Source organism: Carettochelys insculpta, chromosome 21 (genome assembly GCF_033958435.1).
Source record: "Carettochelys insculpta isolate YL-2023 chromosome 21, ASM3395843v1, whole genome shotgun sequence".
NCBI classification, from domain to species: Eukaryota; Metazoa; Chordata; order Testudines; family Carettochelyidae; genus Carettochelys; species Carettochelys insculpta.
In genome coordinates, this window is record NC_134157.1 from 22,629,688 (window position 1) to 22,701,776 (window position 72,089).

Here is a 72,089-nt window from a genome sequence, read left to right on the forward strand (position 1 = left end):
AAATGGGTTTCAAGCTTTTCTCTCAATGTCTTTATGTAAGAAATACACACTACCAAATATTCCTGAGATAAACCTCTTTAATGACTAAGAAATATAATTTCCTATGACTTATACGCCAGGCTGCTCTAGCTGGTTAAGGATAGTGATTGTGTAGAAAAGAAATAGCTACATAAAATGTGCTTCGCTCTCGCAGGTTAAACCATTTTTACAAATACATCCATTTACAGGTTAGAGTGATGTTAGTATCTGTCCTATTTTTAAATCATCTGATGTCTTTTGCAGGATTATACCACTACATTCTTTTTCTTTTACATGATCCACAGTCTCTCACTTGTTACACAAAAGGTATAAAAGTTGCTAGATGAATGAAGTTATCATTTCACTGAATCATTTCAAGTTGGTCTGGAAAGCAACTGAATCTGAAGGATGTTAGTATCCCTCCAGTGACTGAGGGAGATGCAGAGATGGGATCCACTTGCTGTAAAGAAGAAAACTGTCTCACATTTTAGGAGAAAAACATCACTGTCTATAAAAATGAAGAAGAGACAAAATAATACCAGTTAATGTTGTAGTTAACTTGCAAATCAAGTAAATCTGTTGGTAACAGTATTTTAAAAATAAATGATAACAGCATCACACCAAACATACATTTCTGAACATATAAGCCTTTTCATTTTGATTTAATGGTATATCAGCGTCAACTATTACTTCCTTTGCTGGTACACACTTCCTGATGCCTACTGTGAAGGGTGCCCATATTTACTACTGAGTAAGATGATTAATTACACCTTGTCAATCACGGTGCATGAAGACATAACACCACAGCAAACAATGAAGAAGATGCCTGAAGCTACAATTATATTTTAATTCATAGTTTATTGTATGTCCCTTATATTGCAATCTAATAGCCATATGAGACATCAAAAACATGAGATATCAATCACTGTGCCCCCCCTGCGCCTTCATGTTTATATTATTTCACAGTATTTAATTTACCATAGTCACTTGTTTTCTGAGCTTCTTTCTATTTTTTCTTACCTTTAGTTTCCATTTATCTTTTATTTGTATACTCTTTGTCCAACAGCTATAAAGTAGGGATGCAAGTTTGCAGCTCACTTAAAATCTGTAACAGACAACCTGAAACCCAGCAATTAGCAAAGACAGCTTAGATTGTGTCCCTTTGTTGAAGGAGGCGTTGAATTCTTTTGTTCTGATTTAGTCACGGTAGCTGGGTGGAAGCTGGTACCTCATTATGTGGTTGGTCTGCTTAGCTAGTAGGTAGCAGATGGTACTGGAGATGACGTTACCAGATAGAGGCAGGGTAGAGAAACTCAAGACCTGTGATTTGTTCACCTGTCACCTATTACAAAATACAGGTTAAGGGACTTTATTATTAGCTTCATTTTAAAGAAAATCATTTCCCATTTCAAAAGGGACTCATTTGATTTTAAAACATGATTTGCATTACAGTGGTTTCTCCTCTGTTCATTATTTGAGAATATCCTGCTTTTTTTTATTCTGAGCAATGTAAATGTCATTCATGTGTCAGTATGTACACTAGCAGCTCTGTGTTTACAATCTTTTACTTTCCTTGTGTCCTCATAGCAAGGGTGATGCCTTTTTGTGTTTGTATATCACTTAAGAAAATCAGAGACGGTAGCCTATGTACTGGTTGTCATTGCTATCCCTTTTTAATCACATCACTTCTGTTATTGTTTGCAGCTACTAATTCAATACAATTATATAAAATATAATCTAATCTTTGTAGCTACAATTAGCAATATCTTAGACCTGACAATAAGTAGAAGAGGCTAAAACCTGTTTCAGCTACAAATATATTTATATTATGTGCTATATATTATAAAATTAAACTTGTACCAAAATAGCTAAGGAAAGTACAGTATGTAGATAAAGAACACACACAGCAAACTACGTATGTAAAAGTATTCAAATTGTGTTCTGTGACAAGACATAGTATTATCAAAACAGTACCATGTGTAACTTTTTACCTGCATTGTTTTCCACCTGTACACTATTAAATGGAGGCCAATCACACATTATAGAGAATATGGGGAGGTCTTCCATGTTGATTAGTTGACAAGTTGTAAACAAAGGGTGGAAAGGAACAGAAGTCACCTAGTCTATTATTATCAACATGTATGATGATTCATCTGTCCACGCACATCATCATAAATAATTAAATAAATAATTGTAAAAGAATGAAAGAAACAACAGGAATATGAAAACACAAAATAAACTAAAAATTGTCAAGGGAAATATTGCACGCATCTGATCATACTGTTGCATTTTCTAATCAGAATTAAAATACCAGTTTCCTTTGTTTCCAAGCACTGATAACTTTGGCACATTCTCTGGCTATATCCCACAGATTCCAGATTAGCCTGCATTCTGCACGACTCCTCAAGGGCTCTTGAGGGTTTCATAGATAGATAGATAGATAGATCTGTGAGGCATAATATGCTGACAACACCTTGTTGTTCACTCTGAGGTGAAAATGTATTTAACCAGTTGAAACTATTCAAGGGAAAAGATAGCATTCAGTCTAGTTTATTATAAAGATGTCAAGAAATACATAAAACCAAGAAACGCATATAAGGAATAATTCCAACTGTAGCTAAATGTAGCCTTCTTCACTTTATTATGCCTGTAAGAAGTGGACTACTAATGGTTGTAACAATAACAAATAAATATTAATAATTTTACTGCAACTGTAAGATGCCAACCACTACTGTTAACATTTAAGACATGTACTATTTTTTACTCAGACCTCCTAAGTGAGTTCTGGGATCTCATAAATAAATTAAGATTTACTTTCCAACACCATCCCTTTACTAACATAATTAAAACACTGATATTCGACTTCACAGCACTAAACTTCCTGTGTCATCCATCTTTTTGTAGAATATTAAGAAATTTTGAAAGATGTGCTGTTGTTACATTTCCTTCATTTTTCAGTGGGGATGATTCCATGATGTCTTTGCCTTAAATTAGGAAGAGCCTTCTCTGGCCTAGTTTTTTTAGACTTGGAAATAAGAGAAGTGAGAACTAAGGATCAGTTTGTGAGAGACTCCCTGAAGTTTCATGGCACCTATGGCAACGTTCTAGCTAGGCCTATGTTTTAGAAGCAGGGTGAATGACTGTTGGCTGCATTCAATGAAGTTTAAATGTTTCTGATCAGGTGATCTCCCAGTCAGTGTAAACCATTCCTTGGCTCCTGAGTTCCGACTTCCAGCTGCCAGTGTAACAAACAAATCATGTAGTAGTATTACCAGTTAGTTAATGTGAATCTTCTGACCGATGCTGACCTGAGTTTGAGTTGTTGCTGATTCCCTGCTCGGGGACACGAGGCAAGAGGACACAGTCTGTCTCTGCAGCAGAGACTAAGATCCCTGCTGGGCTTCTGGGCCCCCACGTGCACAGATGTGAGTTAGTAGAGGGACGGGTCGGGGAACAGTGGGAAGCAGCGTTCGTTGTCTTTATTTTGCAAAAGTGGGAAATATCAGCACAACCTCAGGAGCGCGAAAACTCCAGTTCCCCTCCCCGCCAGGCTTCTCCCGTTTGCACTCAGGGCTCCATCCCAAGCACATGCTGCCAGGGCCGGGCGCTGGAGCAGCCAATGGGGGCTGGCCAGGACATGATGTCAGCGAGGCTGTAGAAAAGGCGCGGAGGCTTGCGCTAGGCTGGGACTGCAGAAGCCTCTCTCGCACTTCCAGGGATTGCGCCGATCTGCAGCCCCCCCCCCTCCGCTCGCCCCCGTTATTCGCGCGGCGCCGCCACAAACTTACGGTCCTGGGAGCGGCCGGGCGCGGGCGCAGCTCCTGGGGTGCCCGGTGTACGGGCTCGGGGAGCGCGGGGCTGCAGAGTGCCCGTCCCGGCTGGTGGCCCCAACTCTTCCTGCCCCCTTCCCCAATGAGATCCCCGAGGCTGGGGGAGGAGCTGGGAGAGGCGCAAACTTCGCCCCCGAGCTGCTCCCGCCGCTGGCCTTCTGGGCTGTGAGAGCACCGTGTGGGCATCTGCCCCCGCCCCGTGCGGCACAGCCGGGCCTCCCGGCCCGGCCCGGCCCGGCCCGGCGCAGTGTAGGCGGGCGGTTAGTTTCGAACTGATTTGGCACCGAGGATGGTTTGATTTTTTGTATTAAGCCCCCACCCGCCCGGCCTGCCAGCGGCTGGGCCCGAGCCGAGCGCCTGGGCTGCTCCGCGCGATGAGCCCTGCTCCGGAGAAGCCGCTGAGAGAGACGTGGCTGGGCCACGCAACTGACTAGCTCCCAGCCCTGCAGCCGGCAGCACCAGCAGCCCCCTGCCCCCTCCCACTGCCTCCCCTTCTCCCCCCACCCTCGGATCCCAGCCTGCGCCGCGCCGCGCCGCGCCGCGCTCCGGAGAGCGGCTGGCTGGGAAGTCCGCAGCCCGAGGAGAGACGGGTCGGCCCCGCTAGATGCATGGGGGAGGGCTCCGGCTAACGCAAGTGCTGGGCTCCTGTAGGGACCCCGACCGCTGTCAGCCGCACCTCGGGGCCGCCTCCTCCTCCGCGATGCTTTTCCACAGCCTGGCCGGCTCGGAGATGCACGGGGTCATCGACGAGATGGACCGGCGAGCCAAGCGAGAAGCGCCAGCCATCAGCTCGGCTATAGACAGGGGCGAGACCGAAACGGTAGGCTCCCCGAAAAGCCCCAGAGCGGTAACGGCGCTCCCTGAACAGTAGCCGGGCAGCGCTCAGAACTCGGAGGAGCTCGGCGATCGGCGTAGGCGCCCTAAGCGCGGGTGGTGAGAGCTAGGGGCTGTGCAGGGACCGGCTGGCGGTGATCAGTAATAGCAACCGAGGGAGGAACTGAAAGGCGAGGCCAGGAAGCAGCAGCGTCAGCCGCCGTTGGAAGAGCCTCCTTCCCTTCCCACGGCCGGTCGGGCCTTCTCCTGAAGTTGTTCGGAAGAGGGAGACCGGCTCTCGTGTGTAGTTTTGGTGTAGCCAGATTTAGGGAGGAGAGGAGGCGTCCTGTGGAACCCACCGACACCACTTTCTCGCCCTCTGGCTTCATTTTCACATGGGAAGGGTGCGCTGAGGCGCACGGCGCGTCTGCCTGGGAAGTTACAATCTACTACTGCTGAAAATAATTCATAATAACAAACATAGTCTGCTCTGGCTTCATTGCCACAAAAATAGAGGGCGAATTTCCATGGTTACAAACGAAGACAGTTTTTTATATCTAAAATATTTTTCTGAGGCTCAGTTGGTGTAGTATTATTTATATGTTCTTACATTTAAGTAAGAGAAGAGATATTCCTGAACAAAAGTGTGTGTTCCTTCTAAATTCCTTAGACTCTCTGCAAATCAAGCGAAGAGATTTTTTTCAATGTGTGTTTATTTCTTAACCATTTGTATGTCTCCTTCTTTTATATTCAATAGGACTGCTAACTCTTGCTAGGCAAAAATATTCGCATTCAGGTCGTATATGACATGGTACTCAGCTGGTACGGTCATGTGCGCACACACACAAAAAACTTCCGAATTTATTTTTAAGTTTCTCCATGTTGTATTGTTTTGTCAGCGTTGTGTTGGAAATACGTGCCAAGTGCTGTGTTTATGCCTGAAATAACGGGTGGAGAGAGAGCCTTCGTACCGGGCAGGGTTTGACTTGGTTTATGCGCCAATATTTTTTAGTTTTCTTTTGAGAAGTTTGATTTCTTCTTCCCCCGCTGGTGAACAGTGTTTAAATTAGACAAATGATCTCTCTTGGCATAATTGTTATGACATTGATATATATGTAAGCCACCGAGTGTGCGTTCTGTGTGTGATACATAAAATGCATATATAGTAACGGGGGCTTGGATTATTAACTGCCTGAGCACTATTCTTGAGTCCCCAGGTACTCATGTCACTGGACGGACAAAGCCGAAAAATAATTTTATTGAAATTGGCTTTGTAGAAAGCTGCTTTTGCTTATCAGACGGTCCCTAATCAGTGTTCAGTTAACTCTTTAAAGACAAACTCTCAGTGGAGCTGTGTGGACAGCATGCGAATACCTCGTTGTTTACACTTTCATGTACATGTAAATTCTGAGAGTGGATTCATTGAAATCTGCGCATTTGGGCAACTCGCAAATGATTTCTGTGGCTTGCACCGGTGTGGTAGGGCTACTGCAGACCCCTCGTGTATTTGGAGACGTTCTCTTCATTCTCTCTCTATTCTCTCGTTCCTTTTAGCTCTCGCCTTTCTTTCTGCATTGCGCACCAGGGCCGGGTGCTGGAGGGGGTAAAAATTGTATCCGCCAGATCTGTTTGCCCCCCCCCGTATGTGTAAATATGTAGGGTTTTAGGTGCCATGTTAATAGGAAAGGAAGAGGCAAATGTACAAAAGCCAGTTGCAAGGTCTGCCGTAACTAGAGCTTCGCGTTTGAATTTCCCCACTTGGATATTGTTTTACCATCCAGGATAAAACCAGTGCGGATGTTTTCCTTTTGGTGTCAATGGTTCGCACCGTTGCTTTCGCGTTCGTTAGGGGAAGTCGAGTAGATTTATTTGAAAGGAAGTTTCGATTGGGTTGTGAGCTGACACTCAACTGTTAAATTATATAGGGGTTACCTTTGGTTTATTGCTTGCAACTTTATCCGGTATAACCTAGCGTGCTCTGAGCGGGTTTTCGCCTCTTTTCTTGCGTGCGCGGTATTCTCGGCCGGGCATTCTGCGCCCGGAATTGAGCAGCGCGCATCCCTTCTGCTTAGTTCCTCGGGCCGGGACCCAGCGTCGCTTTGCGGAGAGCTCGTTCTCGAACTCTGTACCTCACCCGGATTTTAATACCCGCACCCAGGCGCGCACACACGCCCGGGCTTGGCTAGCCAGCCGCTCTCCGCGCCTACCCTGTGCAGATCTAGGGATCCCGAGCTCCCCAAGGCACTGTCTGCGCTCTGCGCTCGCACGGGCTGTCTGCACAGCAGCATCTTTTCTGCTGGCTCCGGGACGGGCCGAGCCAGCGCAGATAGAGCAGTGCTTGGATTTAACCCGGATGGCCTTCCCCCTCGCCCTGCAGTGTGTCCTCCTGGCATCCCATCCCCGCTGCCAACAGCCACCTCTCGGCGCTCGGGACAGGGGCAGATACGTGAGCCCGGGGAATCCTCAGGAAACGCCACTTTCCAGGGCCCGGAGGAGCAAGTCAGGCGGACAGGGCCGGGGCTCCTCGGAGCTCCCTCGTCTGTGCTCTCCCTAGTAAGCCCCCTGGAGCGGGGCGACGCCCAGCCCGGACGCTAACTGGGCTGGGGGAGGGGAGGCTGGCGGCACAGGAGGGTTTCTCCCTGGGTCTCTAACTCCCTGCCATTGTTGCCCCGCAGACCATGCCTTCCATCAGCAGCGAGCGGGCTGCGCTGTGCGCCGGCTGCGGGGGCAAGATCTCGGACCGGTATTACCTCCTGGCCGTGGATAAACAGTGGCACATGCGCTGCCTGACGTGCTGTGAATGTAAACTCAACCTGGAGTCCGAGCTCACCTGCTTCAGTAAGGACGGCAGCATCTACTGCAAGGAGGATTACTACAGGTAAGGGCTGAGCCCAGCACGCCCAACCCCGCAGCGCCGAGCAGGGTGCGGGCTCCCTGCGCCTCCGGCCGCAGTGCTAACGAGGCAGGCTGGACGGGCTGCGGTCTCTGGGGGGAGCGGGCCGGTCTCTGGGCCCGAACCCCGCTCACAGGCCGGTCCCGTGGCTGCGCCCTCCACTCCGAGCAGCTCCCGACAGCTGCAGCCTCGGGGTTACAGTGCTGGGTAAAGACGAGCTCCCGGGGAGTCAGCGCCGCCCGCGCGGCGTCACTGGAGCTGCTGCCCGCCTGGGGAAAGGGAGCACACGGGGTTTGGCCGGCCGGCCGGGCTGGATGGAGTGGTAGGGGCTTCCCCTCAGTCTCTGAGGCACTGGCGGGCAGGGGAGAGGCCGGGATGCTGCCGGGCGGCTTGATCTGGAACACGCCGACTTGCTGCCCTGGCAGCCCAGCTGGAAGGCAGCGCCAGCCCCCTCCCCTCCTGCTACCTCCGGGCTCCCGGGCCTGTAGGCAGGAGCTCCCGTAGCCCGGCCCCAAGAGAGAACGCCCGGGCTGGGCCGGGCCGGGCCGAGCCAGGCGCGGGGCAGGCGGCGGCTGACACAGCGGTGCTGGGTGGGGTGCAGACACGGATGCCCTGCAACCCAGAGGGCCCAGGCGGACGTGCCTGCTCTGGCAGGGCCGGGCCTGGGTTTGCGGCTCCCCGAGGCTCGCGTCTCTTCGGGTGCAGGGCCTGGAGGACAAGGCCACTTTGCCGGCTGTAGCGCCTTGCTCGGCCGGGCTGCGTACGGGCTTGTGGCCGGAGCAAAGAAACGCCTTTCGGCTTCTGCCGGCCACTGCAGCCGGGGTGCTGGGTGAGGGGAGCCGAGCTGCCCTGGGGGCCCGGCTCTCACTCCTGTCTGGTGGCGGTTGTGTGTTGCAGGAGGTTTTCGGTGCAGAGATGCGCCAGGTGTCATCTGGGGATCTCCGCGTCCGAGATGGTCATGCGGGCCAGGGATTTGGTGTATCACTTAAACTGCTTCACTTGCACCACGTGCAGCAAGATGCTGACCACCGGCGACCACTTTGGCATGAAGGACAATCTGGTGTACTGCCGCCTGCACTTCGAGACGCTCATCCAGGGGGAGTACCAGGTGCATTTCAATCACTCGGATGTAGCCGCTGGGAAGGGCCCGGCGCTGGGCGCGGGCTCTGCCGGTACTTTGGGACTGCCTTATTACAACGGCGTGGGGACTGTCCAGAAGGGGAGACCCAGGAAAAGGAAGAGCCCAGGGCCTGGGGCAGATCTGGCAGCTTACAATGCAGGTAAGCGACCCCCCTCCCCGCCCGGAGTCAGGCGGGTGGGTTGTTTCTGTTCCCCTTCAAGGGGAGTTTCTCTTTCTTTTCGCTTAAACTGTTAATAATAGTTTAGCTGCAGCATAATTATGGGGATCAAGTGCTGTCAAACTGCAATTACAGAAGCTGATCTGTTAGCGTTTTCCACTTCGGTTGGAAATAAAATGTTTTGAAGCGAGGTCATCTGGTTAAGGAGGGGGACAGGGGGACGAGTGTAGCTTGAAATAAAACCTGGAAACCAGAGACTGTAAATTAGCACTTCAGAGAGCTGTGAATTTCCTTTCCTAGTTAGTTCTTAAGGCTGCTGTTGGGTGAATTATTCCGCCACTCCTGAGCTCTTGCACCGAAGACTGGCAAAGAGGAGATAAAAACCACAACACAACACAACACAACACGGTGGTGATTTCAGTGGGAAGGGAACTGAAAGAAATATGGGGCTGTGGTGGAACGCGGAGGGGGAGGGGGAGGGCAGAGCTTTGTGGCTGGGCACATTCAGAGTGCAGTCTGGTGGGTGCGGAATTGTCTGTAGAAACAGGTATTTGCAGGCAAGCCTCGCACTCTTTGCCCGGTGATTCCAGACCAGCTTGACTGGCGTTGTGTTCATCTACTGTGAATTATAGAAGGCCCAGAGAACTTTTCAAAAATCACTATTCCCTGCACTAGCCTCAAGTTACAACCCCCATACTCCATATTGGAGAGGAGCAGCAAAGAAGGGGGTCGGAGGGCCAGCTCTGGGTTCCCGGACACGCTTGTGTCTTTGCAGAAACTCTCGGCTTTCCGGTGCTTTAGCTCCCAGACGCAGATATTACACTCTTTCCCTTCATCTCAGCGTTGCAGCTTTGCAGGCACAGGGATTCCGAAGCACTGCCTCGCCTACTAAAGACAATGCTTTCTTTTCTTTACTCTTCCTATACTGTACGATTCATTAACTGTCTGGTACACAGATGTCTGAATTATTGTATCTTCCTGCGTTTGTGGCCCAGGATGAGATGCAAAAGGGTTTGTGCAGAGGAAAAGATTTTGATCTCAGTCCTATTAGAAGTATTTCCGGCGGCTATGTTGGGAACAAGGTTCTTCTCTGGACACAGATCTCTGTAAACTCTGCAACCAAGTGTCCAGCAAACGTTTGTGAAACAGGGGGAGACGCTACAGAAGAGTCAGGAGTTGCCTTCAAAAAAAAAAAGTTGTAGTGCTGTCCCCTTTTTACAGCTCCGTGAAGTCCTTCAGCCGTGGCAGGCTGTAATTCTGGCCGGCATTGTGTTCCTATATGACCTGTGCGTGTGCTTGTGCCTTGAACTTTTTTGGAAGGCATGGGGGCCTCGGGCAAACATACAGTTTCTCGCTCTTTGATGCAAACTCTGGGTCTCTCGCGCGTCTCTGAAATATGCTGCTCTGGACAGCGCTTGATTTTCTGTTAGTAAAAATTAGAAAAATACATCAAGGAAAACTGCAGCGCAGGGTATGTCTGAAAACCTCCTCATCTCCCGTGGATTGTGCGCTCTTGGTACATCGTGGGGAGGGGGAGCGGAAGATGCGGCTAAGGCTGCGCCTATTTTGCGCGCAACTTGGATAGTTTTTGCACATCCACCCTCACTATATCCATCCATTTGGCCTAAAAATAAGGTGTAGAACTGGCGCACCTTGAATTGGAAAAAGGTTTCAGGAACCGTTTGCCACCAAGAATTTGTTTAATCGATTGCTGTAGGGTTTGAGAAATGTGCCAAGTCACTGGTGGTGCCACTGGAGAGAGTTGTGGGGGTTGTGTCTTTTTATGCTTTGAAAAGTGTGTGTGGCGTTTTCCTTAGAGCAGAACCCAGCTTTGCAATCTAGAGCGAACACCAGTGTCAAGTTTAAAATTGTTTCCTTTTAATAGGTATTAGTCTAAATTGCTCTTCCGCTGTCTCTCTGTGAAGGGCAGATGTTCCGATTCAAAGGACCAATAAACCGAAGCATCAGCATCCGTCCTGCATAGGTGCGCAGCCTGAGAAATGGTGATAGCTCCCTGGCTTCTTAAACTCACCAAGTTTATTTGCAATTTTTTTTATTCTTTTTCAAAATAATTACTCTCCGGGTTTTACTTTTTTTATTTCTGCGTTGATTGTGAAACTGCAGAATAGTAACAGAGAGGTGGCCCTGTTAGTCTGTGCTCCAACAAAACAAAGCAGCAGAAATGTAGCACTTTAAAGGCTAACAAAATGATTTATTCAGTGATGAGCTTTGGTGGGACAGACAGAGCTGAAGAAGTGGATCTGTCCCACGAAAGCTCATCACCCAATCAATCATTTTGTTAGTCTTTAAAGTTCTCCATGTGTGCAACTGCAGGTTAAACAACCTTCCTTGGGATAGCTTTATCTGCTTTGGCTGAACCCTTTTAAAATTAAAACAAAATCTCTTAACTAAAGTGACTATAGAGGAAGTTGATTCAGGAATTCTACCCGTTTTGCCCTTTGATATAAAATAAAACAGTAACGGATAGCGGTGTGTACAAGTTGGTAAGTTTGGAAAGAAAGCCGGTTTGAGAGACAGAGAGAGAGAGAGTGTAAAACTGCCTTCCGCTCTGAGAGCTGCACTACAAATGAACGTTTGCCACCCCCTCTTCCTTGGGGTTGCCCGTTGGGGTCTGTGTGTAATACATGGTGTTCTTTTAAAAATTCCACCGCCTCCCATGAATTCCGCGGGGAGAGAGGAGAGACACCTCAAACCTGACCGCAGTTTAGAAATAAATGATTTAGTAAACTGCAGTTACTTCATCACTGGAGTGACTCCTTTCCCCACTCACACAAGACCCCCTTTGCAGCGGATCTGAGATTTGGATGGAGCCTGACAAGTGGAAAATAGCTTAGAAGGAAGCCGGCACTTCAGAAAAGATTCTTTCTTTTTTCTCTCTTCGTTTTTTCTCTTTTGGGTCGGGGTTGCGCCTGTGATGATAAATTCTTCTTTCGCGTGTTGCAATGGAGTGGTTGATGGGTTTGTAGGTCAGTAAATCGATGGCTGAAACTGGCTGCACACAGGAGCACCTGTAAAGAATTCGGAATAAAACAGGCTCGCGAGCCTCCCACAGCCTGGAGTATTTTATTCATTCCCCTGTGGTCGGGAATGACAGACGTCCCGTGCGGGCCAGGAGCCCCCCAGCGATAAAATGCACATCCCCTTGGCGCGGAGCGAGGACTCCCGTCCTTTCCCAGCTGGGGGACCTGCCAGCCGCCTGGGGCAGCGGGGCGAGCGGACGGGTAGTGCTGAGACAGGCGCGCACGGGGGCAGTTTTGGGCTCTCTGCTCTGGTGGTTGGGTTAGTGAGGAGCACGGGAAGGCGGGGAGCTCGGGCTGCTTCACTCCCTCTCGGCGCCGAATCCAGCTGGAGACGCGGGGCAGGGAGGCAGGGATGTGTCCTGGCCAGGCAGCTCCCCCCGCCCCCGACGGCGCGCACGGCCGGGCGGGGAGTCACTCAGCTCTGCGCTCTCCTTCAAGCGACGGGCAGGGGACTCCCTTGGCCCTGGCGACGAGGCGCCGGGGAGCCGCTCCCGCCCGCAGCAGGCGTGGGAGGGACGGGGCCAGCCGCCCTCTCCTCTCCTCTCCTCTCCGGTCCGGCCCGAGCGCCGGCTCTCAGCGTTTCCGAAAAGAGCCTGGCCCCGCCCCGCGTCCCGCAGCCGCCCCCGGCGCCAGAGGCCAGAGGAGCTGGGAGCCCGGCGGGCGCGCTGCGCCTGTTCCCCGAGGGGCCCGGCCGGAGAGGACGCGGTCAGCCCGGCCCCAGCCCCGGCGGGAGCGAAGCAGGCCCTACCCTCGGCCGGGGGTGGGGCAGACGCTGCAGGGGCCGCTGCTGACCCGGGCTTGGCAGCCCGAGCCTGGCCCTTCGCGGGGGGGGGGGCGTTCCTGGGCTGACACCAGCACTTCAGCTTCACTCAGCTACCTTATTGCAGAGGAGGAACCCCTCCCCCACCTGCCCCACCAGGGGGCCTGGGCACCCCACCCATCCCCCTCCTCTCTGTGGGGCGCCCCTGGCTGCATGGCCCCTGCGCCACCCTCAGCCTGGGCTCCTGCCTCTGTGCCCTGCTACTTCCCAGAAGCCTCCCCCTCGCCCCTTCTGGCTCCCCTCAGGGCTCTTCTGTTCTCCCCTGTCCCCAGTTTAGGCCTCTTCCCTCGGGTCCTCCCTCTCTGTTCCCCAGTGGGCAGCTGGTGCTGCAGCTACTCCCATCTTGAGCCTCTTTCTCCCCCTAGAGGAGTCACACAGGTTGCAGTTCACTGGGGTTTGCATGAGGCTGTTCCAGGTCCCATTTGTTTTCTGCCGGGAGGGTAAGAGCCCTTCTTGGGGCCCTGCCTCTGGGGTCAAGGGAGGATCCTAGGACTGTTCCAATTAAGTGGGACTGTGAAAGAATGTGGCCCAGACCGAGCCCTTCACTTGCTTTCTAGCTGGAAGGTTACAACAGGGATAAAAAGGGAGGGGTAATAGCTGATCCCCTGTCCCCCAGCCTGACAGTTCCCCTCTACTCTATGTGATCGCCCCTGCTCCCAAGACAGGCCCTGTCTCCTGATTCCCAAAAGCTCTGATGCAAATATCAAGGCTGAGGAGGAAGCTTTTGGGTCCCCTGTTCTGCAGCCTCACAGTCTTGGTCTCCACCTCTGCTCAGTGCATGCAAAAAAGGAGGGGAATCATAAATTATAGGGCTGGGAGGGACCTCAGGGGTCATCTAGTCCAGCCCCCTGCTTCAAGCAGGAGGGAAGGGGCACATTCTCTGTTCCAGGTGCCACAGGTTCCCCCTCCCAAGCACAGTAGTGGGATCCAAATCCCCCTTTTTGTTCCAGTTGCTGTTAAGGACCAAAGAGACTCCCCCTGGTCCAGGGCCCTGTGCCCCGCAGATCCAACCCCCTTCAAGTCCCCTGTGGTATGAGTCAGTTCAGGATGGTCATCTATTTACCCCTCCCCACTCCCAATACAAGGGTACAAAAACCATCCAGAGACCTACCCCTACCTGGACAGGAAGCAGTGCTGCTCTCCTTCTTTCAGGTGGTAAAGAGGCAGGTCCCTGAGAATGGAGAGCTGACGTCTCCCCCATGTGTCTGTTAGCTCATCGTTCCTTTAGTGCCAAGATTCTGTTTGCTCTTTCCTTTTGGTGATTTCACATCAGACCCTGTCTATTAATGTAAAAGAGGCAGGTTCCCCCAAGTACGTTTTTCTGCCCCGTGAACCCAGCAGCACTTGGAACCTTAGTGCAAGATTTGCTTTGAACCCCAACCTGACAGGGCCGCAAGGCCCAGGGTAGCATAAGAAGGATCCTTCTGTTTTCTTCTTGAAATATAGTTTACAATAATAACAATGTCGTCTTTGTTCCCTGTCATCCTTTTACCAGGCAGTTTGCTGCATTATGTGGAGTACATTCTGTTCCTTAGCACCAAATTCCAGTGTTTTTGGCCTAGATCATCAGGCTCAAATAGCTGGCGATACTGCCTGAGCTGTTGTTTTGCAAAGAGCTTTTAAAAGGGGGAATGTAAGACGAGTTATTGCTCAGAAGCTATGTCTGCAGAGTAACATTATTTCAGAATAAGCTGTTCTGGAAGAGATTTTCCAGAATAGCATATTCCGGAATAGCGCAGCTACACACCAAATGCATTTCAAAATAGCACTCAGCTATTTTGAAATAGAGCATCCAGAGACAATAGAGACAATTTTGAAATAGAGCCATTGGACACACTCTGGCTTACTTCGAAATAGCCCCTATTCCCTGTCTACGCAGCCCCTATTTCAAAATAGCAGTTTGGAAATCAGTGCTATTCCTCGTACAGTGAGGTTTACCAAATTTGAAGTAATCCAGCCGCTATTTCAAATTATTTACAAATTGCAGTTGCATTGTGTAGACACAAAGTTATTTCAGAATAGCGTCTGTTATTCCAAAATAACTTTGCTGTGTAGACACACCCAGAGTATCCAGCTGGAAATTCATGGGGGGGGACATGATGGTCAGCGTGCATGGCTTGGTGGCTGGTGGAGGTTCTGGGCGGGAGGGCATGGTAGATAGGTTGAGCTCAGTGTGCATTTCAGGGGGCTAAATAAGGGAGCGTAAAGCCAGTCTCAAGGGGGCACAGGTTTTCTTTGATCCCCAAAGCAAGAACCAGTCCGTACTTGTATTCATTGAAAGCTCTCCCATTTGACTGACAGTTCACTGAATTCCATTTCTGAACTTGTCTAATGGCAGGAAGTCCTCAGCCTGCAGTTAAGAGGAAACCTTGAGTTTGGTTTGTCTAACAGTTCGTCTGTGAGCTACATAGGTATGGCACAAAAAGAACAGCAGCAAAAGTTCCTGAAAAGGAGAAGGGGTGCATAGGATGCATCTAGAGGGTTACTTTCTTTCTGAAGTATTCTATAGGAGATTGCGTACTCTACCCATCCCCATAAAAGATCCCCTCTGCCCACTGAGTATCTTTTTACCTGCACGCTAGGAGGGAAGCCAGATTCTAGGAGAAGTACATATCCTTTTTTTGCGTAATATAATAGCCTGATTTAAAGATATATGCCTAAGTACCACACCCCAGTATGAATGGGATGTTGGCATTAACCAGGGATGTTTATGTCAGGCAGGACAACACAAGGGGTATACGTCCAATTGATATAACAAGAGTGAGCAGCAGCTAGCCTTATGGACTTCTGAATTTCGTTTTGTCAAAAGAGCGCATCCACACACCTAAAAGCGGATTGAAAAAAATTGATCTGCTCTTTCGATAGAGAGCGTCCACACAGCCCCAGCTCTTTGAGAAGAATGGGTCAGGGATAAAAAATCTGGTGGCATGAGGACTGTTCTTTCGAAAAAAGGAGCCCCGTGGCATCTACACACATTTTTTTCTGAAAGAATCTTTCAGAAGAAAGGTGCTTTTCCTCATCTGGGAGAAGAGGGCCGCTGGAAAAAGTGCTGCATTCTTCCAATTTAATATCAAAAGAACATGTTTTGTGTGTGTACGCTCCATGGGATTTTTCAAAAGAGCCTCCCCTTTTGTGAAAAAACCATGCCAGTGTAGATGTAGCCTTATAGTGCAGTACCAATATCATGCAATGAAAAGAAAACATGTTTTGATTCTTCAAAACATAATTTGATATTTTGCATGCTTAATCATTGACCTCTGGGAGGATCAGAAAAGATTTAGGATGGTGTTCATGGTATTTGCTATATTTAATTTCTGTGAGTGAATGGCTGTATTTTTAGGAGTGAATTTCTTTATTACAGTAGTAAATAATTTGTGATCTTACCTCTTTTTCATAGCACCAATGTCCCTGAGTAAAATAGTTTTAGTTAATATTCTTCCCAGCATTATTTGAGGAAGAGAACGTAGCCCTGAGGGAGATTGAAGTACCTAGGGTGACTCCTTGTTTGGCAACCAGACTTCAGTACCCAAGCCAGAAGAAGATCCTGATGTGTTCCATTCAGCTTAATAAACATAGTATTCTGCTGTCCCCTTTTGTGTATCCTTTTCCCCTCAAATTCATGTGCTGTCAGTTTTCCACTAGAAAACCAAGTTTAAAACTCAGCAGAAAAAAATACCCCTAACTGCTGAAACTTGGCATGCAGTTAGTCTGGAAAGGATTTTTATTTTCATATATATACACATTTGGTTTACATTTTTGGCTATTTTTTAAAATTATAGAAATCTAAAAAGCATAGAGAGAAGTTTTGAGGTTTCTGATGCTTTTTACAAGTGTCTGAGACAAACACGCCTTTGTTTTTCAAACTCAAATTTTTCAGGCCTTAGCCCATAATTTGTCCTGGCCTTTGAAAGTCTCCTTGATGCTGAACTTTGTAAAGCAATCACTGTACATACTGACTAATAGCTTTCTATAATGTTTGCAAACATTTATTAATTTATTGGTATAAAAGACATACATGAATATTATGAACATGTTGTTAAATTCAACACCTGATCTTTAAAGTTCATATTTATTCCATGGAGCTGAATAGCTCCAATTGGATTAATAATCCATATTTGAAATAAGGCCATACCCTATCAGCTACATTACATTGTATTGGATCAGTAACAATGGACAATTTTAAAAACCCGTGTGTGTATGTTTGGACAGCTGGATCAATAATTCACATTTTATAGCTCCCAAGATACATATTTATCCATGTTTTGAGCCATTTTGGTAGAGTGGATGAATAATTATCAAGGGAAAGTATAAAATGAAGATTACAGGGATTTTTGTCTTTTTTAACATAAAACTTATTAAAAAAACTGAAAAGAGGAGCTTTGGATAGCATAGGGGTGAATTAATGATAAAATGTCAAAACAGATTTCCAGATGTATCACTGAATTTTCTTGTGGGTTTAGTCTTGATCCTTAATGCTATTTTAAGAAGAATTTTTTTGCGTTTTACTGTATGCATGTATAAAATCAAAATAATACCTTTGGCTTATGAGAATATTTTGCTTGGCATGCAACTTTTAGTACTCTTTGGTAATTATTATAATGCTCCTTTGCTCCTAAACATTCTTTGCAAGACTTGTTACCGATTTTTTTTTTCCAGATCTATCAGGCAGCCTTGTTAAATTATCTCAAATGGACACATGGAAAATTGATTCTCTGAACCACTATTTTTAAGGAGATTTCATTTTTAATGAACTGTACCGAGAATAGTTTTTAAATGTGTATTTTTATTTCACTCATGATCGGCATATTTTAAAGGTTTATGTCTTTCACTAGTTAAATTATAGTTGTAATTTTCTGTCTGATACACACAAACTTTATTCCTTGAATAGTGTTTTATTTAATGGTCTCTCTTGTATTCTACAGGGTTTAGTTTGATGGAGGAAATAATTATAATTTTAACTAGTCTGTTCCATCAAGATTTAAGTGGACTTTATTTAGCAGCTTTCTTTGTGCAGTACAATGCAATTTATGGTGATACAAAGTGCATTAAAACACTTTACAGAGTTGAGGACAGCTACTGTCCTACAGACAGAAAGTCATGGAATGGATATGTGGAGAAGGAGAAGAGAAAAAAGGAAAAAAGACCTGACATTTTAAAAGCAGTAAAGATGCAGGTGAGGATTCTTGCAGATTAGTTTTTGTAAGGGAAGAATAGAAGGATCCAGGAATGGAGGGGAAGGCAAGTAGGGTTTCTATCATTTCAGTACATGCCATGGTATGTTCTTTTAATTGCAGCAGTTAAATGATTTGCAAATAATGTTGGTCACCGAGTGATGGATTTACACAACCATTTCCATCTTATCTTTAGCTTTAAGTTGCAATGAAAATGATGGTGACCACCTGGATAGAGACCAGCAATACCCCAGTAATCAAAAAACAAAGCGCATGAGGACATCATTCAAACACCACCAGTTGCGGACAATGAAGTCTTATTTTGCTATTAACCACAATCCTGATGCCAAGGACTTGAAACAGCTAGCTCAGAAAACTGGCCTGACCAAAAGAGTTCTTCAGGTAAGAAAAGCAAAGATTTCTGTCTTGAGCAGTAAATAAAATATCAGTTTCGGGTTTGACAAGCCTCACTTCTGTATATTGTGAATGTCCATTTTTTTCCTTTTTTGTTGGTACGCTCTGTGGTGCATGAAGTGATCCCACACTGTATGAGATATGTCATTTCTTTACAGCTTAGCCAAGGAATGTATGTGGGTTCTAATTTTTAGAGCACAGTTGTGTAAATTAGGTGTCTTGCTTATTTCATCAAACTCTTAGTTACATCTGCCATGCATTTTTCCTTCAGTATTCTTTTAAGGAGAAGTGAATGATTCTAGTTGCCATATTCCTCTTCTAGATAAATAACAGTACAGGAGTTTAGAAGTCACTATGAATGAAATAATTGCATAAGAAAATTGAAAGAGATATTGATCTGTTTTGTCAGCCAGGACAGATCGGCCATCTCAGCTGCGTAGCTGAAATGAATAATAGTTTGATTTTTCAAAGTTTAAAATCTATTAATTTCTCCATCATAGTTTGGTAAGAAATGAAGTCATTTTTGAAGAGATTTTTCCATGTCATGCTGTATTTTGTTTTCTTGGCCCAAAGACACTTGCTTCCTCCGAATTTTCATGAGAAGTAAAAGGTGGATCCTTCAGTTCCGTCAAAATCTATGCTCTGTGCTCCAACAGGTTAGATTTAGTGAGCTCTTATCCAAAATTACTTCTGAGCCAGAGGTAAATTTGTGGATGCAGGAGCTCTAGATCATCCTACGGAAACAGTGTAAACAAGAGCCTTAGTGCCGTTTGTGGGGAAGATGAGTTGAAGGCTTTCTAGGGGCCAAATGTGGTACAGTGACAAAACCTGGCAGGGAGCTATGGGGAAACATGAGCATATTGGCACATTCATAGTGAAATGGAGACTGGGTGGAGAAAAGAAGGAGAAGAGGAAAGACAAGTTTGCTGGGGTAAACTTAAATCTTATGGTCATAGATGGATAGAAGGAAGTGGAGATTTGCCAGAGGAACCCCAGACAAAACTGTAATGACAAAACTACCCTGACTTGTTCTCTTGCATGTCTTCCCTGCTGTTGTTTTTGTGGCCCCACTTTAGGACAGTGGGACAGATACCTACTTATTAGTGTCTGAATCAGTGCCTCTTACAGCAGCTGCTCCCATATATGCCTGACAAGAGCTGTTGCTTGTGGAAGAGAGGATTTTCTGCAAGTTTCTACAATTCTTCTGCCACTTCCTCTCTTCTTTTTATTCTAGTTTCTCTGGCTTCCCTTTTCCTATTCTCTCTTCTTTTCCCCTAAACTTTGATTAACTTTAATCATCTCTGCTCTGTTTCTTGTACTTCATTTATCACAGAGCTATGAGTGTCTTCTCTTAGTGCATCAAGGAGTGTGAGTCACAGATGCCTTTAGTGTCTCTTTCACCAGCTTTCTGGTCTCTAATACCATCCCTACTGCATCAGTCTTAGCATTTATCCTTCTCCCTGCTTGTCTCTACTCAGGCTTAGCCTTTCAATATTTTGTCATTTTGTTCTTCCCATTCCTTCCTTCCCCCTTATACCCCAGTTCTCCCACTTCAGCCCAACTCTGTATCCTTCAGCTACATAGCTACTGAAATTTCTGGGTCCTAAATGCTTTTCCTGCCTTTCATCCTGTTGAGTCCCCTGCAGTTCCACTCAGCTTCTTTATGCCAGTGCTGATATTATTGGGGATTCAGTCATCTTGCTCCCACAATGGCATATCTGATTAGCGTTGCCCGTAGTATTGTGGGAAGTGGACAACAAAGCAGAGAGGACTGGACCCATAGGATCAAGGGAAGTGATGGAGTAGTGTTTCCAGAAATTGTCAGAATGACACGCATTGCCTGATCCAGCCAGACTGACAGTCCAGCCAGACGAGTTGCCCTAATTCTCCCTGCTAAGCTATATGTTGGAAATTGATGTGGCCCGTGAAAACACTTCCTTTTTGGCTTGCATAGATCAGGATTGTAGCACCTCTGTTTCCAATTTTCACTTTAACTGACCAGTGAGAGAGGAAGCAAGCTAAATTTCTGTGGCCATGGAGATGATTCTCAGACTTGAAAGTTCAACAGTAATTGCATGGTGGCTCCTTGCTGGGGATGTGTCTTCATGCTCGTTGGCTCCTGGCACAATGCCGGTCATTAATTCTTTTAAACTGAAAAGTTTGATGGCCAGTCGGTGTGATTTATTGAAAGCCGTTCACTAATACTACTGAGCTAAGCCATGTAACATTAGATTTAATCTTCTGTACTGAAGATACACAGACTCTCTGACATACACAGACATGTTCCAGTAATATTAAGTTCCAAACATTTCCCCTATTGCCAGGCATGTCTGTTAACTTACCTTTTTTCTGCAAGATTAGGTCTATGCTAATTTGGCCAAGGAAGATGTTATTTCTCTTTCTTTATACATAGGTTTTAATAGAAACTCTATGTAAGCCTGCATGCAGTTCATAAACAGAGAAGTAGCTATCTCCAAAGCTTGTGGCACTTGTAATGAAACTGTTGAACTTCCTAAGCATTTTCTAAGTGTAGGTTCCAGTGTACCAGTAGTTGGCAGCAGTCCTTTTACTGTATGAACATCAGTCCCCTGAATACAGATTAAAGATGGGTATGCTGATCAACAAGTGGAATACGTTGTCAATTTCTTTGGAGGCCTATCATGTCACATTTGGAAGGCCTGACTTTGAGCTTGGCTCAGTATGTAGTGAGTCATCAGTCATTCATGGCCTGCAGTAGTGGACAAGGGAACACATACATACTAATTTCTAAATGATTGTTCCTGATGCAGTTTGGGAATGCAAAGACTATTCTCCAGAAGTATCTAAGTCAGAATTATGGTAAGCTTTTCCCCATATGTTTCTGCTATTTCTGTTTGCTTTACTTTACTTTTACCCTTTCAGTCTACAAGTTCATTCACACACACCTGATGCATGTTAGTATGACATGAGAACATGCACAATATTACAAGCTAAATTTCTATGGGAAATTAAAATGACCAATTAATTGTAGGCAAGTTGATAGTAATTCAACAACTTTCCTTTAGATCCGTTCCCTAGCCAAAAAGAAGGGGAGCTGAGGGAGAACACAGCTCTTTGCATGTAACACCTTCTGCAAGTGGTATGAGGGCAGGGGGCACTTGAACGGAAATTTTGAGAAATGGTACAAAAGGTTTCTTTTTAGGGCCTATATTTTGCCTTTGTTGCATAGTGCAGAAAGGGAAGGGGCAAATATAGTAGCAAGGGTAAGAGCCACCTTAGAGACCAGAGAAGGAGGGCTGGCAAATAAGTTGGCCCATTCCGTCAACAGCCTCAGGGAGATGTGTTCTGCTTTTTAGAGGCCTGTGCAGCTGTCTCCTCCTTTCCCAACAGGTTAGACTGCATGCTGTTCAGAGGCACAGCAAGCAGCTTGTTGCAGTAGCCCACCCTGTTCTGCGCTGCTCCCCAAGTAAGAATAGGATTTTGCCCTTAATAGTCAGGATCTCTTTAACACACAGTTAAGATTTTGTGGCAAAGAAAGTGATATAGAAATGTCTATATATTTGGACTTTGCTAATTCCCTCTTCAGTGATCTAGCAAACATGATAATTTTCACAAACAAACCCAGATAATCTTATCTTACTTCTCAGAAAAGATTTCCCTGTAGGGTGCTGTAATGAGGTCTCCTGTTACCAAGACTGTATTATGTTTGCAAAATGTACTGCGGTCCATTTGCTACTGTATAAAGGATCAATAACCAAAATGGAACTTGTTCAAGGAGCAAGCAAGGTTTAGGTTGTGATGCACAACCTTGAGATTTATTGTTTCTGACCCCTTACTCACTAATTAGCAAAATTGAGCAATCCTCAGTGGGTTTCCCACTTAATAGTATGAAGTAATGAGATTGTCCTAAACCATTTGTTTAAGAACAGGCCATTTATATTTACAGTGATTACAAAAATGTAGATGTTATAGGCAGGAAAAGTCTAACTAGGATACTTAAATGGTCCTCATCAACTTTGTATCTGAGCTCCTTACACTCTCTAGTATATCTAAGATCACAGTATCTCTGTGAGATAAGAGTGCTATTATACCTTTTGTACCAAAGGGGAACTGAGGCACATGTCTTGAGCATAGGTAGGAGTGAGCCTTGTAGTACCAAGGTTCATGCAATCATGCTAAAAATAGTCTTGTGGACATTGCTGCACTGATAGACGCTGGGGCTAGCATGGAAACTCAAGTGAACCCTCCTCTGCTTGATCTGAGCTTATGTGGTTAGTCTGACCCTCTGACAGAACTGTAACATCTGTATAGCTATTTTCAGCTTGCTAAGGCAATAGATGATACTACATGTTTGTTTACCTCAGCTGTGAGGCTTGCTTGCATCTGCACTGTAGACATATGTAGACGGGGCTAGGTGACTTGTCCAAGGAAGTCTGCAGAAAGAAGGGACTTAAATAATGAGAAGTCCTGTGACACCTAATAGACTAACAGATTTTTTGGAGCATAAGCTTTCAAGGGCAATGCCTGAGTTGTCAGATGCATCTGGTGCCACAGGACTTCTCATTGCTTTTGCAGATACAGACTAACACAGCTAGCCCTCTGATACAAGGACTTAAACGTATGTCTCTCTCGCCTTAATCTGCTTCCTCAATCATTGCACAGTCCTGTCTAATTGTCCATCCATAGCTCTTCAATGCTGTTAACTCTCAATAGTGTAATTGGTGTTTGAGCATATGGCTGGTTCTATTTTTTCTATTTTTTGGTTCATGTCATTCAGGCCTTAGATGGTGAGTTTGAACAAAAAGACATTAAACATTTTTCATGCTTTTATTTTACTTTCATTTTATTTATTCCTAAACACCAAAGACCAGATTCCTGGTTATCCAACGGATGTGAGATGAGCCCTTCTTGAATGATATACAGTTGCATTATTGTTTCCTTTTGTTAATGAAGCACTGTTACTGGTACAGGGTCTGAACCTGCAAAATGGGCTTAAAACAGTACCACAACTGTGCATGGTGGCAAATTCTGATATAGTAGCCTTTTACATCCTGTATGCAAGGGAATAAATGATGACACATAGCATAAGGAGAGACTCAGGCCCACATGAACGTCTACTCACACAAACAATAATTTTGCTTCTCTCAGTTCCCTTGAGAAAAAGCATTGGCTGAAAATAATTCAGATCCTAAGTCTGCAGGCAGAATCGTATACAGCACATTGATAGTAGCTGTTTTAGGTTATTTTTTTCTGACACAAGGCTAACTAGTTTTCAGAATCTGAGTTCAGTCACTACCTAGAAAGTTTTCTAAGTAGCAATATTAATATTCATCATTGTGCTTCCCTAAATCACATTACAGACACTAGTTTGTTAATCCAGCAACCCCCTGGATAAAGAGAGGGAGTTAGGAATTCTCCTTTTTTCAGACAGCACCTGTAAGATGTTGGGGTGTATTTTATCATAATGTAAAAAGGAACGAGTCATATTAAAGAGAAATGAACCCTATCAAAATCTTTTTGTGTGTGCAGCTCCTGTTGGTAGCGCTCACGGGCAGTCAAAGGTAGGATTTGATTCCAAGTGTTGAATGACCTTGAAGACAGAGGAAAAAGCGTACACGCTAAGAGGCTTGACCCTCCCTCTTTTCCAGCTCACCAATTTATATACAAATTTGGACATTTTAGAGACACTATAGTGGGTCTTTTCAACAGTACTTCAATTAAAGTTCCATTGGGCTTTAGGAGTAGTGGGGTGGGAGATGAAAGGATTTCTAACATCTTGGGAAATTTTATAATTTGTTTTAACTAGTAAATTGTTCCATGTTTAGAAACTGAAATTTTGCTAGCATGTGGGGCTTGGCCTTCTTCCCCATGTGCACATATTAGAAGGAAGTCTAGGGGCAACGTGTGCACATGATCAGAATTAGTTATGTGGTGATTTTGGCTGGTTTATTTTATTTTCATTACAAAAGGATTGAAGTTGTTCAGCTTGACCAACAATGGGAAATTTTTAAATTTTTTATTACCCTTTTTTCTTGCTGTTAAAAGGACATTGTCAGATATATATCCAAAAATAAAAATTCCCATGCTTGTACTACAAATAAATTGAAAAAAATATACTGATTAAAAATTCTAGACATACATCATTTTCTGTGGCTGTTTTTTTAAGATACTTTCTGCTTAAATAATTGAAATAGACTAATCTGTTTCACCTTTGTTCTTTGCGCACATGGTGCCTGATCTTTCAGCTGGAGCCACAGAGACAGACTCCTACACTCTTTAGGGAGCCCGACAGCTCTGCCTGCAAGGATCTGATTGCAGAATCAGAGTCTGGCAGTGGCAGACATCACATGTGAGGGTTTAAACCAACATCCACTTTCCCTTGGTTTTACCCAGTACTGAACACATCACTGGCACTTAATAACTAAATAATAATAATACTTCTTATATATTTAAAGAATCCTAAAGAATTTAGCACTGATATTGATTTTTGGGAAATTTTTTTTTCTGATTGTGATATATACACACCTATGTATGGAGCTAAACTACTTGATGCTGTCACTTTACAGAAGGCGAATGCCAACATAAACTATTAAATTGCTAATCTGAAAAAGCAAGATCACAAATGCACTTACGCTACCCTTGGTCTATGTGTCCCACTCCAAATGACATTAGTAGGAATTACACATGAGGATAAAGGGATCTTTTTCATGTTCAAGCTGTCCGCCTGTCTTTAAAGGGAATTTTTTCATATTTAGGCTTTCCACCTGTCCTTAACTCCACCCCTTAATCCCAAACATACTAAACCCCACTTTAAATGGATCTCCCTCTCTTTCCCTGAAGAAAGGAGGTGAGCGACAGCATCCCTTTTTTCCTGGGCACAGAGGATATTTGGTTCTGGGGATCTATAAGTAGGAAGTAGACCAATCAGGCAGTGGGAATGCAGACACACATGCATTATCTAGGGCTATGTTATGTTCACCCCTCACTCCCTTCCTCTGAATGGTGGAGATCACACTTATATGTAATTTCTGGGACTGCCCAAGTTGTGGCAAAACCATACCGTTAGGGAGTGGGGGAGGGGCAGGGTGCTACAAGACTTCCTATGACTGGCTGTGTCTGCCCCCTTTTCCACCACAGACTATCTGGCAGAAAACTGTGAGAGGAGACCCTCAGCAATATCTCCTCTCTCTTAGCCCGCATCTGTGTGACTTCCTGAAGAAAGAACAGTAAGGCCCTCTGTATCCTGACTGATGCTGCTCACATTGAAATAAGTCGGTGTGAGCTCAGTGAGAGCAGGACTGAGTCAGTTAAAGGTGACACAGCACAACTTGAGACCCATTGATACCTAAATAGTGGGGCTTCACTTTGTAAGATCAGAGCCAGGTGATATTATACCCCAGTAATGTCTGAGTGTCTGGCATTAAAAGGTCAGTGTTTGTGTGCATCAGGGTAAGCACAGGACTTTTAATGCTGTTTTTGAAATGTAATAGAGATATATCTCTGTACCTGCATTTGTTGGAAATATTCTTGGAGTTTAATATATTTTACTGATATTTAGTTTGAAATAAATTAGTAGAGTATTTTGTTTCAAACCAGACCCACTAGGCATTGGGTAGGCACCATTACCCTGGGAGAGAAGCCTTGGCAATTTAGCCTTAGTAGATGAACTTTGCAGCTCTTGTCTCTCAGTCATAGCCAGAGCGATAATAGCTAGACAATACATGAGATAAGTATAGCTTTAGCTACATACAGATAAATATACTCTTCATACATTGGTATTGTTGGTTCTAAAATTATGTTTTTTATATCTTCATAACTATACAAGAAAACATTCTACAGAGAAGCTGAGGCAGGGAGTAGAGTTAAAACACTTCTGGGTGGGGAAGGCTTTATGGAGAAGAGTGGCAAATATTTTAGAGGGAGGGCAAGGTTCTCTAATTCTCAAGCAGTAGAGAAGTTGTGCAGGAAGCGGGAATGAGCAGGATGCTACGCATAGGGTCTGTATCCTTTGCAGCGCATGGTGGGAGGATGGATGGACTAAAAATGACTGGAGACGGCGGATCTGAGTTTCTGCATACTGTCTTGTCAATTCCATTCCCATCCTGACAATTCCCACAATGGAGGCAGCTGGGAGAGTAGGTGCACGAACACAGCAACTTACTAAAGCTCTAAGATTGTTTTCTCCATTGTTTGGAGGGTATAATTCCTCTCCTTCATCCCCTGTTCTCTTCATATCTCAGTACACTGACTGCCTACTTAGAGAAATGTGGAAAGGACAGGCAGAAATGCTTTACATGCTAAACAGAGAGCAGTGCACACAACTGGGCACAATCTGTGGCAGTACTGTGGCAAAGTGAGATGTTCCACCTATGTGCAGTCAGCACAAGAATATACCTAACTGAGGCCTTTTTGAATTTGTGTCTTTTGCTTTTTAAAAAAATGCTGTTTTTCAATACTACCCTATTATATTAAATTATTTCAGGTGTGGTTTCAAAACGCCCGAGCCAAATTCAGACGGAATCTCTTACGTCAAGAAAACACAGGGGTGGATAAGACTTCAGATTCCACACTCCAAGCAGGAACCCCGTCAGGACCCGCCTCAGAAATATCCAATGCCTCCATGAGTCCATCCAGCACTCCCACTACTTTAACAGACTTGACTAATCCTACCATGCCTACTGTGACATCTGTCTTGACGTCAGTGCCCGGAAGTCTTGAGGTTCATGAATCTCGAAGTCCTCCACAAACAACTCTCACAAATCTTTTCTGATGACTCTCAATAATTTCTTTAAAAAAGAAATTATTCTTAGTTGAATTCCAAGAGTATTTTAATAGAGGCTTTGAGCAACTGACTAACCACACTTAGGATCTCCCCTGCAAACGGAAGAAAATGTATTGTTCTGATATTACAGAGTATGGATTGAAGAATAACTTGGAAGATCTATCTGCAACACAACATTTGTGTAACTGTACAGTTTTGTGGACTGAGTAAGGGAAACAGCAATTAATTTAAGTTGGCTAAAGCTTCTGTCATTTTCAAAGACTGCCATGTGCCTTATATACTGTTTTATCTACGTACTTTGGATTACATGTCCATTTTTCTCTTTTTCTCTCTGTATATTTATAACAAGGGCAAAAATGTTGCAAGAGTTTGTTACTTTGAACAGTCCTATGCCCTTCATTGGTTGTTTTGTTGTTTTAGAATTTTAAGGTGAAAGTCTGTTTGAATATCGGAATTTGTAAAATCTAACCAGTAATAAAACCACTTGTGGAAACTACTTGGTAACAGCCGCAATTACATTAAGCATTAATTTCACAGTGCAGATAGGCTGACTGTATTTAAATTGATTAGAAAATGGCACGGCAAATACAGTATCTGCTTAGAGTAAACTCTAAATCTGATACACATCTGCCTCCTGATTCCTAAATATATGGGTGAAAAATCCAATTTGTATAACAGAGTCTAGATATTTTCATTATAGAAAAATAAATAATTGTTAGTTGATGCTGAAAAATTTTACTGAACATTATAATTTACACAAACTGCTTGATTTTATTGCTGGAAGTCAATTTAACTTCAGTTAACATTGAAAAGGAAACAAATATTGTTTTTATGCAACCAAAGGTGTCTGTCCTATTTTGTGGTGAGGACAAACCAGGCTTTGAAAGCAGTGTGGCCATGGTCCATCTATTTCTAAGATAGACATTGGATAATGCCATCCCCTGGAAACAAAGAAAAATATTTGTTAGATTAATTTGAAACACTGGCAGATAACATTGAGTCAAATCTATATTTCACAAACATATATGGCCTTTTTAATGATTTGAAGGTATAACAAAGCAGGTAAGAATATGTTGTTATGGATACTAATAAAAGTGGCTATTCCTTAAACCATAATGGACCTGTTCAATTTAATTTAATTCCTTCTCCAGTTGTGAGATCTGTGCTTTTCTAAATAACATTTGTGCTGTGAGCTCTTTCCCCCTTTTTTTTTAAATATACTCTTTCATTCTTTAAGAAAAAAGAAGTATACCTCAGCAAGGTTTACATTTGAGTTAGAATGCTGTATTCTGTTTGCCCAATTGTTTGTTAAATACAGATTCTGAACTGTATGTACCATTGAGAAGGTTGTTTCTTTTCAATCTTGTTGCAAGGTTTTTCAGTCTGATGTGTTAGGCTTTATGTGGCTGACTTAGTAAAAACTGCTCTGTTGTCCCCATAGGATTGAAATTGGCAAAAGATTATTCTGAACCAGCAGCAAGTTAGATGCTAAGAGTCATGTTCTTTTGCTCTTTCAGTGTACTGAAGATGATTCATTAGGCCAGATTCCATGCAAACAGTGTTTTGGCTTTAAAGTGCTATATTTATAAAGGTTTCTCAGCTGAAAGCTTGCCGACCTTGCTCATGCCAAATTCCTGTTGAGGTCAGTGAGAGATCTGGGTGCACAAGGCTTGTGAGACTGGGACCCTGATGTATTTAAGATATTTATTAACCTTTCTTGCTCTTCAATTCTGATAATTAAAGATGAATAATCTGAGAAACAAGTAACTCCCCATAGTAAATCATGACGGGATAAAATTTATGATGGAGGTTGTTTTCCCATACCTAAAAAACAAACAGTTTAACATAGTTAATTAAATTTGTACCCAGTTACAAACACATGTTTAGAAATGCCTCCCTCCCCCCAGGTCCCATAGGTTGTCTTAGCAAACTTTACTAGATACCCCATAGCAAAGATGTCCAAAATAGAAATAGTATTGGTTCGCAGACTATTAAAATAGATGCATCTACCTTTTGAAAAAGGTGTTCAGACACAGATATTCTGCTGTATGTGGTGTTTTGTTTAATGTCAATTACCTTGGAAATTTTATTTTTTTAAATGCTTTAGTTGGATTTTTTTCTTGATTTAAAAGGCAATGTTGGCCTGGGATGAAATGAATACAGGCCATAAGTAAAATCCTGTGTATTCCAATGTAAACAATATGGTTTCCAAAGTTATAATTAAATTCAGTAGTACTGCAGCAAAATGTAGCTGTTAACAATTTGAAGAGAGTTGTTGGCTGTTGCTAGTATTTTATTTTTCTATCTTTTAATTTAACTACCTGAATCCGTATCTTTGAAATCAGTTCTCAATATTGCCTTTTCAATAGCTGAGATTTATGGAGGGGAATAATCTCATGTTTCTATTATCTAAAACCTAAACCAGACAATTAAATCAATTGTCTGGTTTAATCAAATCAGGGATTTTGCATATAAGTAAGATACAATATTCTATATAGGGCCTTTATGTAGGGACATTCGGATTCACTCACTGTCTCCAATGACCTATGTTGTCCCCACAATTGTTTCAATCCTGTGGTATTGTTCAGTTGTTTAGAGCTTGTTGGTTTTGAATGCTGTATGTTTTTTTTTACTACTGCAATCCTAATGTTTCTTCACATACTTGTACAGTTCCACATTTGATGTACTAGTCTGAAATTCTGTTAAAACATGAACAAAATGGAAATGATATTTCTTTGGAAGTGTATTTTTACTGTATATCTAATTTGAACTAGTTGAACATACTTCTTTACATCTTGCATGATAGGTGTGTAGTTCATTTTTAAATTTGAAAAAGACTTGAGAATAACTTAGATCAAAATATAATGAAAACTATACAAATATTGAAAATACATACATTGATTTGCTACTTTTGACTCAAGATACTTTTTGAAATACATTTCTCTAGATTATTTAAGATAATGCAGGTATTTTGTCTTTTAATTCAGAGCTAATACAAACTAGTAAAATGGATTACACAGCAGAGAGATATTCAAGCCGGCATGCAATTCATTGAATCCCTTGATTGCTCTCTCACAGTCAAATAGAGAGGATGACAAAATCTCTCTGTATGGAAGGTAAATTTCCTTAGCAATTGTTCTTATTAAATATTATCACAATTTAAAATAAGTTGATACAGCTAACATTTACATTTCAGAAACTTCATTCTCAGCTCAAAGAAAATAAGAATTGCATGTTTAGGGAGGACACATTGTATCCTGCACCCATAACAAAGAAAAAGCAGTCAAGTAGCACTTTAAAGACTAGCAAAATAGTTTACTAGGTGAGCTTTCGTGGGACAGACCCACTTCTTCAGACCATAGCCAGACCAGAACAGACTCAATATTTAAGACACAGAGAACCAAAAACAGCAAGCAAGGAGGACAAATCAGAAAAAGATTAAATATTAAATATTTATATTTAAATATTGAGTCTGTTCTGGTCTGGCTATGGTCTGAAGAAGTGGGTCTGTCCCACGAAAGCTCACCTAATAAACTATTTTGCTAGTCTTTAAAGTGTTACTTGACTGCTTTTTGTTTTGATAGTGTATAGACTAGCACGGCTTACTCTGTTAGTATTCGCCATAACAAAGAGTTTGGATTTCTGCCTTAAGAGCAGAAGTCAACTCAACCTTAAATTATATTGGTGCAACAAGGGGCCTCCATAATAAAATACATTGTTTTGGAAGCCAGGGCTATTGGTATTTGAAAAGTGCATATTTAAGTATACTTTCCTACACATAGGTTTTGGTATTTTTGGTACCTTGCAAGATAAATATGTCATATGTTTAAAGAAGAAAAGAGAATCAGACATTTGTAACAGCCTCCTTCCTTAAAAAATAAAGAGTGAGAGAAATAAGAAAGAAAAATCAAAGTGAATCTTCGAGTAGAGGGAGTGCTGCTGATACCAAACTTAGATGCTGACAGAGAACTTAGAACCAGTTCCACCTATAGATGCTTCAGTGTAACATCCAGTGTCTAGACACTACAGTGACAGGGCTTTTGTAATGTTTAGAGAGGGAGATTTTTAATGAATGCTGGTGAATTGAATTAGTAAATTCATTACTTTATGATGCTGTATAAAAGGAGCATTAGCTCCATGTGACCATGGGGTAAGCCTCACAGTAAGCCCCATTCAGCATTGCAAGTAGTCAACCTAATTTATCATTACATAAGGACAGGAAGACACTCAAGTTGGCATCAGTGACTGATACACCATTTCTCTGCTAACCTCCTGCTCATTGGCATCCTGCACATTCAGATCTGTAAACACCTTTCCCTTTGCATTGAATATTTTGGCTGTATTCACAGCACTTGGAGTTATTCACTAAGAGCTTGAGCCCACTAACTAGCTTTGGAAAGTTTCAAGCTGAGTTGGGAAATATCCATAGTTAAGAGCAACGTTCAACCTACTGTATAGGTTTAAATAAGAGAACTAAGAGATCGGGTTCCATTTGGTCGCAGCATCTCATACAGAGTCTTTAGCAAAAAAACCAAATTGGTTGAAAGTTTTCCTCCAGTTGATGTGAGGAGATGTGTATTGCAGTAGCAGATGGGACAAGAAATGTCCTGACTATTTATCCAGACAAGACACCACATGGATGATTTTACCAGTGTTATATTTTCAAGATAGTTCAGTCCAACAGTTTAAGGAACAGCTTCTTTGGGGAATGGAAGGGGTTTGGCCCATACTCAAATATAATCAATTTCAGATAACATTATTCACTTGTAATGTGCAAAAGATCACCTCTGAGGGGCATATTCTAATTTCTGCTATGTTAGGGTGCAAGCAGAATTTAGCCTTTTTTTTTCTAGTATATACTTGTCTAGGAGAGTTTAGGTGTACTCAACTCCTGATTCAAATTTCTAAACTGAAGAAAGGATATTGATGCATGTGTGAGAGAAAGCAGGATTAGGTGGCCAGTGTTTCCCTAACTGGAGAGGAATTTATACCTCTGTAGACACAGCCAAACCATTTCTGCCGAGACAATTTTCATCATTAGCTAATAAAGTTACTTGTAAACAAAGAAACCTTTCTTTCCTCTAATAAAATGCACTAAGTGGCCTCTGTATTTTCAAAGCATTGAGGCTCAGATGTTTAAATGGCTAAGTGTAGAACTATGTGACCAACATACCAATGCTTATCAGAGGTGAGCACCAAAGTGCGTGTATGTATATATTTGTTTTCTGGCATAGCTTCCATCTCAGACCCTTCAAGGCCTTTTCCCCCTCTGCTGCAGATGAACTCTGCCTTGATTGAACCCTACTTTGTCCATAGTCTACAATATCTTGGTTTAACAGTGAATGCCTAAGAGCACAACATAGGCACAGAGGAGTTTCATACACTACATTTAAGCATAGTCAAAAACCTAGGAAACCTACATTAATATTGGGATAGACAATGTTGGTCCTGAAAGTGGTGTCTGCTTTTTTTTTCCCATGTGGAAAAATGAAATAAGAATTTTTAGACTCTTCATCTAAACATAATGAACAAGTGCTTAAGAAAGTATCACAGGGATAGTTAGTCTACTTCAGAAAGGGGATACAAAGGAGAGATTTTGATGCACAGTCAATTAGAGGGATTACCGTGAAGAACAGAAATAATGAGGCAGATGGACTCTGAGCAGTCACGCTTTCACCTCCATGAATGGAGAGATGGCATTTAACTTGTGTGGAGTTTTGCTGTTTAAAAAATGCATAATAATTTTGATTTAAAGGCAAAGAATCAAGTTTGTCACTATCATAACAATCAATGAATTATCAACAATCTGTCTGAGATGTTAATATGTTGAGATAGCCCTACTAAAGCACAATGAGAGTATACTTTTTACAAGTGAACATGGCTTGTTAAGGGTGCCCATAAAACATTCCTCTGAACTGTTTCTTGCCGTGTGACAACCCTGATCTCTAAGTATATTCATAGTCCCATATACCTGATATCATCTCCTTGTCTGCTAGTACTTGAGCGTGGTCTGAATCACTGAGATATGCTAAATAACAAGATTTAGATTAAACTAACCATTTAGATTTTTATTAATTTCAATGTTGCATTTTGCTAGTTTGTCTCCTACTCCTGATGTTATCGTATCATTTCCAGGTTTTGCCATTGCAACAGACTTTGGCTTCATGCCATAGAGGCAACCAAGTGTAAAGAATACTGGGGCATGTAATTGATCAGAGTCCACTTAAAGCCAAGTGTACATTATTCATTACACATTAGTCTCCATTTTTATCTGAAAATCAATGTCAGAAATGTCAATTATAGAAACTCTAAAACTTCAAATGGTTTGGGCTATATTTCTGCTACATTTAGTTGCCCTTTAGTGAGTTTTCACTCTATATCTTGAGGGAAATGTAGTCAGCTTAGTGTGTAGGCAGGCCAAAATAATTATTCCCAATTGCACCAAATTAAGTTTGTTGACTGAGAACTCACCTTTCAAAACACATCCACCAAAGCAACAAGTACATATTGTTTCAATCAAAGAGGATTTGTATTATTCCAGTCTTTATTACAAAATACTCCCTTTTACTCTCATTTTTACCACTTGTATTAATTAAACAAAAGTTTGTTCTTGTGTTAACTGCCCGGTCATACTGATTCCCATCAAAAACTCTTTTTCTGTATTTATCCAATAGTCTTAGCATTCAGTGAAAACACCAAAGGGTACATTGATCCTTTAATGAAGTTCTGATCAGATTAATTGAGGTTGGCAGCTGTTTCTGGGCCCACAACCTAGATTTTTCACCAGTTTAGAGATGTCAGACTCAGTAAGTTTAGCTTGTGATTTGGTCCATCCATTTTAAGTGAAGCGTAGTATTCTATTAGAATGCACTGGAAATTGCTTCTAGTAAAAGTCTGGTATAGAGAAGTTATTTAGTGAATGTCATTGCACTGCAGCATGCAAACTAATTTGTTTCCTAAAGGATTCCACTTAGATGGAAGCTGTTCTTTTCATAAGACTTCATTGTAAGAGGCTTGTTTCTGGAGTTTGCTTGCATTGTTTTGTAGATGTACTGGTTTATCAATTCGTTAAAGCCAACCTTTAAAGAAAATTTAACTTCTCGCCTCAGTGCAGCATGAGCAAATTCAGCTTTCAGCTACATTGGTGTAAGTCCAGAGTGTCCTGCAGAATTCAGCCCAGTATTTATAAAAGTTATGAGGACAAAATAAAAGGTAAAATCTACAGCTAAAGGGACACAAATAGCAGGACACTGTTGTTACATCCTATGGAATCTCTGTCTAACTGATAAATACCAGCAGTGACTGTTTACAGGCACATACTGTGTACTGTGTAATTACAGTTAGCGAAGTCACAATAGATTCTCATACTAATCAGCATGTTGAACACAGAAATAACCATGTACCTTTCCCATAATGACACAGAACTGCCCATGCTGTTACCCAGCCTCTGCATGGTAATTACCATGTAATTCAATGTTCCTCCGTTATTATTAGAGAATGGTGAGAAGATATTTATGCCCCTGTAATTTAAAGTGTCACGAAGAAAAGCTGCTTGAATTGCCATGAGCATATGTCTCTAAGGGATAATGGATAACATGGATAATAAGCTCCAATCCAAATAATACTAGTGCAGGGTGAAATCTTTATTAGACAATTCAAGACCACTTTCTCCATCCCATTGTATATTATGTGATAACAATGCAGAAGTCACATGCTTTGTGTGGGCAAATTTTGCAAGGGCTATATGAAGCTGATCAATGAAATGAGAAGACATTAAAACCTCCTGCTGTTTGCATTCACGTTTAATACACAGGTGGAAGAAAAGTTCATGGAAAGTGATTGTGTGTTGCATGTTGGTTTGCTGTCACGAGCTGCTAAGTGATATAAGTTAATAGAAGCTTTCCTTGCGGAAAACAAGTGCATATCGCTTTACGCCACAGAGTGAGAACAGCGTGTCTTATTTCTGGCCTTTGGAAATTTTTAGGTCAGTTTAAAGAATGGATGTTGTCCATAAGCCTGGGGAAGACATAGCTATCAGCAGTTCTGTACAGCAAAGTCCAGAACTGGCTTCATAGTTCCAGGATTTATGTTTTCTCTCTTCCATCCACTTTTATTTTTATCCTATTAAAATATATATTTAATTTAATTATTGTATTGCATGGCAAGTTTTGCCAACATCCATAAAATAGACAAAGAACCCTCATCAGCCATTACCTAAGAACTAACTTCTGCCACTAAATTCTGAACTCACAGATTCAAAAACAGATTCTGTCCTCAGCTACTTATGTGTAGTCCCTGGTGAATTTAATAGTCATCCTTACTCAGAGTAGAGAGATGGACCAAAGGGACATATTTACTTTACTTACATATTGACTTCAACAGCAAAACCTGCCAGATGTGTTTGGCAGATGCTGAATGTCCTGCTTGTATGACTCTGAATGTCCTGAATGCACCTGGCCTGCTCAGTAGCAGTATGCCTCTGGTAGTGGCAAGCACCTCAGGTTTTAATAATACTCAGCTCTTAGACAGCATGTCACATCTTCAAAGTGCTGTACAAAGTAGATAGCTGCATCACCACCTAATTAATATTCCTTCCTGCCCAACCTACTGTTGATTTAACTCTGATGTGACAGAAGAGCTGGTGTTACACCAGCAAGGAAGGGCTATGGGCACTGCTCATGACTACAGGTGCTGATCTACCAGAAGAACTTTGCCAGTGACTGTTTCATGATCGTCCCATCATTGCTTCTCTTTGCTGGTTGTCACTTTTTTTCTGCCTCCATTGTCGGAGTTAGAACAAAGGCTACACCAGATCTTAGGTCTCTATTATGAGCAGGGGAGTAATAAGGCATGAGGCTCACCACCTACTTCAGGGCCATGAAAAGGGGAGAGTAGGTTCTGCATGGATCCTGCTGCCACCCTCAAGCTGTTGGGTAGGAGAAGGGAGCTGGCAAAGCCCTGACTCTACGTTCTCAATGCAATGACCTGCAAAGTTGGCATAGTTGCCTACACACCTCCAGAGGATTTGTTGCTGTTTATACGGCACTTTAAGGGTACAAAAATGCTGTGTTGTGCCATCCGTGTTATACTGCAACAAGTTGTGTTCTAGATTAGTCTCTTACTTTCTCTGTGTATATTTTCAACTATCTTGCAGATCCATGCAATTCACCCAGGGGCTCAAGAGACAGGAAGGTGGTACTATATTTCATATGCATGAGCCAGCATTGCTCTCCACAAAAAGCTCTAACAGACCATCTGCAGCACTCCCTTTTATCTGGGCAGGATTTTCTGGGAGGATTCTGGAATCACAAAGCTGCTCAGTTTGTTCTTGAGAAGACCTTACACTTAAGGAAATGAAATCTGCCATGGGTGTAACCATCATCTCTTTCAACCAGCCCTAATTATCCAGATCCAAATTTATCTCCATCCTACACACACCTGGCATCAACTCTCTCTAAGCATAGATTCCAACATGCTGAAGGATGGCAGAAATTACACTGATGCAAATGTTATTTATGTTAAAGCAATCAACCTCATGTCATTTATTTTTTTATCTTTTTATTTTATTTTTTACAATAGCCCCCTTTTGGGGCCCTCATTTACTTCTGTGTCTTCAAATTGTACCCTGTTGTGCCTACAGAATTCCAGAGTTCATCCTGGAATAATATAAAAGCCATACAAGGTTCTGTTCCATGATGCTTGACTATTCAGCTACCCAAGCACAGACTATGTTTCTTGTAATGGTTTGTGTGCTCACCCTCTCCCTCCCTCTCTCTCTCAGTTGTGTCCTGCAGTTATAGCTTGCACACACCAACACCCACGAGCACTGACAGGATTCTATACAGTCCCCTCTGGCAATTCTGACACAAAGGAGAAGTCGCTGAAAAGATATTTGCTGCTATTTGTAAAACAGTATTCTCTCCACAAAACAGCTCCAACTCCAGACATCCCCATTCAGAGACCAGCACATTTTGCCGCCATTCAGATGCAGATAACATCATTATTAACTGGATAGGAAGAGAATGCAAAATGCAAACCATATTTTTATTAACATGGTGCATTTCTGAAAGGACTCCAAAGTTTTCTGTTCTGCTTTATGTTTCTCCTCTGAGTGGTTAGATTAGGGGCAGGGAGGTAGGACTTCTCGATGGCCATTCCAGCTCCACTACTGAGTGACTGTATGTCTACCTCAGATGTAGTGTTAGGAGGCTTAACTCATTGAGATTTACAAAAGGCTTCAATGTATTCAGATTAAACGTGTTAGAGAAGTACAAAACGTAATTTTAAATTGTTAATTACTATCATATACCATACAAACAGCCCCAGGAAAAATGAAAACTGATGTCAAATGCATGAGGTTCTTTAGTTACATCTAACAAGGCCTGACTGCTGCTGGGCATGGCTGCCCTGAAGACAGGAGAGGCTGGTTTACAGTCTTCTGGAAGAAGCCAGTGGGGAGCTAGATTGGGTCTATCTAGTGATCCCTAGGATGAATGGGAAATTTATCACACGTGGCCCCATAAAACAGAGGCTGTGCAAAACTAAACATGGGCTAAGTGTACAAGGCTGAGTGCACAAACACACCTTCTTTTCTCAAGCCAGTGAAAATTCTAGGGCCTTTACAACAGAAAGCTTAAGGCCACAGAAAAATCACCAAAAGAATGTTATCCAAGAGCGCTCAGCCTAAAGGCCAAGCATGCGGGATATTTAGGGAAAAGGAGAAGGTACAATCTAGAGTTGACTCCATCTCTGATTATTGATAAAGCTTTTGGTTTATCAAAAGTTTCTTACTTTAGGTATCTATATTGCAGTAGAATAAGAGATAAGTGATCACCTAATTTTTATACAGCTTGATTATCTGTGCACTACTGACTAACCTCCCAAAGTCCTATCCCAGCATTCACTGAAATTAGTGTAATATTTTGAGTGGGTTCTTTATGGGGTCTTTTTTTTTCCCTTTGGTTTTTCCCAACTCCTCATTAGGCAGGCTAATGGAGGGTTTGGTCCCAAGACATTACACATACTGTCCTTCTATCTAAAGTATTTTATTTTTATTTTATTTTTCTGTCATTCTAAGATGGTGCTATGCTTTATACATGGCAGAAAGGTCAGGTGTGGTGTCAAGCACTTGTAATCCCAGCTACTTGGGAGGCTGAGAATGGTGGATGGCTCAGAAGTTCTGGGCAGTGGTGTGAGGTGTCAGTTGGGTGCCCGATGCCACTGACAGCCTGGCCAGTAGGTGGCTGAAGGACTGTTTAGACCACCGCAAATGGTGAGTTGTGATCAGCGTCCTCTCTGTGAGGGCTGATGGATTGAGTGATCAAGGTGACTACCAGTAACTATTGCTATTTGTGAAGAATTCTGGTGAAAACATGTCAAGCATGTCACTTACTGCACTAGCCCTGAACATGTATGGCACTGTCAGAATTTCAGGCTCAACAAAAGCCCACAGAAGAGAAGCCTGTTATCCTTACTTCCTGCCTCATTCCTCTGTCTAAACTTGGGTGTGTTTTTGGTGTTTTTTAAATGTTTTATTTCATTGGTGAAAGTGACAATAAGAAATACAATAAGAAACAGCTGGATTGAAACCTGAGCATCAGAAAAGAATGTAGCACTTTGCAACTACATCCACACTAGGAAGCTCATTCGAAAGTAAATCATAAGAACATGGTGCTCCTTTTTAACTCACTCGTCCTTTCCTGTTTCAGGAAGAGCGCCCCCTTTTGAAAGCTTCTTTAGAAAGAAAACGTGTGTAGATGCTCTGCAGGCCCCCTTTTTTTGACAGAGCAGTGTGATGGTGCCTGATTTTTCAATCCCAGGCCTGTTCTTTCGAAAGAGAAAGGGTTGTGTGAACGCTTTCCTTTGAAAGAGCAGATCACTGTTTTGCTCTGCTTTTTTGTATGGCTATGTCTACACTTGCATTCCTCCTTTGAAAGAGGACAGCAAATGAGGGAAATCAAAAACGCAAATGAGGCATTGATTTACATATCTTGTGCTTCATTTGCGTAATCTCTTTTTGGAAGAAAGAAAGGGTAGATGGAGCTCTTTTGAAAATAAACCCCATCTTCAAAAGACCCAATCTTCCTAAAAAAATAGGAAGAAGGGTTCTTTTGAAGATGGGGTTTATTTTTGCAAGAGCCCCATGTATGCTGCTTTCTTTCTTTCGAAAGAATCTCTTCGGAAAAGAGATTATGCAAATGAAGCATACAATCTGTAAATCAGTGCCTCATTTGCATTTTCAATTTCCCTCATTTGTATTCCTCTTTCAAAAGAAGTAGACTGCATGGAACTTCTTTCAGAATTGATCTTCTGGAAAGGCTTCTTTTGAAAGATCTCTGTAGCGCAGACTTAGCTGGCAACCCCTAACTCTGCTAGGGAGCCCTTACCCCAACTCTGAGAGCTCCAGGGTCTAGGCTGTGCCTGTCCTCACTCAACCCCACCCCAAGTGGCCTTGCAGAAAACTGCAGAGAGGAGCCAGCCAAAGACTGAGGCAGCTGCCAGTGCAGCCCAAGCAGCCACCTGCAGACAGTCTGGGAATTCTCCACGGAATTCTCCTCCTCTCCCACCCTCCACCTCAGTCTCTTCTCTTCAGCTCACCTCGGGAGCCTCAAAAGGGAGAAGTCCAGCTCAGAAGGGGCCAGTACTGGGAGGGTGACAGACCCATTAGCTCCCAGAAAGGGGCAGCCTGAGGTCTCCTTTAAACACTGCCCTTAGGACACTGAGCTCGCTGTGGCTTGTCTGGGATCTGCCCCCATGGGGGATGCCAGGGATACCTTTGGACTGTGTTTGGGTCATGGCTTGCCTTTGTCACCTTCCTCTGAGGCCTGAAGAGAGCCACAGAAGAAAGCCTAGAGGTGGATGCAGTAGACAGACGCCCAGGGAAGAAGCCCAGGTTCAAAAAGGGGCCCTTGGCTGGACCCAGGATAGAGGGAGTGGCCGGGCTCCTCTACGGGCCAAGGACAGATGTGGGGAAGGCTCCAGGAAAGGGTGTAAGGATGAGTGGGCTGGAGACCTGGCACAGGGTTACTGGACTGTTATTGCACTTGACTCTGGTGCTGAAAGAGGTGAGCCAACAATGTGACCAGCCAGACAGCCAAGTCACAAAACAAAAGGCGCCAAAGGATGTAAAAAGCCATTGCTGGGGATATGGGGAGGAAAAGCCCTTCCTAGTCACAAGGTGGAACACTGGCCGGTAAGTGACTTCATCACAGTACCCTTGGCATACAATGCACATAGCTTCCAACAAAGGCGATTCTTTTGTCCTGGTGAACCTTAAACGGGGCTGTGTAGGACAGCAGAACTATAGGGAACCTTTGCTGCTCCAGTCTAGAGCAGAAAGTATTAGCTGTATCAAACCTGCTTATGATGGGGCAGATGGGCCCCCAGTGGGCAAGAAGAGGGTTAATGAGCCTCTGTGGACCTACTTATGAACACCCATGCCTGATGTCAGGCAGGGTGAGGGGTGTTGAAAGGAGGAGACCTAGCCTAGGTTAGAGCTGCGGAGGAAAAAGAGCAGAGCTCCTTGCCTCGTGGGAGAGAAGCCATGTTGCAGCCTGAGGCTAAGGTAGCTTGTTGGTAGGAATGACCGGACTCTGGGAGACCACCCAAAATGTAGACAAGCCTGAAGGGGAAAGATAAATGCACACTGAGATTTCCAAGGATAACCCTGTTTTTGAGTTGCTCATGGATACTGGCAGGTGAGTGAGTCACCTGATGGGCCACAAAAGGGTTCCATAAAAACAAATTGTATGTATTTTTATTAGCTCCTTTCTCTGATACTTATCTCTTGGACTTGTGCACACAAAACAGATGTGCAGGTATTTACTGGTCACATGTGAATCTTTTTTAAAACTAGGGCTCTGTACTCATTGCTGGTGACCTGCCTTGTCGCTTCTATCAATGGTCCAGTGAGGGTGGGTCCACAATTTGTTAGCAATGGAATTGAAATTATATATGTTGTGGAATAGGGGTATGTGTGGATCCTTTCTAGCAGATGTTTCTGTTTTGTAAGCTTGTCTGCTTTTATGAGGCAATGAAATAATGAGCTATCAGCTGTTTTTATGGAATTCTAGTGCCTGGAATGTGAGACTGCTTTAAGCAGGAAAGACCTTGCCTAATTTTTCCTTCACAAAAGACTCACTGAGTCAATTAAAAAAAAAAGCCCATACAAAGTTAAAAAAGGCTCATTTGAGTTCCTGCAGAGACCACTTCAGAAGAAAGATGATTGGTATGACCACTCCCAGACATGCAGCCCCCAGCACACTAATGCCAGGGAGATGGCAGGGAAGGGAAGTATTGTTTTCTTGCCTCATTTTAGCCAACGAGGAGGAAAACCCTAATTTTAATCCTTCTGAGATTGGCATGCTGATGTAACAAAATAGGCAAGTGGCCTCATCTCTTGGATGAGGCTGCAGTACTGAACAGACCCTGAAAAGGACAGTTCTGTGCTAATACTGGAGGAGGAAGGGCCTAAATTCACTTGAAGGTACCATTATTAGTTAAAAAAAAAAGGAACACGTGACCTGAGGCAGAAGATCAGTACAGGCAACTCCCAGTAGGAGGCACTGAAAATGTCTATCCTCTGGTAAAGTAACCACTTAACAGCTGTCTTTTTACCTAAGCGCACAGAGAACAACCCACCAAATTGCAGCTGCAAGGGTCTAAAATTTAGAGTCCAACGCCTTTCTTCTCTCTCTCCCAACCCGAGAATCTGGTAATGTCCTCTCCTAGCCGCACTTCATATTCCTCTTCTTATCTCTGTTCTTCGTAGTCTTCTACACTTTGCAGTCCCACTTTCACCTCTCTCTTTAGCGCCACCTGTTCTCCTCTTAGCACTAGTTTCCTTTCTTTCCTGTCCTCCTGCTGTCTGTCTCTCCCCTCTGGGGGAACAGCACCAGCAGTACATTTTCACAGGCTGCTTCCCACCAGGGCTTACCCAGCCTGCCTATTGGTGCAACAGCAGTCATTCCTTGCGTCACCAGAACCATTGACACTTCACCATATGCCTCACCGACAAAAACAACAACCAGAAACTGAGGCGAGGCTGGAAAAGCCCAGAGCCACAATAGGCATAATTCCAGCACAGCAACAACAGCAGGGATGCAAAGAGGTACGCTAAGGAGCAGAAAGTGAGCTGGAAGACTGGGGGAGCACTAGAAAGTGGAAAGTGTGGAACTGGAAGTTGTAGCAGATCTCCAGGCCTGGGGAGTGAAATGCAGCCATACACTGTAAATTACAAAAGAGGGCATGAAAGATCTTTATTATTTTTCATGTCAAACTAGGTGGCATGTTTTAAAATTACATTAGGAGTACTGTCCTCTTCTGTAGAAGAGTAATATTGCTCACTTTCTCCTAGCCTTTGCCTGTTTAGACTGTCAGATTTTCAGGGCAAGGCCTATTTTTATTATGTGTATGTACAGCACCTAGCACAACGGGCCCTGGATTGAAAATGGGACCCCTATGAAGCAAATTAGAATTACAGATAACCAGATGCACCAGCCTTTGGGCAACCCAGGAAATGGGAATTGCATTCTGAGGGATGTTATGCCAATGATTGTGAATTACATACTCCAGCCATACGATCATGCTATGTACCAGGGATATGGTACCACAATTCCTATCATATGCCACAAGGAAATATCACTTTACTGGTTTGTAAATTTGACCTATGGAACACACTGCTGCATCAGATCATTACAGCAAATACTGCATCTGGTTTTGATTAGGACTGGATAGTTGTATTACCAGTAACAACAATAGTCACTATGTGAGCTAATATAAGGGCAGTTAATTCTCATGCTCAGGTAAATAAACAAGTAAGTAAATAACCTGTGTTGCAATCAGAAAGAATTTGTTTTCTTCTTCTGTAAGCTGTGTGCAATTTAGAGGATATGTCAGGCAGTGTTCCCTCTATTTTTTTTTCCATCTGTGGGTGGAATAAATTTTGTTATGCGCTCCAAGGCATGTGTGGATGTGCACCACTAATAGAAACGCATGTTGCCCACTAAAAGTGGCTGTGAGTGCTCTGCTACGTAGCTGGGCAGCACCTGAATCTCTCCTGGGCAGCCATCCATGCACTCACCTTACAGGGAATACTGGTGTTATGTGCCACTGTTGTGGTTATGATGTGTTATTGATCTGGCCCAGTATGGCAGCTTTCACATTCTAAAAATTATCGAGTGTATATATCTGTATCTTGTACTTAGCACAGAACTAACCAAATCTCCAGAGAACTTGTTTGGACTAAAATAACACTGTCTACCCTCTTGAGGCCCTTGTACCCATTCCTTCCCCATATTCCCTAACATGTTTTGAACAAGGTATTCAGTCACTTCCCTCTCCCTACAGTATCAAGTTCCCCTTTCTTTCTTTAATACAGCTGCACAGTCATGTGTAGTACTTCTCAACAGACAAGAAGAATTTAGTGTCTTAAAAATGTGAATTCCAAAGTAATTATTGTTAAAGACAACTGAACTTAGGGGGCCAATATTCAACTTGCGTAAGAACAGGCCCCTTTCTTTTGCAGTCTGTTCCAGTTACATTAAGTTGATCTTTCTGGGTTGTAAGTATTGTCAGAGGCAGGAAAGCAATCTGTCTGGCAGGACCCTGCCTCAGCGCCCTCTGATCCTATTTCCTGCGGGTGGCGCTGTGGACCCTTCCATTGACTCTTTCAAACCAAAAAAAATCAGTAAATACTTCTGATGACTTTAGTGTTTTTTGGCAATGCTGAAAGTTAATGAAAGGGCTGGAGTTGAGGTAAGAATAGCCCACATGTGAGAGACTTTGAAGAGGGAGAAAAGTTTCAAAGGCAGGGAGCTTTGTGGAAGGATCTTCAGTCTTTCATCCATGATTAAAGAATTCTATATTTCACTCTGTATTTCATAAGGAATCTCCTGGAGTCCAAAATGCCTGTTTCTCTCTAAATAGCTTGGCTCAGATTTGCCTCTCTCTGAATTACAGTAGTTCTGCATTCTCATTGCATGAAATCTGTGGAGCGAAAATAAAAAGGAAAATTCTGAATGCGTGAAGTCAATAAACAGGATTCTAGGAATGGCTCTGGCCAGCTCTTCCAGGTTATACAAATATGCAGTAATTTAGTCAGCAGCACAAACCTGTGCCCACAATCAATAGCCCATAAATCTTCAATAAATAAATGAAACTAACTCAACAATTCATTCATCCACTTTAATGCAAACACATCATAAATATTTACAAATCTGAGCAGCAGTAATTTGTTACACAAATCCCTAGAGAAGAAATATTCTAATGCATTTTGTACAAGACTGTATTGTGCAAGACCCAAAACTCAATGATCAGAGTCAGGAATCAGAACAGTGATGCCTGCAGCAGAAAGTGTTGGGCCTGCGTACAACTGGCTCTCAGAAAGTTCATGCAGTACATGATACCACCCAGCCCAGAATGCACAGGCTGTGCACCACATATGGACCACACTGCTCACATATTCAGTCCTCAGCTACTCAAGTCCAGCACTTACGGAGGGGGAATTCAAACAACACCAATCTCTATCCTACAGAAGCAAATACTGCAGCTGGGTGAGCTCAGTGTGATAAATTCTGGAAATGGAAATGGATTTGAGGTGCAGTGCTGCGTATGTTGATATGTGTCAGGTACACACTGGTCATGGTATTCTACATCCAAATGCTTCCCTCTAGCTCAACATCTGCTTGGTTAGTGTTGTACCAGGGAGGCTGGTCATGACCCTCCTTCAGCTAGCCAGGACCCTGCAACCCCAGTCTCTCCCTCCCAAAAGACAACATATGAAATCATCGCAGAAGTCTGTCATCCAGCTTGGGCCAAACAGCTAATACTGCCCAGGAAAAACATAAGGCAAAAGTGTAAGCACCAAAACAGGGGACATGGGCATGTACAAGGAAGAGGACTAGGGTGAAGTGATGGAGAAAATCTGAGCTGAGCATGCGGGAAGACTTCCTAAAAGTGAGCTGCATCAGTGTGTGGAACTTCCTCCCAAGGGAACATGGAGGAAGCCCCACAACGTAGGACATTTAAAACTTGACAAGATGAAACACTAAAAGATACCTTGTAAGGAGCAATCCCACCTGGAGGCTGAGACATAATCACAGCTAGGTTCTGGGGCAGATCATCCAAACTGTTTCTTTCCAATGTCAATGGTCCAAATGCCATGCAGCTGCAGCACCTAGAGAAATCACTGGGAGTTCTCTGGAGTTGACTGCAGGGTTCTATTAACCATGGAATAGCAAGGACGTATTCATCCCTCTGCGCTAACCTTTCTCTGTCATAGTGCCGGACATCCTCAAGGCCCTGGAAATCCCTAAACAAATTGTCTCCCCTCCCCCCTTACTTTTTTTTCCGGTGGTACTTTGCCCCCGTCAGAAACCCACTGAGGCGCAGAGAAGGAGGGCTTGGAGAGCCTCATTTAATTACAAGTGCAGTTCTTGCTTCTCTCAGCCCCACCCACATGCCATTTCACGCCTGATTTCTCCCCTGATTTCTTTGGGGAAAGAAAGGGAATTCGAGTGCATGTAATTTGGGTTAACAAGATGCATTATATGCAGCCTCCATTCTTGTAAAAACTTTCACAGGGAAATGGCCCAGCCTCAGGAGAGAAAGTTGTGTTCTTTCTGCAGTTTTCCAAAGCTAGTCAACATCTCTTTTATCCTATTGGTCACAGGAAGGGTTTGTTTACCTACTGACCACCTAGCTTAGGAGTACAATAGAGATCAACCATCCATTTGTATGCTCCTTTTGGTTCCCTTCTTGGGGCTGTTTCTTCAGAGCGCACCTGCCTGGTGCTTTTGTGTTGACTATACCTTTCTTTGGCTTTCCTTTAAATCCGCTGAGCAATGGAAGGTGAAAAGCTGACTTTGTACAATTAAAATTCTCAAGGTTAAACCCCCCCAAACTCCCCCAAAAAACTCTGATCGAGCTTGAAAACCACAAGGGAAGAGAATGTAAGGGGCTAATGCAGCATCCCCTGGCAGAGGGACAAAAGGGGCTCTGTGTCCAAACCTGCAGTGTTTATGTTAATAACTCACTTTGGTTGCGGAAGGTAATTAGAGGATAGAGGCCCCGCATGTTGTCCTGTGCCCAGAACTCTCACTAAATGCACAAGACCTAATCCTGCCATTGTTACCTTCTGCTTTGTAGTCTATAAAGCTTTTCTCTCTGTGTGCAAGAAAAAGCATCTGTCTCCATTTCAAGGTGCAGCTCCCATTCTCCTGGGAGACGGCGGCTATGTGTGAGTACACAGTGAGGAGGCAAGCAATAGGTACACAAGAGCAGCTTGCAGGAGCAAAGTGCTGGCTTTGCTCTGCTTTCGTGTGTGTGGGTTTCTTTGGGGATGTTTTGTACCCCTTCAAGTCACTTGGGAGTCAGGGGAGCCAGACAGAATAGCTTTTCAGTCATTATTTGATAACCAATACAGTTCCCTTTGACCCTTTCCCTTCCCCCACCAAAAGAAAGACTAGCTCAGCATTGTGTTATTTTTTCAAAGCCGTTACAAATTAAGACACTAACATGGAAATCCTTGTTGGGTTTCAGTTCATACTTCCTCCCATGCTGGGCTGAAATGGGATTCTTTTGTAATGGCTGTTCTGGTTATTTTTTTAAACCTCCTGAAGTTGGCACACTGCCCTACTTTATTTGCCTTCCTTTCTCTAGTGCTGCTCCCAACGGGAGGCTCATTCCCTTCTAATGCACAGTGTTATCTTTTGCAAGTTGAACTCTAAATCCCCTTGTTGTTTTTCCTTGCTTATTATTCAGCTGCAGAGAATGTTAATGATGCCTCCTTGGTTTGGGGATGCTCTGGCTTTATGCCTTCAATTGTTTTTTATTAAGGTAGATGTAAATTAAAATGAGTAGTGTTAGCTTTTAGCTGATAACTAAAAGATAATTATCTTTCTAAGGGTACCCCTTTCAGTTCTGTGCCCACCACCTACCTAACTCCAGAGGCATTGCCTCATAGCTAGTAGGATCTCAACAAGACTGCTCTTGTGGGAGTGGTACCTGAGCAACAGTTCCAAAACTAAAGCGATGCCAGGGAATGCTGGGTACTGTACCACAGCACAAAGAGAGACAGAGATTGTGTCTCCATGGAACAAGACTTGCAAAACAACCTGCTTGGTGGGTCAGTGAGCACTGGTAATCTTTAGGGGTAGCTGTCCCTCCTAAAGAGATTTCTTCCACTATTAGCATTTAATGATCTCCGTTATACCAGCGATTGGAGGACATCCGTCCATCAAATGAGAGATACAGGGAAAAGAGAGAGAGATCCAAATTGTGTACTTGTCCCCAGTTCAAAATTCCAGACAATATCACTTGAAAAGTGCTCTGTGGTTCATGTAAACAAAAAGAATGCCTTGCCTATTTATTTTAGGAAAATTCCCATTAACCATCATTTTACTACAACAACCTCTGTGAGAGCAACGAAGGGTCCTGTGGCACCTTATAGACTAACAGAAAAGCTTTGAGCATGAGCTTTTGGGAGCACAGACTCACTTCATCAGTCTGTGCTCACGAAAGCTCATGCTCAAAGCTTTTCTGTTAGCCTATAAGGTGCCACAGGACCCTTTGTTGCTGTTGCAGATCCAGACTAACACAGCTACCCCTCCGATACTTAACATCTGTGAGAGTCCTTCTGACTCTGAATGCCTCACTGAGCTCCTGGCTAAATCCACAGGAGCCAAAGGATGTTGTTTTGGCTGCAGAAATTACTTGTTTATGTTATTTAGCCAGCTCTGTCTCCTTTGCCAGGGTTTGGGCCTCCTTTGGGACTTGGTGCATCAGGCAGCAGTAGGAAAGGTGGGGCCACCCACAATAGCCATTAGCCTCCTGCCATAAGAATGGGAAAGACAGCAATAAGGCTAAGTAATGGTTCCAGTGGTGTGTTTCTATGGACGGGATGGCTCTGCAGGCAGCTGCAGCAGTTGGGCCCTCTCGGTGCTTCCAAGCTGGACTGCAAACCTGCTCTGACCAGGGGTGGCCTGTGAGCATGAGATCCCTGCTGTGAGGTGCCACAGGACTCTGTTGTTTTTCTTGAAATAGACGAACATGGCCACCCCTCTGAAACCTGTCACCAATAAATCTGGGGGATGCTTTCAGCAGTTTCTGATAGCAATATTAACATGGGATTTTTTCCAAGTTGCTTGCTCCTTTCTCCAGCTGCATTAGCTACAGAAGGCATTTCTTCTTCAAAAGCCACATCACGTAATATCACGGAGATCAGAAAGAGATGAGGAGAAAAACTGCCCTATAGGATTTTTGTAAAACGAAAAATTCCATCCATAAAAGATGAAAAGTTAAATTGCTTTTAGGAACACAGCAGCATTTAATCAGAACTTCTGAAATAGAGTTTGGACTCAATAATTTAACCACATAGAAGGGCAGAAGAAGGCCTTTATTTGGAGGGAAATAGCATACATTAGCACTGATAAAATTCCCACTACTAATCATTATCACAGCTATCCAAAAGGAGCTCTTCTCTGTTGTCTTGGATAGGCTTGGCTTTGTCAAAACCATTTGCAGTATCAAGAAGGATGAAAATAATCTGACATGAAGTAAGCAAAGAGTCTAATGGTGGAGGGAAGGCAGAATAATCCTGAGACACTTTGCTGGAGAGATAGGGAGTCCCACTGCAGGTAGGCAGGAAACAGTTTTTTTTGTTTGTTTGTTTGTTTTCATTTTTGTTTTTTTGCGTTTTTTTTCTTCCCTACCTCTTAGACTAGTGTCAAACTCTGTAAAGACACTTTGAAAGGATTAGAGCCCAAACAATAGCCACATGGGTGGGTGGCCAGAGATTTCTACTGCAGTCTGGCAGAGGGCTGTATCACTGAGGATCAGAGCTCGTGCACTGTATTCTTTGCTTTTGTTGCAGTGGATAGTGACACGTTTCAAGGGGCTTGGTCATGTGGGCTCTGATGGCAGACATGCTGGGCATCTAGTCAAAGTCAAAGATTGTGGCAGATGCTTAACACCTCTGAAAATCAGGTCTAAAGTGACACACCCCAAAATGGAGGGCAACACAACGAAAGGCCTCCTTCCAATATTTTGCTGCTAGATCTCAGCATTGGATATTCAAGGCTGTCGGCATCTAGATATCCATGTTTATACATATGTGCATGGGAATATAAAAGAAAATTGCAGTGGAAAAGCTAAATCTGTATTAGTAGGAACAATCTCAAGCTGAGGTCTCATGCACAAAACTTATGAAGAATCTTGAGCAAATATCAAATGGAAAAACCTAAAAGACTATCCCTATGAACTGGTAATTTTCCCTTCCAAATAATCCTGCTGTCCAAGACATGAGAATGTGCAGATCTGACAAGACCATTACTTCAGCTTGGGTGACAATTAAATTTAGCATTTACTAAAGTGGTAATGTTACAGCAGTTAAACATACAATTTTAAAAGAATTCATTCTTGCAGTCTTGCCTTTCAACCTTACCAACTTTTTTATTGTCTTATTTAACCTAGCCAAGGCACGTTGGTTTGGAAACTATCCTACCAACATTGTGTCAGACAGATATTCAGAAATACATGCTCTTATACACATCTAGGTTTAGAGGCATATATGTAAAGAGTGACACATACAGTTCAGACCTTGGGATCTGATAGCATAACAGACTATAGTGCTTCCTAAAGGTACACTCCGAATAATGAAAATCTATGGCAATTCTCAGGAAAGGAAATTAGATATCTCTACCACCGGAACTCGGAAATTTGTAGAAGAAAGGCTGCCCTAGAGAAAAGGGAGAGAGAATAAAATTCGTAAATAAAATAGCAAATCAAGAACAATTTTAAAAGAGAATTGGGAGGAAACAGAAAAAGATAAAAGTCCACAGGTCCACTGCTTTCTCTACAATGAGAACAGTGAAAAGGAGATGAGAAACAAAACAAAACAAACTACTTGGCACTTTGAGTGTCAGACAGAGGAGAAATAGTTCTTCAGCATCATGGCTGAGAGATCTGACTTTCTCCTATTTATAATGCTGTCATACCCGTCTCTTCACCTCTCCTCTGAAAGCACTTCAGAAACATTAATGAATTTAGCTACATAACTTCTCTTGGCAGTTACCAATTATTATAATGGTTGTACACAGGTGTAAAGTGATGTACAGAAAGGTTAAGGAGCTCGCCCAGGGTCACACAGTAAGTCAGTAGCAGAGGAAGGAATGGAACTCAGGCATGTGGCCCCAACTTTTCCTGCTCTAATCATTAGCTACGCTGGGCATGGATCTTGATTGAAATGCAACTTGATCAGCCATTCACACCAGTGCACGCTGGACATAATATGCTACACAGTCAGAAATGCTACTATTTTACACCTACATTTGTCTGCACTTGGCATTGGCATAAATAACTGCACAAGAGAATGGAGACTCAGACTTGCTGCCACCACGCAAACTTTTACTACTGAGGTTTGGCATGTCTGGAACTTGCCTCTTCTGAGAGATTTAGAAACTCTAGAGCTGGGTACAAATGTGAACATTGTTAAACACTGCCTTTTGGCTGTGTAGCTGCAGATTAATATAGTCATCACAATTCATTCACTAGGCAGAACATCTGTCTGGGGCTCTAATAGGGGTTCAAACAGTCCAAAAAACCTCAGGACCAGTATCTGCAAGACAGCCTGTCTCCTGTAGCATCTACTTGTAGGGTGTGGCCAGAGTGCTGCGGCACTGATGTTTTCACAATGTATTTCATGCACTGCATTCTGTGCTGTTCATTTCTGTACAATCTGAATGGATGGAGAAGTCACTCCCCAGCCCTTCTGTGTTCCACATGGTGCCAGGAGCACAGACAAGAGCCCAGGCAGAATGGCTGCATTGCAGACTAGAAAAAGTGAGAGGGATGGGAAGCGAAGCACTCGTCCCACTGACCATTAATGTGTCAATTAAACAGAAGCAGCAGCCTGCAACTGCTGCTCAGCTTACCAAGTCACCAGACTGCTCCCAGTGTCCCTGATTGTGTTGCAGTAACAGTATCTTTAAAGCTGTTCTGATATTATGAGCGCTGATGACTGGGACTCCTCTGCAGAAGTTGAAACTGGGGAAATGTCAATACCAGATTTAGAAAGGATTGCTTGAATCCAAGACCTAAGAGTATTTAAAGCTGCCAGACTCTGAGATCCCTCTCCACCTCTGCAGCACAAGGCATCTAGCACTGGGCTGCTCAGTGATCCAGGATCACCACTAGAGACCTGTCCTTCTAGGAGCTAAGTGAATGTCAGTGCCAATTAATGGCACCAGACTGAATCCTTCTGCCCAGGTAATAAGAGTACAAATACCTGCAGACCACCATTCTTCACTCTTGGTACCCAGCTGCCGGCTGGAAAGAGGAGTGCAAAGTTTTCTGTGTGTTAGTGGGTATTCTTCAACAACACAAACGAGCAGTTAGGAGAGCTGGGGCAAGAGGCACATGTAACACCAACAGAACCCAGCTGTCTGCAGGCAGAATAGAACCTGAACCTCCGTAGCTTAGTGCATGAGGTTTTACTAGCTGAGCTGAAAACCAGCTAGTGAAGGCTGTAGAGGAGACACATTATTCTCTCTGTAAGTGTGTGGGGGGGGGGAGTGTTTCAGTGCCACTAGATGGGCCAGCACACGCAGGCCTGCTGATGGGGGTAGGGTGGTAAAGGGGGCAATTGCCCCCCAGCCTAGCATTTCAAAGGGGCCAGGAGTGTCGCTCACTGTTGCAGCCAAGGCTGCAGGACCCTTTGAAAGGCTGTGGAGTGCTGTGTGCTGCTCTGTGGGCAGCTTAGAGGAAGTGGAGAGGGCAGGGTTGACTGTCCCAAGCCCCACCTCTTCTGCCATTTGCCCCTCCCCTTCCAGGGATGGAGCACCATGCCCCCTTCCCACCTTGCCACTGGGCCCATGTCACCACTTGACACTGCTGAGCACACCACTCTCAGAAAGCATGTGGGCTACACACATATGAGAGAGATTTGTCCATTAGCTTCAAGGGAGCTTGATGCTCTCAACACTCCCCTACCTTGGCTTGAAACCCCAGCCTTTGTTATTACTGTTACTTGCGGAGTGCTGTAACCATGCAGGGTGCGGGACAGCAGCTAACATACTAAACAAAATACAGTGCCTTACCTTGCAAACACAGCATCCTACACACTATGGGGTTGTCTACATTAGCCCCCTCATTCGAAGGGGGCATGTAAATAAGCCTGATCAGTGAATAGCAAAGAGGTGCTGCACTGCATATGCAGCACCTCATTAGCATAATTCTCGCCACATGAACTCCAAAGTACCCACGCAACTTCAAGGTTCCCTTACTCCCAAAATGTTTGAAGTTGCGTGGGTACTTCGAAGTTCATGTGTCTACACTGCTTGCCACCGCTTTGAAGTTTGCGTGGCAAAAATTATGCTAATGAGGTGCTGCACATGCAGTGCAGCACTTCATTGCTATTCACCGATTGAGCTTGTTTACATACCCCCTTCGAAGGAGGGGACTAGTGTAGATGAGCCCTATCGGTCAGGTTTTGCTTTTAGGTTGCTTGCCTGGAATTCTACTGATGTCAGTGATTGGCATAGGTTAACTGACTGGTAGAGGGCTGAATTTGGGGATTCCAGCTGGATGGCTACATCCCCTCTAGACAATGTGAAAGTGAAGCTTTTGACAGTTGTCATCCAGAAAGCATCTCTCTAGATTTCCAGGGCAGTGAGAGCTTGGGCCTGTACCTAGACATTGCAATGTATAAATCATCACCGTAGGGACAAGCTAATATCTTGCTTTGTGTTTGTAGTTAGCTACAGTCTTGTTACCACACAAGGAAAAACTCAGTGCTCAGCCATTATTCTGTGTGGTAGCTCAAGTAGGGCCTGATCCAGAGTTCACACGCATCAGAAGGATTCATGCCATTAACTACAAAGTGCATTGATTTGCCACTGCTAAGGTCACCAGGCAAAAATAAGCAGCTTTGGAATTTGTTCCTGCCTCGTCTGAAATTTGTTAGCTATTCAGGCATGCTGTAAGGGTGCTCTCATTTCGCAGGCCTTTGGGGTGTGGGTTGATTCACTTGATTGAGGGGCGGTCACCATGTCTGCTGTGAACGGATCTCTTTTTGTTATGTTTCATGTAGTTAGTGGAGGGTGGCTGCAGCGGGGTCTGTTGCTGCTATTGTGAAAATTAATTACATATTACAGTCCAAAGGAATAAAAATAAATCGAATAATGACGCCAAAAGGGTGCTGTCACTTCCAGGATAACATTAATTAGTGTTCCCTTCAAAGAAATATCCTTGTCTCAATGTACCATGTAGGCCCATGCTAGGTGATCTAGCTGGAAACCCCCTATTTCTGAATTTCCTTCAGAGCTCAAAGTGTCAGCTCCATTGCCAAAGTTTAATTATTTAGCTCAGTTGAATTTGTCAAAGTTCATCTACAAACATCTCTCTAGCAGCTAAGTGAATTTCCTTTCCTGTTCCCATATCTCAGTGACTGTGTCTCATGCAAATCCTGAGAACATCAAAACAAGCCCCCAGACTATGAATGCGCCACACTTTATAGAGTTCCCCTGTAAAGGCAGTCAGGGAACTAATTTAGTGAGCCACTGAAGGGAATTTCAGTCAGTAACAGCCAAATGGTCCAAAAGTAAGTATTAAAGAAGGTCTCCAAAGGTGGCTGCAGAGCCATTTCTGATGGTGAAAGGTGTTTTCAAAATTTGATATAAACTCACTCCATCCAGTACAATCACAAATATTGCTGCTTCCCCATTTTAGTTCCCCCAGATTACTACCCCAAAGCAGGCTGTGACTCCCCTCCCCAGCAGCAGCCTCTCAGCAGAGCCCTGTGCAGATACAAAATTTGTGTCTGTATCCATTAAAATGAGCTGCAGACACACACTTGGATATGTGCATCCATATCCACACAAGTGGACACCTGTGGATTTGCAGGGCTCTGCCTCTCAGGGATGAAAAACTCCTTTCTAACTGCAGCCCTCAGATATATACATACATGTTGTGGTTCTCCATCAAAAATTTGTTCATTTTTTTTTTCAGAGAGGATGGAGCTATGACTCAGTTTCCCCTGAAGAGTGCCTCTACGTGGCCTTTACTCCCTAAGTTAATACCTTATAATAATTAAAAAAAAAAAACCCAATATCTCTGCCAGCTGAAAAGAGGCATGTGGTGACAGCTGTCAGGGTGTTTGTGTCACTAAGAACCTCATCTCTATGCTTACCTGTGGTTTGGAGACAGCCTGTTCCTTCTGGATGGCCTCCTCTCATTGCTTTACACCTCACCCTCCAGGCTGCTGGTTCCGGAGCCAGTTTCCCTGCTGCAACCACAGACTGCTTGCCCAGGAACTGGCAGGGAAAGGTTAATAATACTCTTGCCCTTTTTCAGCTAGGAATGGCAGATGCTGCTGGCACTCTGGTCTGGGTAGCAGGGACAGGCCTTCTGTGGTGAGTGAAGGAATTCCCCGTCCTCCAGCCACAGAGGGGAAGAGAGGTGCTGTAAAGAGTAAGTCTAGTTGGCTTTAGGACCCAGAGCTCTAGGGAAGTTGGGGAACTTGTCTCTTGTGGTGAAGACAAACTTTGGGTGCCCCAAACTACTTCACAGAAGGAGCCGCATGAGCTTTTTGTTTAAACCCTTTAAACACTCTGAAAAGCCTGTGTTTATTTGTGTTGATTGGACTATTACAGTCCTTTGGACTGATATGCTGTAGCACTGGTCTGACGTCCCAGGACACAGGATCTCTTAGGTTTTTATGTCTAGCTGATTCACTAACCACTATTGCCTCTATAGTTGCACTGTTGCCAGCACTTATGGTTTTTTCACACATTTCCTAGTGATTTATCTTCTTAAGCTCCATTTCCTGGAGGCAGGTGATTGACCATGTGAGACCCTCGGCTTCCATATTTTAACAAAATAAGTTTCCAGTTGTTATAGTTACCCAGAAAAGACTGAAAAGATGAACCCAAAAGGCTAAAACAAAAAAGTGTAAGTCAAGAAAAAGATCCCAAGATTATTTAGTTTTTTTAATGTCTACATTTTTGGTGGCTTGACTGTTGATTTTTGAACTGGTGGGGTTGGTAATATGGCCATTGCATCAGCTTTTAAAAATAGCCACATGCGTACCATGTCCATGAGAAATCTAGAGCAAGCAATGGCTTTGCAGCTGCCATATAGCACAAACACAGATACCACGACATGAGCCTGTCCCTGTGAGAAGGTGTCACAGGCTGGAACAAATTCTAGCTCTAGCTGTGAAATAAAACTATGGCTACGAATGTCCACTTTCCTTTTCCAGTAGAACTGCTCCTGTTTGAATGTGGTTTGATAATTTTTGCTAGGAGACAATTGCCTCTTCTAGGCATCCCTCAGGGCTCCCAACAGAAGTTTATCTCAGATTCACTCATCTTTAACTTAGGTCCTGATCCTGCAAGCTTATCTCCTGGAGTAGAACCTCTCTCAGCCCATGTGGATCGGGAACCTAAACATCATACAAGGTATTTTGTTTCCTTTCTCCTGTGATAGTATATGAGCCCAAACTGGGGAATTGTGTGAACATTCATCACATATTACAAACCTTCCTCCTGCACTGGATGGGCTTTTCTACTACAAGATCAACTAGAAACTGGTAGGCAGGTCTATTGATAGGGCAAATGTTCTGCATCCCTTTGCTAAACTGATATGTTGAATGCCTTTGGAAACTAACAATTTCAGTGCACATATATGCCTCTGTAATTTGTTAACCAAAGACTACATCATTAAATGGTGTACATCTAGCACACGACTGAACTGGCTGAATACTTCAGCTGTTGATTCACTAGCAATACACTTGGGAGAGCTCTGGACTTACCTTTTGCCAGAGTAACATGTCTTTTTGACTAATTGTAATCCAGGGTTTTCTTGGAAAAGAAAAATAACCCTGTGTTTGCCCATATCTGACTGCATTATGCAGCACAGCTTGTTATTTTACATACGTGGGTTGTGGATTCAACTCTTCACTTCCCCAAACCATGCAGCAAAGCATGTGAAATAAGTTTGAATCTGAAAATTGGAGGCAGAACAACTCTTCCAAGGGACAACATTATATAGTTTTCACAATGAAATTTAGGTGAGGAAGAGATGCTGTGGATAGAAAATGTGAACCCATTATTATTTTTTTTCCAGTGAAAATGTATTTTGAAGTTGGGATTTACGAGGTTTTTCTAGAGTTTTTGCACCCAAACATTTCAGCCTTCTTCCAGCTTCAGCAATATTTGGCAGCAGATCATGCTGTGAGGCTTTTGTGTTCGGTCAGGGTTTGGACTGAACATATCATCTTCTTCCTTTTTTTGTGGGGTGGCGGGAGGCTATATAGGGAATTGGATGTTGAGGGCAGAGGAGTCAGTCCCAATGAAGGATGGGTCACTGATGGCTGCTGGTCTCAACTTTGGTAAATTTTACCAGCCTAACTAAATGCCATCTCAATAAAATTCTCAAGTACCCTAGGAAAGCATAAATAAAGAGTTAAGGAGAATGGAAAGTGAAACTGATTAGACACCAATTATGCCAATAAATGGGGAAAATGGCTCATCTCTTTCCATAGGTCATACTTTGTGAAGAACAAGAAGAAAAGAAACAGTCTAAACTGGGAAAATAGTGCAGATTTTAAAAATGCTTTTGATTTTTATCAAGCCTGTGTGTCTAGATAAAGTACACACATTTTATTTTTTTTAAAAATCTCTAATTATAAACATAGTTTCATCATTTTGGGGGCCTGATTCATAATTCTTGAATGTGCTTGTTTAGCAAACTGTCTTTGGTGCTATGTAATAAATAATAACGTGTCTGCTCTTGTATACACTCTAATACTCTAATACAGTGTTTCTTAAACCAGTGTTTCTTCCCAGGGGTACATGTACCCTTGGGGGTACACTGAGATCTTCATCTAGACATTTGCCTATTTTTGCAACAGGCTACATAAAAAACACTAGTAAAGTCAGTACAATCTAAAAGTTCATTCAGACAATGACTTGTTTCTACTGCTTCCTATGCCTTATGCTGAAATGTAAGTCCAATTTTTTTTTCAATTCATTTGATAAGATGGTAGAAATCAGCAAGTTTCCAGTAGTAGTCTTCTGTGATAGTTTTGCAAGTTTTTGTAAGTAAGTAGTTTTTAAATGAAATGGAATTTGGTGGTACTCAAAACAAATGTGATGCCTCAAGAGGGGAAGCAGTAATTTGGGGAGGCTGAATGGCACTTATTTCAAGGCCTCAGACTATTTTAGGACCATGTTGAGGTGTACCTATCTCATAGAGCTGAAAGGGATCTTCAGAGGTCATTGAGTCCAGTCCCCTACACTCACAGCAGGATCTATCACTATCCCTGATGGATTTTTTTTTTTAATTTATTTGCCTCAGATGGCCCCTTAAGGATTGAACTCATGGGCCCATATTAGCAGGCTGTTGCTCTAACCACTAAGCTCTCCCTCCCCCTGATTATTGGTACATATACCCTAAGTGGTCATCGTTGGCAGACTCCAGAAGATTGCTGAGAGGGTGTACCCCGAATCGCAGTGCGGATTCCGCGCAGAGAGGTCTACCGTTGACGTGGTCTTCTCTCTAAGGCAGCTGCAGGAGAAGTGCAGGGAGCAGAGAAAGCCACTCTACATAGCCTTCATTGACTTGACCAAGGCTTTTGGCTTGGTCAGCAGGGATGGGCTGTTCAAACTGCTCCACAAGATAGGCTGTCCTCCACGGTTACTCAAGATGATCCAGTCGTTCCACGAAGACATGAGAGGAACCATTCAATATGACGGCGCATTATCAGATGCTTTCAGAATCAGGAGCAGCGTCAAACAAGGATGCATGCTTGCTCCGACATTGTTTGGGATCTTCTTCGCACTCCTCCTGAAGCATGCCTTTGGATCTTCAACAGAGGGCATCTTGCTGCACACAAGATCTGATGGGAAACTGTTTAACCTTGCAAGGCTGAAAGCTAAGTCTAAGGTGTGAGAAATCCTCATCAGAGACATGCTGTTCGCAGACGATGCTGCTGTAGTGTCTCACACAGAAGACCAGCTTCAAAAACTGCTGGATCAGTTCTCCAAAGTGTGCAAGGACTTTGGGCTTACCATCAACCTAAAGAAGACGAATGTGCTCGGTCAGGATGTTGCTGAATCCCCATCAATCAGCATTGACAACTATACATTAGAGGTTGTCCACGAGTTCGTTTACCTCGGGTCCACCATCACTGACACCCTGTCGTTGGACACTGAGCTAAATAGGAGGATCGGAAAAGCGGCCACAACTCTGTCCAGACTCAGCAAGAGAGTGTGGAATAACAACAAGCTGTACACTCACACCAAAATGCAAGTCTACAGAGCCTGCATCCTCAGCACTCTCCTTTATGGCAGCGAGACTTGGACCCTGTATGCCCGCCAGGAAAAGAGGCTGAACGTTTTCCGCTTGCGCTGCCTCAGGCGCATCCTTGGAATATCATGGAAGGACAGAGTGACCAACACCGCCGTCCTCGAGCAAGCTGGAATCCCAACCATGCACACCCTCCTCAGGCAGCATCGACTCCGCTGGCTTGGCCACGTCCACAGGATGAATGATGGAAGGATTCCAAAAGACATCCTGTATGGTGAGCTAGCCTCTGGCAAAAGACCTCCCGGATGCCCCCAGTTGTGCTACCAAGATGTCTGCAAGAGAGACCTCAGAGAGGTAGACATCGAGCTGGACAACTGGGAAGAACTAGCAGACGACTGCAGCAGATGGAGGCAGGGGTTACACAAGGGCCTTCAGAAGGGCGAGTTGAAGATCAGACAGCTAGCAGAGGAGAAGCGAGCGCACAGAAAGCACAATAAGGACTTGCCAGACACCCACTACATCTGCAAGAGATGCCGCAAGGACTGTCACTCTCGTGTGGGTCTTTATAGTCACAATAGACGCTGTAAATGAAGTCCTCAATTGAAACTTTAAAGGGCACGATCCATAGTCTATGCAGACTGAAGGATGCCTACTACTACCCTAAGTGGTACATGAGAGAAGTCTGGGGGTACTTTTTTATTTTAAAAGGGGTACTTTATGGAAAAGAAGGTTGAGAAACACTGTCTTAAACTATGTTCAGTGGAACACTGGTGTTCCATGAATAATTTGCAAGTGTGCTGCAGGTGTTTGGAAGAATACACTGACAATATGATGATTTAGTTGGGGGGATGATTTAGTTGGGATACTCCTGCTTGAAGCAGGGGGCTGCACTTGATGACCTCCTGAGGTCCCTTCTAGCCCTATGGTTCTAACATATATTTTCTGTTATTAAAACCAGATACAATGTTACTACTTCATAGCTATGACATCTGACTAAATTTCATCATTTTGTTTTTGCTGTATAGGTTACTGTTTATTTGGTCTGACAATGCTTTTTGAAGAAAATTTTCATAGGTGCTCTGCATTAAAAATATATATATTGTTTAGTTTTCTGTGGTCTCAAACAATTTACGAAACTCTGATCTGATAGACTTGCTGAGGGCACGGTAAGCTTAGCAGCAACTGGCCATCTGTATTAGTAATTAGCAAAGAGAATTCAATGAAGGTGTGGGGCAAAGGAGCAATTCTCCATTGCAGAACAGCAAACTCAGTGACTGCATCTTGTGAAATACTGGATTTCACTATTCAATGACTACTAATGTTACTGTTTTCCATGGACCTCAGGAGAGTTCATCTAGGAATTGTTGTAGTAGAAAAATTATTTAAAATAATGACCAAGAGAAGGAAAGTCTGCTGCTGCACAAATGTTTTTATTAATGATCTTCATGTAATTCTTTGGGAACAATATACATTAGTGGTAGATTTTCACCATATGGGAATATTTCATTCCAGAAATACAAAGCATGAAAGAGTTGAGAAGCAGAATGTGATTCCCCCAGCCAGGGAGATGACGGATCAGGGACAAGAGACAATACATTAGTAAACAATATAAAAAATGTACATTTTGTCATTTTGTATTCCTGAGTTATTCTAAATCTGTGTATAAACTGAAAGCTTAAAATCTCTGGAGCTGGTTTGAAGTGTCTTGCTTTCTATAAATATTGCATTTGCCTCAAGTAAGAAATTCTGACATGTATTAAAAAATTATACATTAGTAAAGCTTATAAAATAGAAATTTGGAATTCTGTTATTGTTATTTTTTTATTAAAAATACAGTTTAATGGAACAATTGAGTTCCACTCAAAAGTGTCAGAATTATTTTTCATGCCTTTTTCCCCATTCTTTGAACTCTATGGTTGAAGCTCTAATTTTCTGCTTTCTGACTTTGAATGTCCTTGTTCGAAACAGTCATTCTATTGTACATCCAAAGTTCTCTCCTTCCTATTAATGCTCCAGTGAGATGCTCACATTAGGGTTTGTTGGCAGCCAGCCATGCTGTATCCAAACTTGGAAGGTCAAGTTCTCTCTCTTGGACTGGACAGATCCAGAGGATCACTTCTCTAGAGCAGACTTCAGTGCCTGGGGGAATAGTTCACAGCTCTCAGGCTTCTGATGGGGAATTTTTAATACTCTCAGAGAATCACTGACAGCCTTAGGATAATGTATAAGTACTAAGGTTCGTATTTGCTTGCATGGTGTGGTTATAGTAAATTATCTATTGTAAAGAAAGGTGGTCTGAGTGGAAAGAAAGGAGTTTGATGGCACATGTGGAAGCAAATTCTCTGACCCAGATTTTCATAGTGACTTGTGTTCAAATAATCCACTTTTATTTTATTTTGTGGTGTGTGCATGGGTATTATCCCCTGAAAAGCCATGTAATTACACTACATTGATCTTTGAATATTTGGTCCGGTGGCACTCCACCCAGCATGCGGAGAGGCTTCGATTTGGGCTGAGAGGGGTTGCTGTTCAGTGATGGCCCAAGGAAATGAAAGAAGTCACATTTGGTTAGTAGAGTGAAGCTAAATTAAGCTACTCAGCACATTGCTCAAATGAGATTGTTACAGAGCAGTTTCCCAGCTGGACAAATAACACTTCATTAGCCTTTACTTGGAACGACAATGTCACCAAGTGAGTCTCTTCTCTAGAGATGTTAAAAGCTACGAATACCAAGCTGGGTTTAGAACCCCCTTGTGCTGGCTCATGAGGATTATACTATTGGTTAACACAACATCCATTTGTACTTAGCTTTAGCAGACAGAGCTGGGCTCTCCAGCACCTGACAGTTGAAGGAAGCATTTGTATGGGAATTGTTATCAACTTCCCACCATGTCCTCAGTAGCAGACCTAGCTGGTGACCATTTATTGTTTGCTTCAGCACTTTGACTCAGTGAGGGTCTAAGCAGAGGGACCTCAGTCTCTGCATGTGCAGGGCTCTACTCTGACCAGGCTGTATTTCTATAGGATTGTGCTTTCTAGTGGGGGGAAGAATCACCGATGATTTATACCAAGCTCATCCACCTACAATGCCAGCAGGTACTGTGAAAACACAGAGGAGCTGCAGGATTCTCCCACAGAATCTGACAGGCATGGGCCTCCTTCCTGACTCTAGCCACAGGACATGTTCTCAGGGATATTCCTGGAGGAAGAGGAAAGTTCCAGACCAGGAAGCAGGTTGGGCAGAGACTGCCCAGTCCTATTAACAATAAAGGCATTGGCATGGACTCCCTCTGTGATCCTAGGCAGGTCACTGAACCCTGTGCCTCTGTGTACTCCTCTGTAAAGAAGAGGAAACACCTCCACCCTGATAGAATAAACTAATACTTGCAAAGCACCCCCTGAAGACAAGAGCTAAATGTTGCCCCACAGATAAACATGTCTTACCCTAAATGCAATAAGTCTCAGCTGGGAGTCCTGTTAGTCTGTAGCTTCACAAATAACAAGCAGTCCAATGGCACCTTAGGAAATAACAAATTTATTATGTTATGAACTTTTGTGGTCAAATGTATTAGGTCATGAGCTTTGTGACTTCTTCAGATGAAAATGGAGTGGAAAAAAGGAATCTGGGGTTTATATAACAGAGGGTAGGGGGGTGATATCTGTCACTAGTAGGACCAGTTAATGAGGCCAGTTAAGTCGGATGTGTCTCATTCTTGTGAATATCAAAGGTAGAATCATTTCTAGGTGACCCCTCTGTGCATGGAGAGGTTATCTCTTCCAGCAGCATCCTTAAAAAACTTCCATATAGTAAATGTACATGAATAAGCTATACCAATATAAGCACCTTTCTAGTCTCAACGCAGCTACACTACTAAGGGTTATGTCATAAAAGCTACATCTGTTTCTAAACCAAGACAATTCACACACTGTATAGGTCAGCTTTCTGAGGTGAGAATAAAACAAAATTGCTTGGCTCTGCCTTGTTTTGTGACTCTCCAGTAAGTTTTGTGAAGCGCTGTGCTCCCTGGATGCTTGGCAGCAGAAGCAATGTGGAGGCTGCACGAAACGCAATATGCTAAATGTGGTGTTTGGGAGGAGGGAGCAGGATGTACCAGGCTGATTCTGTCTTCTCTCCTCCTGTGCTTGGTACTCAGAGCTGTTTCTTGCATGTGAAAGGACATTAAAGTTCTGCTCTATGGACTAACCCCCTAAGGAAGGCTAGAAGAACTCTATTAACAGATTATGCTGATGATGCAGTGAGATCAAAGTCTGTCATACTGACCAATTTTGTCTCCTTATTTCCTTGCCCTCCACCACCTGTCTCTTGTTTTAGACTTACATTGTAAGCTGCTGGGGCCAGGAAGTGTACCTTTGTTTTCTGTGTTTGTTCAGTAACTCATGGAATGAGGTCCCCAGTCCCAGGATCAGGCTTCAGGCACTATATTATTACAATAAATACTAACAATGGATAGAAAACCCTTATTCATTTACTCCCCTCCCCACAGCACAAGTGCTGGAGTTTCATAGAACAGAGTTTTGAGAATTCCCTCTGTAAATTATTATTTGAATTTTTTTATTTCCAGCCCCAGGACAGTATGCCCCATCCAGTGTCCTTTAACCAGCCTGTGTAATCCTGCCTTTTCCTCTTCTTGTTACTTCCTCCCTACACCCAGGTCTGAGCAACAATCTGCAGCGAGTATCTGACAGCTGCAGCAACCTGTGTCCTGGTGGTGATGAAGTGGCCAAAGCTGTGCTTGATTAATGACTGCTAGCACCTGGGTCAAGCAGCAAGCCAGCACAAGAGGCAGCTCTGCAGGAGGATATAGAAGGAAGGATTAGACTAGCTTGAAGAGGAGGTAGTGCAATTGGATTGCATCACTATCATTGCTGTTCCTTGATCCTATGGAGATCTGAGTAGTGTGTGGGCACAACCCTGTCCACAGTTAAAAGAATCCCTCTATGGTGAGGAGCCCCCTATGCTTGGGAAGCCAAAATGTTCCTTGATGCTGAAGAGAAAGGTCTGAATAGTAATCCCTGGGCAATGGGTGACTGAACTTTGCATTCACTGCAGTAGCCTCTCTACAGGGAGAGGTAATTTCTGTAAGAATAATTGCTTGGGGCTGAAAACTGCCCATTTTTTATTTTTGGAACAAGTCTCTGAAATTCAGACAACTTCTGTAGAACAAAGTATTTCTGGTGATATTTTTTGTTGATCTCCACGTAGCAATACCAGGAAACAGTTTTGAGAAGGATTTGCTGTGACTGGTAACAGAGGAGTCTGTCTCTTTGCAATAGAAGTCATAATTGCATTTAATTGTTTCACAAACAAAAGTAGGAGGCATTCCAGAATAAAATTCAATCGGCTAATCTGCCCAGCCAGGAATTCCCCCATCAATAATAGTGAGAAGCTCTTTTGGCTCTCCTGAGGAACTGGCTCCAAATAGTTTACTTGCTCTCTCTTTTGAGCCTGCAGCTGAAAATAGCTGGCAGTAGTGCAGAGCTGTGCCTTGTTTCATTGCAGGAAGCAGGTGCTTACCTCTAAAGACTACAGGGAACCCTTCTTATTACCTTGCATAGATGCCAAATGTGGGAGCAGCAGTTTATCTACTGGAGATGCTGCAGGGTAGCAGGAAGAGAGCATCCAGTAAGGTCTGACGAGAGATGCTATGTGGAAACAGATGGCTGAATGGTCTGGTACAGGTTTGGTGGCTAATATCAATAACTTTAATTTGCAGCAAGTTTTGTGTTTTCCTGAGAGTTGTGAGTAGCACAACTTTTCTTATTCCTTGGTCAGAAATGTGTAAGCTGTAAACTAAATAAGGGGGTGACGAAGGTGTGGTCAGGTATTTGCAGTTCCATATCCTGATCCCAGCCAGAGGTATGGTAGATTGTGACCAAGGAAACAACTACCTGTTTACAGAGAAAAGGCACTAAGTGGGAAGGGCACAAAACAATAGAGTTGGTTGCTCTATAAGCGCATCTGGAGAGGGCTGCTTCCCTAAAGCATGGGCCTTCAGGCATCTTATTTCTCCACAGATGGTGAGGAGGGGATCCTGAGTACACCAACTGCGTGGACAATAGGAAGTTAGGCAGCTACTTCTGCTGCCAAGACAAAGAACCTGGCTAGACCTGGAGCTGGTGCTAGACAGAAATAAAAAAAAGCAATTGCTTGCCCCCCACCAAGCCATATTTATTACGTGTCTGTGGGGAGAGATTCCTGCTTAAGGCCCCTAATGGGCTAGCACTGCCTTTGATTAGACATGTGGGTTGTGAGGAGGGGGGACAAAGTACAAAGCGGAGTTAAGGATGGACTTGTTGATGGAAGCAGAGCGCTGGAGAGCTTTGGAGGTGAAAAGGAGAAAATTCATATCTGCATGAAACTGTTTGTTAGCGTAGTGTGAAATGTGGTAGTGAGGAATGGGTGCAGGACAGGAGCTCTTGCCTAGAAAGCTGTCTGGATGATCCTCATTAGTGCGTGCACTTCTTGCTGAAAAGCATTGCCTTTGTCAGACTTCGTTCTCTCCCTGCTATCTTTCAGCAAACAGAGAATGAGCTTCAGTGTTCAGAAACAATCTGCATACTACACTAGTGTCAACCCCAATAGTAATAGTATTCAGCAGAAAACTGGCAGCATTAAGCTCCGTCAATAGCTCCCCTGGATGAATGGACAATGTCACACAGTTGCGGTGATAAGAATAGGGTAGAGAAGTGTGTTGGGATGGTAGATGGGTGTGGAATGGAGGTTGGAGAAGAGAGCCTTTGTACTAAGATGCTCCAGAAAATGCAGTGCATGTGTCCAGAAATAGCTGACGCTGCACAAAGCTTTTCTGTTTCGTTTTGGAAGTACACTCCTGTCTCAGATGTGCTAGACTTTGCAGAAACAGCTTGGTATGTGACTCATCCTCAGGCCTCTTCATCCTGTGTGTTGTAGCAAAGAACAGGGCCACCCCAGGGTGCATCATGCGAATCAGTTGGAAGGGAGGGAATGGATGGCCTGAGAAGAACTAGAGACATGCAAAGCAGGAAAACGCCTACTCTAGGTAGCCTGGGAAGAACTTGACAAATATCACTGTGAGCAGAGAACGCCAAGTGACTGGAAATCTGTTTTCTGATGCTTGGAGACAAAGGAGAACTGTACCAGAACATGGCAAGTGCAGAAGCAGAGATGCTGTCTCAATGCATTTCTGAAAGCTGGATCACTATGTTTTACTCTAGTTTTCATTCCCTGTCCACTGGAGTTAGTGACAGAGAATTCCAGTGCTGGGCATTCAAATTAAAGCAAGTGCTGCTATTGTTTCTCCATGTATCAGATGGCTTCCCTTACTCAACCAAACATGAGCTGACTTTGAAGGGCTCTGCTATTCCTGGCAGGAATGATAGCTGTCAGACAGCACACTGAGGCACAAGCTCGAACCTGGGCAGTATTTGACAAGGAAGAATGCGTGTTGGCAGCCTTGCTTGAGCCACATTTCAAGAGCTGTAGAGAAACCAGAGCACTTTGTGGGAGGACACAAAAGTTGCTCTTTGAGTGGCAGAGCGAGAGGCCACATCATTGCCACCCTTCTCTGCTTTACAATCTCCAAAACTCCTTGGAACAACTCTGGAGAACACTTACGGGAGAGTAGAAGCAACAACAGTTACAATGACAGCCCAGTACTTGCAAGATCTCTATTAGTGCAACGCTGATGGCTCCAACAGAGCAGATAAGTAGCTGGGGTGCTTGCTGTATCACCCAGCTCAGAGCAGCCTTCCTTATGCACGCAGATTGCAAGACAGAAATCTATGTGCACAAGGGGAGGCTTCCTGAATTGTCTTTAGAATTTGCTCATGGTCAGATGCCTTCCAGCCAGGGTGTAATGCAGCCTGGGTGCACGTTCAGTGCTGCTAGTGGTGCAGTGACAGAATGAAGGACTCAGCTTAGACCTGACAATGTATAATGCTCCACTTGGCACAAGACACATCTGCAAAGCTTCCCAGGTTATACATCTGCCTGTTGGGTTGCTGCTTGTGTGCCAAGTTGGAGTCCTAAAGGAAAGACGACTTAGACTTTTGGACGCTGGGTCAGAGAATCCCTGTGGCTGGAAAGCTCCTAGTATGTTTTGGATGCTAATGCAACCTCAGTGATAAGAATAGTAAGGGGCTTTTCTAGGACAGTTGTGGAGTGAGTCTGCCAGCAAACTGCTATCATGGCAGGATCCTTAGCTAGGAGGGTGGTTTGCATTGAGTGTGAGCACCATTCTGTTGTCAGGATGGAAGCTGGCCAGTGTATTACATTACAATGGCAACTCTGGCTGCCTCATCAGTGCTCTCCTGTGACTGAAAAGTACGACTCTTTCTAAATTAACAGGCACGTGCAGTGAGCTGATCTCTGAAATAGTCAGTCTGACCTTCTCACCTTTACAACAAACGTAACAGGAGTGTCCGCAATTTTGGAAAACAGGCCATCATTTTTATACTGTTCCTAGAGAGGTGAGCTCTTGGTCAATGTCAGGCTCCTACGTACTCTTGCAGTATAACTAAAAATTAAAAAATTGCATACCCCTCCTGTGAACGTGTGCAGAACTTCCAAAGGAGCAGGCAGTCACTTGATGGCTCATATGAATTGCTGATGGTTTCTAGGAAGTACAAATGCAAAGCACCTGAGTCATCCTTCAGTGACTCACCTGGTAGCTCTGTTGTGCTATGTTGCATACGGAGAAGCAGGTGCTTTGATTTATACTTAGATACCCTGAGGATCCAAACTGTATATTTGTGCATTCAGAAAATTGTCTATAGATTTGAGTGCAGTTAGTAGTCCCAAACAAAGCTGATCAATCAGAATTTCTTTCCTCTGGGAAATAGTCTCAGAGGGGTAGTTGTGTTAGTCTGCAGCTTGACCAAAAAACCAAAAGAACAAAAAAACACCCCAAAACAAACAAACAAAACCCACCAAGCAATCTTGTAGCACTTTAAAGATTAACAATTTTATTTATTAGGTAATGAGTGGGCCTTACCTATGAAAGTTACTTAATGAACATATTGTTAGTCTTTAAGGTGCTACAAGGCTGCTTAATCTCTGGGAAATCCTGGAATTTGAACATCTGCTTTCATCGCTGATTGGGATGAAAAATCAAAATAGCCATATCTCTGTGGAATGTTGAAACATTTTGGTTTGGCTTGATTTGATGATTGTGACCTTGGTGCTGCTTTTGCGTCTCATGTCATGGAGACTGTGGTTTAGTGGCCTTATGCCCCAATTATCCTCTACGGCAGGGGTGGGCAAATATTTTCAGTTGGGCCCCTCCTTTTGTCCCTGCAGTTAGCAGCATCTTCCCAACCTGTCTAATGCAATCCAAAATGATAGAAATTTCAGTTATGGACATACGAACAAAAGCCTCTTTTGGCACATTTAAGAAAAGTATGTAGAACATAGAAACATTGTTACTGTTTTTATGTATGTGTATACCAATTAATATATTACAACCTTTTCAATGAGATGGATGAGCCTGAGACCCAGCAGCAGATTGTGCTGCACCCCCCTTATGAAATTTGACAAACCTCTGAGGAGGCCTGCCCCCTACTTTGCACACCCCTGCTCCATGGGCTAGGCTCCTGAACGGGGCTACATCTCCCATAATGTACTACCTCATCCCCCTGGTTGACCCTCCTGATACAGTTTGCATCTCCCATTATGCATCTCCCACAAGTCACCATACCAATTTGCAGGGCTGAGAATGCTGAGTAATGGTGACTTAACCTGAAACATTTCACTTTAATTCTCCCTGCATTCTCAGTTTAAAAAAGCATTTTGATGAGAAATTCCCAGTCAGCTCTTGTCATATGTAAGGAATTAGTATTTACACAGAGGTAGAGAATCTATTTCTTGGATTTGGTCAATAGCTGACAGTGGCAGAATACAGAAAAATCTTTTCTATATAATGGAGGTGACCTTTGATTCTATGTTGTATGGAAAATGAAAATAAAGACATAACTGAACAGTGTGCTTTTTTGTGCTGGTACTTGCAGGTACTGAGTACTGGTACCTCAGCAACACCAGCCATGAGATTGTTGCGGGGGGGGGCAGGGCGGGGAGCTGACTGAGTACTGGCTCCTCTTCTGTTCATTTTCCTTTACAAAAAAAGCACTGACTGTGAAGACTTTCAGAAACTAAATGAATATTTGCGTCTGGATTTTTTTTCACTTAGCTGCATTTATATTTCATAAAGAGGGCAAAAATTGAGACAGGCTTAGACAGTCCACACCAGATTTCACAGAAAGCAAGTGGCATTCACACTAGGTACATTCAACGTATGTAAGCAACATAAGAGAGAAGTGAATGATGATTAATCATCATTCTGAGCCACTGGGCTATATTTATGGAAATACTTAACAAATGGAAATTAGCAAAGAAAATTACCATTGTTGATAACATGTCTGTTATCAGTTCTTGTATTGTTCATGTGGTTTTAGAGCAAAAACATGCCACATGCCTTATTAGTACTTAGGAATATTTGAATATCCTTTCTTTGAAGCATTGGAGGTGGAGAGAACAGTGTCTGGATTTGTATCAGCACATGATACTGGGGGAAATGATCAGGAGCAGACAAGCATAAAAAATTATCATTTAACATTTATATTATGTTTGTACCTCAGTGCCAGCTATGTCGCAGACCAGTTATCACTCAGGAACAACATGCTGCAACCATCTTAAATCCCTCCACAATCCCAGGCCTTACCACTACTGCATGTGTTGGTCCATGTATTCTCTTTCTGCGTTCTCTTACGTCAGAGCTCTATCCTACTTTCCTGTGGAGAAGAGCAAGAGATGCATGTAGATGGGAGATGCTGGAAGAGTTCTAAGGAAGGAACATGTGGTCTCCTCCTAATTATTAGTATCTAAGAGTTTCCATCATTGTGTAACATAAAGGGCCAAATGAGCTATTCATAGCTCCACTGAAGAATCCAGAAATAACAGTAGAACTCTCAAACCTTCACCTAAGCTGAGCTGTAAAGCTACTCCCTAGTCAGACTGGTGTTCTTTCAGGGACAAATGGAGTATTTGGGACTTAAATCCAAAAGATGTGCTCCCCGCATATACGAATGCCTTCAAATGAGCACTAGATCTATAATGAGAACTGCCAGAATCTTAGACAGGTTTGCAGAGGACCTAAATCAAAGCAGAATGTTTCCTCTTCATTATGGTTTAACTCCTGAAATAGAGTTAAATTTCCAAAATGAAGTTATGATGTGCTCTGTTAATTTACTACATGTCAGTTACGGAAAACAATGTGAGTTATTGCTAAGCAACTTCCATGGACACTGAGGAGAGAGAGTTGCACTGGGCATTACATGTGGGTCAGCCTGTTTAATGGTTTTGCCCTACTAAAGTCCTCAGTCTCAAAAACTGGAGTATGCTCACTTCACAGAGATGTTTAGGTTCCTTTATCGTAGATGTCACAAGGGTCAGTGGTCTCATGTGGGACTCAAGGCTTCAGTGCTTAATGACTTTTACAGGCTTTTTCAGAAAATGAGCAGCTGCTCTGAGATACAAGTATTATAGTAATGCTTAGCTTGGGGTCCTCTAACATTTTTTTCCTTCTGTTGGCAAGTCAGTATGAGATTTTCTTATGGTGCCCTTTCTTCTGCCAGCTTAGCATTAAAATGGCTTGTTCTGTGGGCCACTACAGGGGTTCTGATGACCACTGCCAAATACCTCTGTTATAGATGATTGTGGCTGTTTCAAACATTTGTGACAGCTTTTCATTGTCTGTATTTTAACCCCCCACCCTCCCAAGAGATGCCCACCTTAGCAAGTCATTTTTATTTGTCAATTACAATGCAGGAGTAAGAGTTTCATTTGAAGGTAACTTTCTAAAAGGTTGAGACCAGAAACATTCTTCATCCTTCAGTATCTGGATTTGGGTACAGCGCAACCTGCCACATATTAGATTTTGCATTTCTCATCAAGATGCGACATACTTTAAATAGCATCTGCATGACTGGCTTTTTTTTTCCTAGAGAGGCTGATATACAAAGTACCTCAAGTGGCAGCTGTCACCAGTGAGGTGGCATTTTTCTTCACTGATGCTGACAGCAGCTGTCCAGGAGGAATATGAATGGAATGAGAATGACATCATGTTTATTCAGGAATGACATTCCCAGCTATGGATCAGTGTCAGCAATATTTTGATATGTTTTAGAATGAGAAAACACTTCCTGAAATGTTCCCTGATTTATCCTTTGTAAAATACACAACACAAAAAATAATTGAAGAAACTGTAGTAGGACAAAGCATGGCTCACCAAGCTGCTGTTTCAACACACAATGTATTATTGGCTCTAGAGACAGTCTGTAGGCAATGAGACATACAGCTCTTTTAACTCTTGAGACCCTACACAAGATCTGCTCAGCAGACTTTTTCCCTTTCATAGCTAGGAGAAGTAGGTTCATAGGTCTCATAAGAATGGCCCTACTGGTTTGAACCAATGGTCCATCTAGCCCAGTATCCTGTCTTCCATCAGTGACCAATGCTCAGTGCATCAGAATGAATGACCAGAGCAGGCAATCATCAAGAGGTCCATCCCATGTCATCTACTTCTGGCTAAGGAGGGACATCCAAAGCTTGAGTTGCATCCCTGATCCTCTTGGCGAGGAGCCATTGATGAATTGTGATCTATCCTCCATGAACTTATCTAGGTCTTTTTTTTTTTTTTGAACCCAGTTATAGCTTTGACTTTCATAACATCCCAGGCAACATGTTACACAGGCTGTGTTGTGTAAAGAAGCACTTTTTTTCTTCTTTTAAACCTGTTGCATATTAACTTCATGGGGTGACCTCGGGCTCTTGTGTTATGTGATGGGGTAAATAACACTTCCTTATTCACTTTCACATCTGACAGAAGTTTAGAAAAACATCATCTTTCCCCCACCAATCATTTCTTTTCCAAGCTTAACAGTCTTTTTAATTGCTCCTCACATGGAAACTATTCTATACCATTAAATTTTCTTTTGTCCTTCTCTGGACCTTCTAGTATTTCTTTTTCGAGGAGTGACTAGAACTGTGTGCAGTATTCAAATCCCTGGCATGCCCATACCCTTATATAGCGGCATATTTTCTGCCTTCTCTTTTTCCTTATGGTTCCTGGTGTTCTGTTAGCTGCTTTGACTGCCGCTGTTCACTGAGCGGATGTTTTCAGAGAACTTATCCCTGCTGTCTCCCAGATCTTTCTTGAGAAGTAACAGCTACTTCAGACCCCATCATTTTGTATGTATAGTTGGGATTGTTTGCCAAGGTGCATTACTTTACATTTGCCAACACTGAATTTCATCTGCCATTTTCTTGCCCAGTTTCCCTGTTCTGTGAGAACTCTTGGCAGCCAGCTGTAACCATATGGTGCAGTAAAAGAAGTGGCCAGTAAACAAGTCAGTCTTCAAATACAAGACCTCTTGGTCCCTCTGTAGTAGATACCCTTAAGCCTGCCAACCCAGGGGTGGGGGGAAAGGAGGCAAGAGCCCAAGGGCCTAGGTCAGTAAACCCCTTTCTTAAGCTCATCCCATAGCTTCCAGTTACCTTGCCTGCCAGGCTTGGCAGATACTGACGTACTGAGTTTCTGGGGGGTGCTTGGCTTCTGTGTTCCTAGGTTGCACCACAGCCCAACTCCTCTAGCCCCTGCTCCTTCTGCTCTCCTATATTGCCTCCTGCATGTCACAGAACAGCTGATCCACAGCAGGCGGGAGAAACTGGGA

General features: G+C 43.4%; 1 protein-coding gene across 2 annotated transcripts; it reads left to right on the forward strand.

The window, feature by feature from the left end:
* The first annotated feature begins 4,548 nt into the window (after positions 1-4,548).
* On the forward strand, positions 4,549-27,047 carry LHX2 (LIM homeobox 2). 2 transcript variants are annotated; one of them, XM_075015463.1, is made up of 5 exons: positions 4,549-4,668; positions 7,337-7,539; positions 8,452-8,838; positions 18,088-18,286; positions 26,760-27,047. In XM_075015463.1, the coding sequence occupies exons 1-5, from the start codon at positions 4,549-4,551 to the stop codon at positions 27,045-27,047; spliced, it is 1,197 nt and encodes a 398-aa protein (XP_074871564.1). The 2 variants fall into 2 exon arrangements, with proteins under 2 accessions (XP_074871564.1, XP_074871563.1); XM_075015462.1 differs by having other exon boundaries at positions 8,452-8,834; positions 18,081-18,286.
* Positions 27,048-72,089: the final 45,042 nt, after the last annotated feature.

Excerpts from the sequence above, each read along its gene's own strand:
- LHX2 (XM_075015462.1), top strand. The coding sequence starts at position 4,549 with ATGCTTTTCCACAGCCTGGCCGGCTCGGAGATGCACGGGGTCATCGAC. Across the intron at positions 4,669-7,336 it reads ACAGGGGCGAGACCGAAACG|ACCATGCCTTCCATCAGCAG; the intron begins GTAGGCTCCCCG and ends GTTGCCCCGCAG. Across the intron at positions 18,287-26,759 it reads TGACCAAAAGAGTTCTTCAG|GTGTGGTTTCAAAACGCCCG; the intron begins GTAAGAAAAGCA and ends AAATTATTTCAG.